This window comes from Lampetra planeri, chromosome 69 (genome assembly GCF_965212315.1).
Source record: "Lampetra planeri chromosome 69, kcLamPlan1.2.h2, whole genome shotgun sequence".
Classification (NCBI taxonomy): Eukaryota; Metazoa; Chordata; class Hyperoartia; order Petromyzontiformes; family Petromyzontidae; genus Lampetra; species Lampetra planeri.
Window position 1 is genome coordinate 3,889,938 of NC_136174.1, and position 71,831 is coordinate 3,961,768.

General features: G+C 49.7%; 1 protein-coding gene, 2 long non-coding RNA genes and 2 other non-coding genes across 6 annotated transcripts; 1 reads left to right on the forward strand and 4 right to left on the reverse strand.

Moving 5' to 3' along the window:
* Positions 1 to 22,084: 22,084 nt before the first annotated feature.
* On the reverse strand, positions 22,085 to 27,548 carry LOC144737368 (uncharacterized). The gene is made up of 3 exons (XR_013588963.1): positions 27,441 to 27,548; positions 24,389 to 24,445; positions 22,085 to 22,317 (listed from the first exon to the last, which is right to left on the reverse strand). It is a non-coding gene; the product is annotated as an uncharacterized LOC144737368 (long non-coding RNA).
* A 2,934-nt stretch (positions 27,549 to 30,482) lies between these two features.
* Positions 30,483 to 35,720, reverse strand: LOC144737390 (uncharacterized). The gene is made up of 3 exons (XR_013588967.1): positions 34,685 to 35,720; positions 32,992 to 33,264; positions 30,483 to 32,484 (listed from the first exon to the last, which is right to left on the reverse strand). It is a non-coding gene; the product is annotated as an uncharacterized LOC144737390 (long non-coding RNA).
* A 2,385-nt stretch (positions 35,721 to 38,105) lies between these two features.
* LOC144737395 (dual specificity tyrosine-phosphorylation-regulated kinase 4-like) lies at positions 38,106 to 58,940 on the forward strand. 2 transcript variants are annotated; one of them, XM_078620075.1, is made up of 11 exons: positions 38,106 to 38,198; positions 45,753 to 45,801; positions 48,082 to 48,230; positions 48,441 to 48,574; positions 48,824 to 48,970; positions 49,475 to 49,613; positions 50,510 to 50,591; positions 51,354 to 51,526; positions 52,525 to 52,585; positions 53,567 to 53,684; positions 57,490 to 58,940. In XM_078620075.1, the coding sequence occupies exons 2-11, from the start codon at positions 45,753 to 45,755 to the stop codon at positions 57,674 to 57,676; spliced, it is 1,239 nt and encodes a 412-aa protein (XP_078476201.1). In that variant the 5' UTR covers positions 38,106 to 38,198; the 3' UTR covers positions 57,677 to 58,940. The 2 variants fall into 2 exon arrangements, with proteins under 2 accessions (XP_078476201.1, XP_078476200.1); XM_078620074.1 differs by having other exon boundaries at positions 38,108 to 38,198; positions 45,753 to 45,855; positions 57,490 to 58,916.
* TRNAR-CCU (transfer RNA arginine (anticodon CCU)) lies at positions 43,040 to 43,114 on the reverse strand. Its single transcript has one exon. It is a non-coding gene; the product is annotated as a tRNA-Arg (tRNA).
* TRNAR-CCU (transfer RNA arginine (anticodon CCU)) lies at positions 43,571 to 43,643 on the reverse strand. Its single transcript has one exon. It is a non-coding gene; the product is annotated as a tRNA-Arg (tRNA).
* Positions 58,941 to 71,831: the final 12,891 nt, after the last annotated feature.

Consider the following 71,831-nt stretch of genomic DNA (forward strand, 5'->3'; position numbering starts at 1 on the left):
TCATCCGATGCGAATTTAATCGAATAGGGGCAGCATCGCCCGTCTCAATGTGATGGTAAAGCAACGAAGTGCGGCCCAAATCCAAATCATCGGAGCTGAACACATCGGAATATGTCAACAACAATTTACGCAGCGCACCACGTTGCTCCATGGACAGGGAAGAATTTTCGTCACATAAATGAGCAACCCAACGATCATCCGAACTCCTTGGCTCGGAAACCCCAGCAACAACTCCCCGGCTATGTGGACAATCATGGGTCGCAAACGCCGTAGTGGCATGTGCCACAACCGTACCGGCCGGGACACGGACGTTTTCTCCCCCCGCATTAAGCACCTGTAAAAACGGTAATTGATCCGGCCGTTGATGGTCTGTGCCCCCACTAACGCCAACCCGGTTGTTATCGCGGCGGACGGTGACAACAAGACCCCTACTGCTCCTAGCCGATCAGGCAGGGGCTTCCGATACCGCAAGGGTATAAGCATCTGTGTACCAGGTGGGATGTCCACAGATGCGACGGACAGCGCCTGCACTTGTACGGCCGAAGCAGGTCGCCCCCAGGGCGACGGCAGAAACGAGATTTGACGGCCCCCCGGCAGTTCAATACAATTCTCACTGATTTTGATCAAAATGGGCATCTTAGCCAAAAAATCGGTGCCTAACAAACAAGGAACCGCCAAAGATCTCGATATCAACACAACACCCGAGGCAGACACATCCCCAATAGATATCTTAGCATCCACCTGACCCACGATACCCATGCTACCCCCGTTCGCAGCGACGCACGACCCATAAACCGGACGCACAGCCCCCGGCGGGATGCCCAACAGATGAAAAATGACATCCGAAATAATAGTCGCAGACGCGCCGGAGTCGACCAAAATGCGTACGTCCACCCCTTGTATAGACCCCGGTACAGTGGACGAGCCCGTAGCGGCCGCGACTACTCTCCGTGCCAACTTGCGCCATTGCGTGACCGAGCGACAAGGCCCCGTCGAAGGGCATGCTTTAACCACAACGTTAGGATGGCGCAACGACGGTGATGGGTGAGGTGTAAAGCCTTGCCGAGTGTCTGGTGCGTGCCGACATGCCTGTTTCGGAGGATCTTTAGCCGACTTGACCGGTGCCGAGGCCTCCTGCTGCGGCGGAGCCGGGAAGCGGGCCCAGCAGTCTCTGGCGTAGTGGCCCCTACGCCCGCAGCGGAAACATTCGGCCTCGTTGCGCCGAAGCGCAGGCCTCGCCTCCTGACGGCCCCGTTCTGGTAGCGCCGCGCGCGGTCTCGGCCCGCCGCGTCCCGTCCATGGAGCGGAGGCGGCCGTCAGTTGTTGAGGGCCCCGGTCATCCGGAACATAGACAGCCTGCGCAGGGTTCCACCCCAGCGCATCCCCTTCTTTGACGGGCCCCCCCGTCCACGCCGTCACTTGTTTCCAGCGACGGAGGTTGAATTGCGCATCGAGACACTTAGCAGCCGTCCGGGAAGTTAGCTTCTCATGCCCACACACAGGCATGGGGATCCCTAGATCCCGAGACAGCTCCAACATTTTCCCTAATATGAGAGGCTCGAGCAGGTCCTGTGGCGTCTCAGGATAAGCTGCCATGGCCAGCTCCAGCACCGCACCCCTGAACGCCACGGGCGACTCCTCTGGTGCTCGTTGTCGTTGAGCGAATCGCCGATGCGCATCATCTGGTGGCTCATAAGCATCGGCCATTTCTTGAAAAACACCACATAAAGTTGCCTTCTTATCGGTCGTTATGGAACGGAAGAATCGGACAGATTCGTCGTCCAGGAGAGTCGGCAACACCTCCAAAGCCTCCGCATCGGTCCATCTTGCTGTGCGTACCGCCGCCAAGAAGCGGCAGGCGAACGCGCTCCAGTCCCCACCGACGGAAAATTCTTTAACCGTTGTAAGGTGGCGACTCCGACTCCTCTTCCCGCCGTCTTCCAATGGTGGTGGTTGTGATGGCAAATTCAAAATGGCGTCGGCCCGCGGCGTGGCCAAGATGGCGGTTTGGCGCCACGGAGCGCGCAAAATGGCGGCCTCTTGCCGCGTGGGCAATGGCGGCGGCAGGACAGGCAACGTGGCGGCCCGCGGAGCACCACTTGCATCATCCATCGTCCCTGGCGCGACGAGATGGCATAGATGCGCCAGGACGTCCTTAAGTGCCTCCAGTTGTACCGCCATCGCTTGCCATCGTTGATCCGCGTCTGATGATGTCGACGGACCCGCCACCGCGCCAACATCCTCCACTCCCGTTCCCGTGGTCGCCTCAGCCGGGCTCTCCTCCACCACCCCAACAGGATCCGTGGTTGGAGGGAGTTCGTCGTCGTCGGACGAAGAAGCCGATGCAGGCGCCGGATTAACTTTCTTCCTCACTTGTTTCGACATGCCGTTGCACTTCCGACACCAGTGTAATAAACGACTGGACCACGATGTCTGGCTCAGTGTCCTTTATTCGGTTCGTGCTGTACACCCACACGGCTGTCTTTACTCTGTAGCTTCTCCACGGTGCTGACTCCAATGTCGGCCCGATCCACAACAGCAGCTCCGCTGCTGTTTCTCTCACACAGCCCCCCTTGGCTGTACTCGCTGCAACTCCTCTCCCTCCGCAGCTCTGACAGCCTCTTGCTGTCTCTCTCTCTCTCCGCAGCTCCTCCTGGCAGCCACACCGCTGCCTCTAACACGCAGCCCTTCTGGCTGTCTCCTCTGCAGCTGCACACCACTCCGCAGCTTCCTCTTATCTTCGGGGTTGGCTCCCGATGGCCGTCGGCGCCCCCCCCTCTCCACACTCGCCCGCGTGGCCTCACTCTTTTCCGCTCACACCCCGACTGCCTTCCCCTTCCGGTTTACCCGCTTAAGGACCCGAACCTTCCCCCCACGTCACATGACTCCACCCCCCGTGATGTCACATCCGGAAGGTCGCTTACGCCCGCATTACATGTATATAACGTGGGGGGGGGCATGTTTAGACGCGGCCCAGTGACCTCGTGGTCATAGCACTAAACTGGCACCACGGAGTACCTGGGTTTGAATCCAGGCAGCCGCCTGTGATCAAAGCGGATTCTCAAGTCTAGCGAGTTAATGGTCTCAGCCTGGTCGTCATGGACTGCACAAAATAAACCATCACCTGGCTGTAATGTGGTTCTCCATGTAATTGATCAATTCCAGCTGTAAGACGTAACAACATTATTACAGATCATTGTCTCTGACATAGACTCATCCCAGAAGCATGTTTGTACACGTACAAAAAAAAACGTATATAGCCCTCACGAGACTTTTAGGGAAGTGTTGTTAGCAAGCACGCTACGAAGCGGGTGGCCAGCACAACGTTCGACCACCTTTCAATCCCTAGTGGCAATGTTTACACAGCACGCCATGTACTCCTTTAAAGTTGAGTCGACCTAGGGGAGGCCCAAGACCAAATCAAATAATCGTCACTGCGATTAGCCATAGGTGGGATCCAAAATCGGGTCAACGGGTTCGTAGCCCAGAGCAGTAACCGCTATGCCACCACTCCCCACATACAGACACCTACAAAAACAAAGATCCCCTTTATAGCTTTAACAAACTGTTGAGGCAAGTGCCTTTAGTGAGCAACACCTATGAAGGCTGAGACGGCACACGAAGGGGTGGGTGGACAGCACCACGCCCCAACGCCGTTGTCACCGGAGTGCTGATTGTGACACACCACACTGAGGAGAGGCCTAAGCCCAGTTCATATCAATCACCACCGAAATTAAACGTTAGCCGTGGACAGCAATCAAACTTGGGCTCCCAGGTTTGTAGCTCAGCGCCCTAACCACTGCACTACCGCTCTTCACGCAGACAACCGGGTTGGTGGGTCCAACCTGACTTGGAGTAAAACAAGTACCTGATGCGGTGCGTAAACACACGCACCTTAAAGACATAGAAAATCTGGCGTGGTGCTGGCCACAGCCCTGATGCACCGTGCCGGCCTTCATGGTGCTCGCTAACAGCACTTGCCAACACAGGACTGCTGCTTGCATGCTCACCATGCCTGGGTTAAGGGGGTGACATGCTTCCTCACGCGGCTCCTCCGCCCGGCCCAGCCAGCGCCCTGTGGGGCCGAGACTCGCAGCGTCGGCGTCACGCGATGCTCCGCCACCACCACCACCACCAGCTGTGCCAATGTGCGATTTGCGATGGAGTGGCAGAGGACCTAGGGCTTTGTTACAAACACACGGGTTAATGTTCAGTAGCTGGTGAAATAAGTCAACTTTGCAATCATCATCTTCATCAACCATCATCTGCTGAATAAAGGCCTCCGACTCATCACCATCTCTCATTGGTCTTGTGATGCAACACAAGACCATTGAGCTCCTGTACAGCGGTTAGCACGCCACCTTGTGAACCCAGCAAATCGACGTTGGATTCTTGGCCAAGGTCAACATCAGAGATGAGCGATGTCTAAACTGGTCACGAGGCAGCAGCTTCCCTCCCCATCCCACACGGAGTGACATGGCAACATTCAGTCAACTAACCTCCTCGACCTGCACGGCGTGGGGAGGTCCACGTCAAACCATGGATTTACTTGGTCTGCAATGTGTACGCGAGCATTGGGGGGGCCCTGCGCTTCAATGTCATGGAGGAGTCAGATGTAATACTTCCGGTTGAGTTTGAAGGCGTCGGGGGGGCCCACACTGTGATTTGCTCCAGGCCTAACACCCTGTATGGACGGCCTTGTTTTATTTTTCAGTCTGCCACATGCCTTTGCCACACATAATATGGATAATAAAAATAAGACGCATCACAGGACTGTGTAGGGCCTGGGGTTTGAGCCCATGTAGCTCTCTGAAGTGCTTTCGGGTTGAACCGCGTGTTGTACGGAAATACTTCAGTGTTGATGACGGGATGATGAGCAGCAACTGTGAGACAGACCTGGATGAGTGTGGGTAGAGAGGTGAGTGTGACAGTAAGACAGACCAAGGTGAGCATGGGAAGAGGTGAGTGTGACAGTGAGACAGATCCAGATGAGTGTGGGTAGAGACAGGAGTGTAAGTAGAGGTGAGTGTGACAAGGAGACAGACCCAGGTGAGTGAGTGTGGGTAGAGAGGTGAGTGTGACAGTGAGACAGAGCCAGGTCAGTGAGCGTGGTAGAGAGGTGAGTGTGACAGAGACAGATCCAGATGAGTATGGGTAGAGACACGAGTGTAATTGTAATGTGAGGATATATCCGGGTTGCTGATGGATCACACCTCGTTACGATGATTGGCTCTACTGGTCCTGGCCTATAGCCAATGGGGGGAAGTCTGGGGGCGTGGCCCTGACGTAATGGGAAGGTGACATATGTAAGTAGGGGATTGGATCTGCTGGCTTTAGCCACAGCCAATGGGGGGACGAGTCAGGGGCGCGGTCCTGGGAACATACGATGGAGTCTAGAAGATTCCATAGAGGTTAACCAGGATTGGGGGAAAGGTACCACGTGACCGGGGTATTAAAAGGGGTGGAGACGGACAACACGTGGTCAGATCTGGAACGGAGGGTGAGGCCACGCTGGAGCGGGGTCCAGGCTGCCACGTGGCCGCGCGCGTCTCTCTCTCTCCCTCTCACGCTGTCTGTCAGCAGCGTGAAGGAGTAAGATAGGAGTGTTGTGAACGAAAGACAAATAAAGGCCGGATTCCAGAAGTCGCTTCCACGACCTTTATTACATAAGGTGAGTGTGATAAGGAGACAGACCCAGGTGAGTAAGTTTGAGTAGAGAGGTGAGTGTGACAAGGAGACAGGCCCATCACAACAGCAACATTCATCAGTCACCTCCAACCACCACCATTGCGTCATCATCTCAATCACTATGTTACAGTCATCACCATCATCACACTGGAGCACTATTAGACATCACCACCATCATGCTCATCATCATATTAAAAAAAGATCCCCCGTATATACTTAACTAACAGACTGTTGAGGCAAGTGCTGTTAGTGATCACCTATTAATGCCGGCACAGTACACGACGTTGGTTGGCCAGCAACACGCCTGGCCGCATTTTTCTCCCCAGTGGAAATGTTTACACACCACACCACGTACTCATTGGAGGCTGAGTCGACGTCGGGGAGGCCCAGGAACAGTTCAGATAATCGTCACTGTCGTTGGCCATGAGCAGAAATCGAATTCGGATCGATACATATGTTGCACAGCGAGTTAACCTCTACACTACCGCTAGCACAACCATCAGCCACCACCATCAATAGTAACCATCAGTCACCACGAAGTCACTATCACCACCAGTCATCTTCACTACCAATCACCCCCACCAGTCACCAACAATAAGAGTAACCAGCACCACCAGTCATCACCATCACCTGGGACCCCTGGGAGAGACTCAAGCTTGGGACCAGGATGAGGAGCTGGGAGAGACAAAGCGAGGGAGCCAGGCTGCCCAATGTGGGGGGTGTTCAACATGGGGCTCACGGCCCGGCTGCTCGTGTCACTGCTGCTCAACAATGGCTTCAGCGTGGAGGCGCTGTTGGGCCGCACGTGCAGTGAGGCCGAGCAGCTGGCGGCCAAGATGCGCATCCAGTTATCCAGCAGCAGCTGTGTAATGGGTTCCGGAGACAGTAGAGGTAACTTCTTTATTGTAATACAACACTCCAACAGTCCTGATACTCTGTTACAGCCTAGGTAGACAGCCTAGGTAGACAGCCTTGGTACACAGCCTAGGTAGACAGGCTAGGTAGACAGCCTATGTAGACAGCCTAGGTAGACAGCCTAGGTAGACAGCCTAGCGACATAACCTAGCGACACAGCCTAGCGACACAGCCTAGCGACACAGCCTAGCGACACAGCCTAGCGACACAGCCTAGCGACACAGCCTAGCGACACAGCCTACTCTTAGCGTACCTGACTATAGCTACGCTCTGGGGTCCTCCGGCTACAATTACCCTAGGGGAGGCTACCTGACCCGACCCAGCCAAGGTGCGGGTCTAGACTCTGGCTTCCTCGGAACTCGCCCTTACAAGGACGTAGAGCTGGGAGTCCCAGAGTCCCACCACTGGCCCGCACAGCGTCCCGGCCCTTACAAGGACATGCGGGACGAGGGGGTCCAGGGTCCTAAGCTGGCTGGTCTTGGGTCTTGAGCTGCGACTGGCCCCGATCGGCCAGAGAGCGGCCCTTTTATGCCTCTTGCCCATCGAGGGGTGGGGTTGTGCGTGCCCCCAGATACCCCACAGAGCACACACAGCCCCCCCATTGGTGGCGCCAAGGGGCTTAGCTGTCTAGGATCCGAAAGCCCCCAGCAAGCCCCGCCCCTCTTGGGCTGGTACAGTGGCCCCTCCCCTGAGGGTTTGAGCTACCTGCAGATGGGCTCTGTCCACCACTGCTGGTAAGTGTGGCCCATCTATGGCACTACAGCTGCATGGGCGGCGTGCCGCTCCACCAGCTTGGGGACCTCATGCGCATCTTCAACCCACCCGAGCTCAGCTGTCAGATCGCGGTCAAGACCCTGGGATGAGCTCCCACTCGAAAGAGGTCCTCCCCTGGCTGCTGTATGTGCTGCTACTGGGCTGTTTAGGACCGGTAGAGCAGACTGCTGCTGGTCTCCCACCCAGTAAATCAGCTGTCTTTTTACCCCATTGTCAGCCAACCCATCAAATTCTCTGACAATGTGACCTCATTCATCAGACACAACAAACCCACATACTTTCTCAAACAATGCATCTCCTATATTATGTTAATTTTGTTCTTGCAATCTTCAATATTCTACAATTCATCTTTGTTTCATACGTAACCTCCTGTTATATGAAGCTTAAATATGAATCACAAACATACCTCTCTATATGCCAGAAAACGCCATTTAGGATGGCACTCTAGTAGAACATACATTCTAAAACAATCAATGTTTATATTGTTGATTGTTGGGTGTTCAAACCAATCCTGGTTGCATTAGTGCCACACCTTCCCCATCACTCACCATGTAACTCAATAGATTTAAAATACCGACAGGGTGTTTGGCATTGCCCACATCAATATTAGAGGCCAGAAAGCAACATTTGAGCAATTCAAGATTTAATTCAATCATCTTTATCCAGACATCTTCTGTCTGTCTGAAACATGGCTTACCTCACGTATAATTCCCTAGCCTAATATAAATTTAAGGATGGAATATATGTTGATGAGACGGGCAAACAAGAGGAGGAGGTGGTGGCAGTATATTTGAAAAGTACAAGTAAATTGTCCCTGTGCGAGTCTATGGGTCTCTGTGTGTGTCTATGTGTCTCTGTGTGATTCTATGGGACAATGTGCAAGTAAATTGTCCTTGTGTGAGTCTATGTGTCTGTGTGAGGCTATGGGTTTCTGTGTGAGTCAATGGGTTTTTTGTGAAAGTATATTTTTTCTGTGTGAGTCTATGGGTCTTTGTGTGAGTCAATGGGTGTCTGTGTGAGGCTGTGTGTCTGTGTGAGATTTTATGGGTCTATTTGCAAGTATATTGTCCCAGTGAGTGAGTATTTGGGTTTCTGTGTGAGTCAATGGGTGTCTGTGTGAGGCTGTGTGTCTGTGTGTGAGTCTGTGTCTTAGTGCAAGTATATTGTCTTTGTGTGAGTTTATGTGTCTCTGTGTGAGTCTATGGGTCTCTATGTGATTATATGGGTCTTTGTGCAAGTATATTGTCCCTGTGTGAATCTATGAGTCGATGTATGTCTGTGTCTCTGTGTGATTCAATGGGTCTTTGTGAAAGTATATTGTTTCTGTGTGAGTCTATGGGTCTCTGTGTGAGTCAATGGGTGTCTGTGTGAGGCTGTGTGTCTGTGTATGATTCTATGGGTCTTTGTGCAAGTATATTGTCCCTTTGTGAGTCTATTGTCTCCGTGTGAGTTAATGTCCCTGTGCGATTCTATGGGTCTTTTTGTAAGTATATTGTCCCTGTGTGTCCATGGGTCTGTGTGTGTATTTGTGTCTCTGTGTTATTCAATGAGTTTTTGTGAAAGTATATTGTTTCTGTGTGAGTCTATGGGTCTTTGTGTGAGTCAATGGGTGTCTGTGTGAGGCTGTGTGTCTGTGAGAGATTCTATGGGTCTATTTGCAAGTATATTGTCCCTGTGCGAGTCTTTGGGTTTCTGTGTGAGTCAATGGGTGTCTGTGTGAGGCTGTGTCTGTGTGTGATTCTATGGGTCTTAGTGCAAGTATATAGTCTGTGTTTCGATGGGTATTTGTGTGAGTCAATGGGTGTCTGTGTCTCTGTGCGAGTCTGTGTCTCTGTGTTTGCCAATGTGTCTTCCTGTGATTCTATGGGTCTTTGGGCAAGTATAGTCTTTGTGTGAGCTATGGGTCTCTGTGTGAGTCTATGGGTCTCTGTGTGTGTCTATGGGTATATGTTTGAGTCTATGGGTCTCTGTGTGGGTGTATGGGTCTATGTGTGGGTGTATGGGTCTATGTGTGAGGTTATGGGTCTCTGTGTGAGTCTATGGGTATCTGTGTGAGTCTATGGGTGTCTGTGTGAGGCTGTGTGTCTGTGTGTGAGTCTATGGGTCTTAGTGCAAGTATATTGTCTTTGTGTGAGTTTATGGGTCTCTGTGAGTCTATGGGTCTCTATGTGATTATATGGGTCTTTGTGCAAGTATATTGTTTCTGTGTGAGTCTATGGGTCTCTGTGTGAGTCAATGGGTGTCTGTGTGAGGCTGTGTGTCTGTGTATGATTCTATGGGTCTTTGTGCAAGTATATTGTCCCTGTGTGAATCTATGAGTCGATGTATGTCTGTGTCTCTGTGTGATTCAATGGGTCTTTGTGAAAGTATATTGTTTCTGTGTGAGTCTATGGGTCTCTGTGTGAGTCAATGGGTGTCTGTGTGAGGCTGTGTGTCTGTGTATGATTCTATGGGTCTTTGTGCAAGTATATTGTCCCTGTGTGAATCTATGAGTCGATGTATGTCTGTGTCTCTGTGTGATTCAATGGGTCTTTGTGAAAGTATATTGTTTCTGTGTGAGTCTATGGGTCTCTGTGTGAGTCAATGGGTGTCTGTGTGAGGCTGTGTGTCTGTGTATGATTCTATGGGTCTTTGTGCAAGTATATTGTTTCTGTGTGAGTCTATGGGTCTCTGTGTGAGTCAATGGGTTTTTTGTGAAATAAATTGTCCCTGTGAGAGTCTATGGGTATGTGTGTGTCTATGTGTCTGTGTGATTCAATGGGTTTTTTCTGAAAGTATATTGTTTCTGTGTGAGGCTATGGGTTTCTGTGTGAGTCAATGGGTTTTTTGTGAAAGTATATTTTTTCTGTGTGAGTCTATGGGTCTTTGTGTGAGTCAATGGGTGTCTGTGTGAGGCTGTGTGTCTGTGTGAGATTTTATGGGTCTATTTGCAAGTATATTGTCCCAGTGAGTGAGTATTTGGGTTTCTGTGTGAGTCAATGGGTGTCTGTGTGAGGCTGTGTGTCTGTGTGTGAGTCTGTGTCTTAGTGCAAGTATATTGTCTTTGTGTGAGTTTATGGGTCTCTGTGTGAGTCTATGGGTCTCTATGTGATTATATGGGTCTTTGTGCAAGTATATTGTCCCTGTGTGAATCTATGAGTCGATGTATGTCTGTGTCTCTGTGTGATTCAATGGGTCTTTGTGAAAGTATATTGTTTCTGTGTGAGTCTATGGGTCTCTGTGTGAGTCAATGGGTGTCTGTGTGAGGCTGTGTGTCTGTGTATGATTCTATGGGTCTTTGTGCAAGTATATTGTCCCTGTGTGAATCTATGAGTCGATGTATGTCTGTGTCTCTGTGTGATTCAATGGGTCTTTGTGAAAGTATATTGTTTCTGTGTGAGTCTATGGGTCTCTGTGTGAGTCAATGGGTGTCTGTGTGAGGCTGTGTGTCCGTGTTTGATTCTATGGGTCTTTGTGCAAGTATATTGTCCCTTTGTGAGTCTATTGTCTGTGTGAGTTAATGTCCCTGTGCGATTCTATGGGTCTTTTTGTAAGTATATTGTCCCTGTGTGTGTCCATGGGTCTGTGTGTGTATTTGTGTCTGTGTTATTCAATGGGTTTTTGTGAAAGTATATTGTTTCTGTGTGAGTCTATGGGTTTCTGTGTGAGTCAATGGGTTTTTTGTGAAATAAATTGTCCCTGTGAGAGTCTATGGGTCTGTGTGTATGTCTATGTGTCTGTGTGATTCAATGGGTTTTTTCTGAAAGTATATTGTTTCTGTGTGAGGCTATGGGTTTCTGTGTGAGTCAATGGGTTTTTTGTGAAAGTATATTTTTTCTGTGTGAGTCTATGGGTCTTTGTGTGAGTCAATGGGTGTCTGTGTGAGGCTGTGTGTCTGTGTGAGATTCATATGGGTCTTTGTGCAAGTGAAGTACCGGTAATTACGCTGGACACCCAGGTTGAGGCACACGTATCTTTATTACAAGTTGTCGGTACAGGACAGCACTAGAGGGGGTAGCGGCCCCCTCACCCGGATAACTGGGGATACACTCTAGCTAATCCTGACCTACCCCCAAGTCCTCCACTAACGGGCTAGGGGAGGCTAACTGGCCCGACACTGGTGAGTCGGGCTACGGTCTCCGGAGTCCCAGGGTACTGACCCTGGTTCACGGAACCACGCCTCTGGCTCGATCCTCCGCAGCCCTTACAAGGGCGGCGTCGAGGGGAGTCCAGGGCTTCTAACTAGAGGATCTTCCTTCTTCCTCCTTCGTTCCCAGACTGAGCCACGAGCTCTCTCTGTCCTCCCCCTTTATACCCCCACATCAGGATCACAACCCCCCAGGCTGCCTGATGCGGACGTCGCTGCGGGCACCCCCCCCGTGTACTCCCGGAACTCCGCCCACTGTGTTTGTTCCCCGTTGGATCCTATGCACCTACAACCCTCCCGTAACAGCCCTACATCACCCCCCCCCCATTACAGCTCGCACCCGTCCCGGCTGCAACAATTCCAATAAAGGAACATTTACCCCTCGACCCCGTGTGTGCCTCATTTTTTTTTCAACAAAATGCAAATTGAACAACAACAACAAGAACAACAACCACACCCCCGAAGGGAATGTCCGACGCACCCCCCCTCCCCGCATAAATACGAAATCCGTAAAAGCACGTATATACAACTAGCCAGGAACTCCCCCAGCACACACAGCACACCCACGACACACAACGCACCCACAACACACACACCGCGCCCACACAACACAACACACACAGTGTGCCAGGAGCACACCACCGACGCAGCATACAGTAACCATGACACGTGAAGGAAAATAAGTATTTTTTTTTTTTCTTCCTTTTGTATATCATAAGAGTCTGCGCATTTTAGCGCGCGTCCTTGCCGCAGGCCCGTCACACGGGGCAACCCCGGACGGCGGACCATCCGGTGGCGACTGTCCCTTCCGAGATGAGGTCGCGATTGAAGTCGCGCGACCGTCGGCATCACCCGTGTGGGTTGTAGGGCGTGAGCCCGTCATTCCCGGTGCACCTGTGGGTGGGACAGCCGGCAACACATCAGGCGAGAGCAGCGACGGACCCTCCGAGTCGGTCGACCCCCCACATGCTTGGCCCTGCGTGTGTGGAGTGGGCCCTCGCACCGCAACAAACGGTTTTAGCCTAGAGGGGTGTACAAACTACCGGCGCCTCCCCCATTGGATTCGAACGCACTGAGGCCTCAAAACCTCGACAACCTGGATAGGGCCCCGCCACGGGCGCACGAGTTTAGAGGAGGTCGCGAGTGGTACCTGGGGACAGTGCAGCCATGCCCTGTCCCCCGGCTTCCACTGCAGCACGTGCGCGCGAGCCAGTCTGAGGCGCTCGTTCGCCTTTTGACGCCTGTCAGAATTTAGCCTCGCAGCATCCCGCGCCTCAGTCAGTTTGTCAAGGTTAAATTTAACGTGTTCGTCCAATTTAGTTTTACCCAGCGGCGCGGGGATCTGCAGCTGTGCCCGAACAGGTGGGTCGGGTTCGCGGCCATACATAAGAAAGAAGGGTGAAAATCCCGTCGCAGCATGGGGAGCCAATCTGTATGCCGCTAGAACCCCTTGAATTTGTAAGTCCCAATCAGTCTGTGAGTCCGAAACTTGCTGCGACAACATAGACGTGATGGTGCGATGCAGATGCTCGACCATCCCGTCCGTTTGCGGGTGATAGGGAGAGGTTCGAATTTTTTTCGTTCCTAGGAGATCACAGACTTGTTTTAGGAGTTTCCCGGAAAAATTTCTACCCTGGTCGGTCAGCAACCGCTCCGGAGCACCTTTGTCCATGACATAACCTTGGACAAAGGCGTCGACGATGGCTGCTGCCGACTGATTTGCCAGGGGCCAGGCCATAGGCCAGCGCGTAAAATATTCCACCCCAGTAAGCAAATATCTATTTCCCCTGGGGGTGGCGGGGAATGGCCCCAGAATGTCCAGTGCGACCAGTTCATTTACTCTGGAAACCTGGATGGACTGCAAGGGCGGGTTGGACTCCCGTGCCGGTGGTTTGCGCTGCCCACACTGAGGGCATGCTGCCAACAGATCAGCGACATCCCTTGTCATGCCCGGCCAAAAAAAATTCAGCTGGAGCAAGGCGAGGGTTTTCTGGGTACCCAGGTAGAGGAGGCGCTCATGAGCAGCCCACACCACCTTACCCCGTAATCCCGAAGGGACCACCAGCCGGTGACGGTGGGATTTGCTGTCCCAATGCATGAGCAACCCCGCGTGCATCCCCCAAGCGTCGGCCTCACCCGTCCCGCGCCCCCTCTCCCCGGCGCGACGACGCAACGCGAGGAGGGAGGTATCCTCCATTTGGAGGCGCCCCCATTCATTAACGGGCAACCCAAGCAGGGAATCTTTCCCCTGTTCCGCGATATCATTGGTGACCAATGTTTCGTCATTGGCGGCGGCCGCCAGGACCGGAACCATCATGTCCCCTGCTGGCTTGCAACGCCCCGACCCCAGGAGGCATGCGCATTCGGAGGCGGTTGGCATCCGTGACAGAGCGTCAGCGTTGGTGTGGCGAACGCCCTAACGGTAGGTGGTTTCGAAATCGAAATCCTGGAGGACCTCCAACCATCGGGACAATTGTCCCGATGGCTGTTGAACCTTCAGGGCGTACTGCAGTGCCGCATGATCTGTGCGGACGGTGAAATGCCGACCGTACAGATATGGGCGATACTGTTGGATGAAATAGACAATTGCCAACAGTTCCCTACGGGTGACACAATATCTTTGCTCCGCTGGAGACAACACCCGACTGCCGTACGCAACCACCCGTTCCACGCCGTCAACCACCTGGGAAAGCACGCCTCCAATACCCGTGTTGCTCGCGTCGGTGTCGAGCAAAAACGGCCTCGAAAAATCTGGGTAAATCAAGGGAGGAGCCTTTACCAGGGCGTCCCGAAGGGAGCAGAAAGCAGCTTCCTCATCCTGACCCCAGTGGAACCGGACCCCTTTCGATGTTAACGCGTGTAGGGGTTTGGCAATCGTTGCAAAATTAGCGACGAAGCGTCGGTAATATGATGCGAAGCCAATAAAACTCCTGACCTCTCCCACCGAGGTGGGAGTCGGCCAGGAGCTGACACACTGCGTTTTGGCGGGATCGGTAGCAATACCCGAGCGCCCTACGATGTGCCCCAAATAACGCACCGACTCGCGTAACAAATGGCATTTCTGGGGCTTAAATTTCAAATTAGCAGCCCGCATCTTTAGGAAAACCGCCCGCAACCTCTGGAGATGTTCGTCAAAAGTTTAACCAAAGACAATAACGTCATCCAAATAAATCAGGCACGACTCCCATTGCAATCCAGCCAAAACCAATTCCATCAATCGCTGGAAAGTTGCCGGCGCTGAGTGTAAGCCCATCGGCAACCGGTTGAATTGGAACAGGCCGTGCGGTGTACGGAAAGCAGTTTTAGGCTTAGAATCATCGTCCAGAGGAAGCTGCCAGAATCCCGAAAGTAAATCTAGTGTGGAGAAGAATCGCGCTCCCGCCAAGGCGTCCAGCGATTCGTCCATCCGTGGGAGCGGGTATGCGTCGGCAACCGAAATTTTATTAAGGCGCCGAAAATCCACGCAAAACCGCAACGAGCCGTCCTGCTTTTTAACCAGGACGATCGGTGCTCCCCAAGGGCTGGTGGAGGGAGAAATGATGTCGGCGGCTAACATGTCATCAACGGCCGATTTGACATGGTCCTTTTCGGCGGGACTTAACCGAAACGGATTTTGGCGAATTGGCGCGCTGTCACCCGTGTCAATATGGTGACGCAGCAGGTGAGTGCAACCCAAATCATATTTATTCCGACTGAAAACGTCGGAAAATTCCCTCAGTAGCGTTCTAAGCTGTTGGCGCTCTGAATTCGTCAGGTCCGTCGATCCCGCACAAAGCGCGTCGAGCCACCCTTCATCGCTGTCCGAATGTGGGAGCATCCGGGAAGCAGTGCCAACGTGGTTCGCGACAGGTTCCTCGCAGGGCACCGGCGTCGCGTGAGCGAGCACCGTCCCTTGAGGAACCACCACTGTCTGCGACCCTACATTGAGGACCGCGATGAAAGGGTCCCCGTCCCCTCTTACGACGGTCTGGGCCGGAATCAAATGAGGTCCATTAACCCCGGCCCTAGACGGTCCCAGCAAAACACCCTGATCCCCTACGCCCTTAGCGAAGGGCTTACGAAGTTTCAGAGGCACTAGCATTTGAGCTCCCGGCGGCACACGAACCGTTCTAACGACGAACGCCGGTACCGTCGCGAACGCCGTCCGAGCCGCCGCAGGGGAAGGCAGGAACGCCATGCGTCGCCCCGACGGAAGCTCAATGCATCATTGGTCGATCAAAATACGAATGGGCATTTTGCCTAAGAAATCCGTCCCCAGCAGGCACGGAACCGCCAGCGAGGAGGAAACGAAAATCGGCCCCGACAATTTGATGTCCCCAATACAAATTTGCGCTCGAATCTGTCCCATGATGCCGAGAGAGCCCCCGTTAGCGGCATAGAATGGGACGTTAACCGGCAGTAAAGGCCGGCTTTGTACAGGCAGAATATTGTAAATTAACTCCGAAATGATTGTCGCCGATGCCCCCGTATCGACCAGGATGCGTATCTCTACCCCGTCAATGTGTCCGACCACGGCCGACGACCCTGACGACGCGGCTACCACGCGATGGGCTAACACGGACCACTGCTTGGGCTCGATTCGAGTCCCTGCAGTGATCCGTGCTGGCCCGTCGCAACGCAACATCGGCCCCCCGTTCGTTGTGGTGCGAGAGTGTGCAACGGGTGGGTGCTTTGGCCAAACATGTGTGGTGCCGCGACTCGCCGGATCATGTTGCTGGAGCTTGGGAGGAGGAGGGCCAGCGTCCCGTCGCAGCGTCGTCCCGCGCTGTCGAGGAGAGCGGCACCCCGAGGCGACGTGGCCCCGGACGCCGCAGTTGAAACACCGCGGGAGCCCCGGTGGAGACGATGGACGGTCGAAACGGCTTGACCCGTCCCGGCCCGACCGTGCTCCTTGCGCCTGTTGCCGTCGATGGTCGACGGCGTAGAGCTCCTCCGTCGGAAGGGTGGCTGCAGCTACCGCACGCCCGGCCGATGCCCTGCTAGCTTTCCGCCGCAGGGACAGAAGGTTGGCGTGAAGGAGGCGCGCCGCCTGAGGAGAGGTCATCTCGGCGTCCTCCTGTGCGACGACAGCGATGTCCAGGTCGTCTGCCAGGAGGAGGATTTTCTCCGTGACCATCGCGTCCACGCCGTCGTCGTCCATACGGGGAAAAGCCGTCTTAGCCAGCGCCAGGAGGCTCGTCCTGTATGCCAGGGGCGACTCCTTTTCACCCCGCTTGCGGTCGTAGAACTGCTGTCTGCATTCTGCTGATGGTCCATAGACCCCGGCCAGCAGTTGTAGCGCCCTCGGCAGAGTAGAACGCTTCTCTCTTGGCGCCGATGTGAGGGCGGCGAGCGCGTCGGCGTCGAGGAGCGCCGGCAGCGCGCAGAGGGCTTCATCGTCCGACCACCTTGCCATTTCTTGGTGGGCGATGAAGCGTCGCTGGAAGCCGCCCCAGTCGCCCTCCGCGCCAACAAATTCTTTCAGCGGAGGCAGCCGTTGTTGCAGCGCAGCGTTCGCCTTGGAAGTCTGCAGGCTGCTATCCCCAGGACTCGGCTGTGCGTCGGCGCGAATGGCAGATGGAATCGCCTGTCGCAGCCGTGATGACGCTCCCGCCGCTGGCGATGATGCGGCTGTCCCAGCGAGAGCGGTGTCGGACCCAAGGTTGAGCCCGGCCACGCCCTCTGCAGCTGCCGTGGCGATGGCGGGAAATTCAAAATTGGAGTCTTCCGAAATGGCGGGAAGGCGCTCCGGTCGTCGACTCCCCTCGCCCCGTGGTGGACCGCCAGCCCCCAGCCGCGTGATGTTTTCCAGCGTGGCGGCAGCGGCATACAGCAGCTCCGCCAGCCTTTCGTGGGCCAGCCGTAGCGCGTCTGGCTGCGGCCCCTCTTCATGCCGATGCCCCGGTAGGAACGCGTCAGGCCCCGGCTGCACCATGTCATGGTGAGCCGTCTCGGGCTCAACGATTTCAGCAGTGTCCTCCTCCGGTACTCTGGCTCGAGCTGTCTGGCGTGTTTCCATGTCCGTAGTTCTTCTGACACCACATGAAGTACCGGTAATTACGCTGGACACCCAGGTTGAGGCACACGTATCTTTATTACAAGTTGTCGGTACAGGACAGCACTAGAGGGGGTAGCGGCCCCCTCACCCGGATAACTGGGGATACACTCTAGCTAATCCTGACCTACCCCCAAGTCCTCCACTAACGGGCTAGGGGAGGCTAACTGGCCCGACACTGGTGAGTCGGGCTACGGTCTCCGGAGTCCCAGGGTACTGACCCTGGTTCACGGAACCACGCCTCTGGCTCGATCCTCCGCAGCCCTGACAAGGGCGGCGTTCGAGGGGAGTCCAGGGCTTCTAACTAGGAGATCTTCCTTCTTCCTCCTTCGTTCCCAGACTGAGCCACGAGCTCTCTCTGTCCTCCCCCTTTATACCCCCACATCAGGATCACAACCCCCCAGGCTGCCTGATGCGGACGTCGCTGCGGGCACCCCCCCCGTGTACTCCCGGAGCTCTGCCCACTGTGTTTGTTCCCCGTTGGATCCTATGCACCTACAACCCTCCCGTAACAGCCCTACACAAGTATATTGTCCCTGTGTGAGTCTTTGGGTATTTGTGTGAGTCAATGGGTGTCTGTGTCTCTGTGCGAGTATGTGTCTCTGTGTTTGCCAATGTGTCTTCCTGTGATTCTATGGGTCTTTGGGCAAGTATAGTCTTTGTGTGAGTTTATGGGTCTCTGTGTGAGTCTATGGGTCTCTGTGTGTGTCTATGGGTATATGTTTGAGTCTATAGGTCTCTGTGTGGGTGTATGGGTCTATGTGTGGGTGTATGGGTCTATGTGTGAGGTTATGGGTCTCTGTGTGAGTCTATGGGTATCTGTGTGAGTCTATGGGTCTCTGTGGGATTTTTTTCTCTGTGTGTGTCATTGGGTCTCGGTGTCTATGGGTCTGTGTGCAAGTATATTCTCCCTATGTGGGTGTATGGGTCTCTGTGTGAGTCTATGGGTCTCTGTGTGAGTCTATGGGTCGCTGTGTTAGTCTATGGGTCTTTGTGCAAGTATATTGTTTCTGTGCGAGTCTATGGGTATCTGTGTGAGTCAATGGGTGTCTGTATGAGGCTGTGTGTCTGTGTGAGATTCTATGGGTCATTGTGCAAGTATATTGTTCCTGCGTGAGTCTTTGGGTTTCTGTGTGAGTCAATGGGTGTCTGTGTGAGGCTGTGTGTCTGTGTATGATTCTATGGGTCTTAGTGCAGCCGTCCTCCCCTAATTAGCGCGAATAATCGAGAGTCTACTGTACTTGGCTCCCATTGCCACTGCTTTGTAGCACTGAGTAATGAGCGAAAGCCCACGAGCACAAGGGGACAACATTCACAGGGCCGCACAGACAAGTCACGTGCCCCAACTTTCTATACTGCCACCTTTCAGCCCCATGAGTTTACAGGCACGTGCCACCACCTCGGTCAGATCAGTAAATGCAATCACGTAAAATTGTCCATTGCAATGATTGATGTTGATTGACGTGGCTCTGCTGCTGTCCCCTTTTTGGGCCGAGTCGTCTGCGTGGGAGCAGGAAATTGTTATCATTGAGCACGCGCATCGATCTATCGTGAGTTCTACAATTTTAGTTGAATTCATTAACCAACTCAATTTTCTTAACTTAAACATAACTTATACCACTATACTTTAGTGGTTTTTGGCATAGAGATCCACGGAAGATGAATATTTGGGATTATCCACGATTTTGAATTATCCGTGGCCATCCTCCCGGTCATTAGTGTGGAAAATGGAGAGTCTACTGTAATCAACAATCCTTTTTTGGCCCAATATTGAATAATCCTTTGATAAACACATGCTTGGTTTTGTTTTTCCAAGGTAAGTCCAAAATAGCAATAGGATTCATACCAACCCCTCTTGTACATTTGATCACCTTTTCAAGTTGCTGCGATCCCCAGTCGGTCGCACAGAGGTGATGCGTAAAGTAAAGGCCGACCGAAATTCGGTTTCGGTGCCGAAAGTTGGCAAATGGCCACTTTCGACATACGTTCGGTTTCGGCCGAAAGTACATTTTTTACTTTCGGTTTACTTTCGGTTTCGGCCGAAACTGATATTGACTTTCGGTCAACCGAAGATCTTTTTTTAGAATATAACGCTAGTGCTACTTTTATCTCTCTGCCTATCGGCCGGTCAGTCGGCGCTAGGCAATCCTGCGATAGGCTGCAAAAACACATCAGCAGCAGCTTGGGAGCGAGGTTACAGCCGCAACGATGGTCTGTTAATGTCAACAGACGGCAGCCTGCTTTTGCATCCGTGGGTGGAGTCTCTTTGGCGGGACGACAACAAAGTGCCATTGTTGTCTGTTCCCAGCCGCCTGCCCGCCTTGGCTTATGTGTTGCGTTCTCTTCAGTCTACACGCGTGTTGATACCGAGATTCAAAGTCTGACAATATTCTTCTTGGTTCTTTCGGTAAAGTCACTTAGAAGGGAAGTAATAAAATAATAAAAATAAAACATAATAAAAAAATGAAGAATTCTTCACCTGAGGATAGCTGCTTGCGTTGTGGCCGAAACGTCGTAAGAATTATTTTATTATGTTTTATTTTTATTATTTTATTATTTCCCTTCTATGTGACTTTACCGAAAGAACCAAGAAGATGAATCCCTGCAGTCACGAAAGCTTTAAATCGAAATCTGACAATATTGTTACTCAGTTAGTTAATAGTTACGTAGCAAATTAGTGATAACAAAATTACGAATCTGAGTGAAGTAGAAAATTAAACTTAATAAACGTAGCAGTTAATCACTAAAGTCGATTCTGATGCAAGAAACAGCAACCTGCTGGGCGAGAATGCGGAAAAACTGGCATTTCTTAACTACAACATTCGTTTGTTTAGATATAATTACTAAGTAACACCTAAAGATTTGATATTTAACGACTCTTACTGCAGGCTCTGAATGATAAGTACTAGATAATTTTTTTTATTAAAGTAGCATTGCATCATGACCTATATATAAAAAATGAAAATTTGTGAATGTGTCTGTTCAAAATGTTTAGCGTACTTCCCGACATGCAACAAACTTTAAATTTGCCATGTGGGTACTTTCCATACTGTACACCATGCATACACTTTGGTATTATTTTTTTTTGGGGGGGGGTGCAATAATGCATATATTTTGCACGGCAAGCGAGCTGTGACCTCACATCTGTCATGTCACCCGCGCATGTGTAGCGCTTAGCGCTACGAACATTGCGTGGTGCTGGCCACCCACCCGCTCGTGTGCCATGCCGCCTTCATAGGTACTCGCTAACAGCACTTGCCCCCTACAGTCTCACAGGCTACATGGTGGATTTTTGTCCTTATCCTGTGTGTATGTAGGGGGGGGCAGCGACTGCGTAGCGATTCGCGCGCTGCGCTACGAACCCCACGACCCAAGTTCAATTCCCACTCATGGCCACCGCCAGTGACGATTATTTGAACTGGTCCTGGGCCTCCCCTAGGTCGACTCAGCCTCAAACGAGTAAGTGGTGTGTCAACATCGCCACTGGGGAGACAAAGGCAGCCGGCCGTGGTGAATCCAAGTCCCGGGCGAAGCCGGGTAGTAAAGCTAGTATTTCATAAATCTTGTGTTCGGTAACTTCGGATATAAACCTTTCTGTTTTGGTCTCGGTCGAAAGTGTAGTTAAACTTTCGGTTTTGGCCGAAAGTGAAGTTCAACTTTCGGTTTCGGCTTCGGTTTCGGCCAAAAGCCAATATTTAACTTTCGGTCTGGTTTCGGTTTCGGCCGAAACCAGAAATTCAGTTTCGGTCATCCTCTAGCGTCAATGCTTCAGCCTACAACACGCCATGGCAACGTAACTGGTACTGGGCAACTATCTGAACGCTGGAATACAAAAAACCCGTCTTTCTTGCAACCAAAAACGGCAGGATGGATATGCATGGTGTGCATGCATAATGTGAATGTATGTCTGTTGATTATCCTATGAATAACCCAACCGATATTGGATATCCATTGTAATTTATATGCATTTATAACCTCCCCCCCCCCCCCGGCCTTCGGCCTAATTGCCCCACAAGTGAGACATCACATTTATCTCTTGAGAAATCCTCCTGCTTCGCTCTTAACAACCCTGGCTATCGCCTGTTGATGTGAGTTGGAATTACTGACAAAACGTCGTACTCGAATTGTAAATTTTATTTTATACCTACGTGACTTTACCAAAAGAACCAAGGAGTATTGAATTGTAAATGTTGGGGGTTTACTCTCGAACACACCAGTGTGCTGAACTAGTAACGAATTAGCACGTTTTGATTACGTGACAAACCTTACTACAGTAATTGGCTGTGTTGCGCGGTGGCGGGTTTAACGACACATTTATATTCACGTCGTCCAACCCAAAAACCTAGATTATGGATAATGGTCGTGAAAGCTTGAGGTCTTCTTGGGGTAAACAAACTTATGAATATTTATGTTGAACTTCTTTCGCACCGTGCATAGCCAACTGTGCTAATCGGAGGTGTGGAAATAGAAAAAGCCTTGGTTGGAACGCAGATAAAAGGCCTGGTGACAGAAGTGACCTGTCTGCTATTTTACATCTATAGGTTTCAATCAACTCATTGCCCAGCATAAATTTAAACGTGAACTCGACTACGGGAACAGACCTGAATCTGACCGTCAGAACGGAGGCTTTGGATTCGGGCCGTGGCCCAGGTGCAGTGGTGCCAGACACTAGCGCCGCGGCCGCCCTGCGCGAGCGGCCGCTCAGGGTAGAGCGGCCGAGGCTTCCCACCAAATCGCTCCTCCAGCATTTCCTTCAGCCTGCACGCCCCGCACACACAGGCTGCAACGCGATGTCCACACACAATAAAAAAAATGCCACACTCCAAGTGCTATGAGGCTCCATCCACCCGGTGGCGCTGCTACACAAAGCAATGAAGCACGGCTGTTACGAAGACTTACGGAGTTTAGTCATTTGTGGAATTGTTTTTTTAACTTGTCATGGGACCTTGTTGTCAGCATCGAAGTATAAAGAATAACAATAAGTTTTACCCTTTCTGGCATTAAAACATGTCTTAAGATGTTCAAACACCAAATAGATCACGTTACATTTTTCATGAATGGAAAACTTGTTTCTCGAGTCCATACCACGAGCCACTGGTCCAACATTCCTCGTAACATTCAGCAATTCCCTTTCGGCCACGCAACATGCTGCAGGTCAACGTTTTGGAGGGCGTTGGCTCTGCATAGGCTATTGAGGCCCAGAGTCCTGGGCTGGGCAACAGTCGAGACCGCCGCGGGTCATTGACACGGAGCGGCCCCAACGAGTCACAACGCCACTAGAGTGAAAGCTCGCGATCGAGAGTCGCCGCGCCATCTGAACGAGCCACGTTCCACATGGTCAGGGCTGTCAACGTTCTTGCCCAACTCACGGCGGCTCGCTTTGACGCTGCTGAGCACGCTTCCACGCATGCTCGGAATGGAGGCGGGCCGTTAACGCTCCGTGTAGAGCAAACTCTAGCGCTTCCATGTAACTCGGCTGTCTGCGCCGCGATCTACAATGTTAGCTGGAGTGCAGACTTACTGAGGATCTGATAAAGCAATCTTGAGCAATGCCACTATGTATTGGGCCTGCCTGCATTGCACCTGTGCACGTTGCGTCCACGCGAGTGGTGCCTGTATGCTTGTGGGTAGGGGATGGGTGAGGTTTGTGGGTAGGGAGTAGGGAAGGGTGAGGATTGTGATAAGGGAGTGGTGAGGGACGAGGCTTGTGGGTAGGGAAGGGTGAGGCTTGTGGGTAGGGGGTGGACACTGGGAACTGTGGGTACTCTGTGCCCGCCCTATATAACTTTATCTGCAGCGTGTTCCGCAGGCCGCGAAGGGAATTTCTGAACCTTGTGAATGTTGGATGGTGGCTGGCAGTATAGTGTCATGGTGGCGTGGTATACAGGAGGGCGTGGGTTCCATCCCGACCCTGACGCCTGCTGTAAATTTGGAGTTTGCATGTTCCCTCCGCAGTCGCGTGGATTTTTCTCTGGGTCCTCTGGTTTTCCCCTCTACATTTAGATTCAAGATGCCTTAATAGTATTTGGCTAATTAAAATTTGCACATAAGCCCCTTCGTTGAACTATTATTTGTAGTGAAATGAGAGCGTAAATGGGGTTTGCTGCTGGGCTCTGGCCCAATCACACGGCCCGGGTTATTGGGGGGCGGAGCCCGGTATGGGGGGCGTGTGGGAGGGGCCGCCGTTCACCTCGGCTCCAATTGGAAGCGAGGTGAATGGGGGTGGAGCCAGCAGGGCAGTATGGGAAGGCCGTATCTGACGATCCGGAAGGGGAGGAGTCAGGGTCACGTGGGGGAGAGGATATAAGTGGGAGCTCGGAAGAAATCGAGGTCAGTTGCGGGAGTAAAGAGGCTGAGCCACGTTGGGTGGTGAGAGGAGATCCGCGCCATCGGCCACGTGGCCGAAGGACCTTCAGCACGCCGTCGGCCAGCGGAGTGCGGGAGTGGAGGAGCTAACGGAGGAGCGTGCGTGGGCGCGCGCGAGGAGACGCTGGTCCCCTGTCAGGACTAGCGGGGTGTGAGGAAGAGTGGAGGAGCCGATGAGGTCGCGCGTGCGGGGCGCGCGCTAGACGACGCTGGTCCGCGGACAGGACCAGCGGGGTGCGGAGAAAGAAACTAAATAAAAGGCCAAAGGAGACCAACAGTGACCAACGGAGTCTTTTATTACAGTAGCCAGGTCACTTCTGAAAAATAGCTATATAGTTCAGTAGGCACTTAAAATAAAAAAGTTTAGTTTATAGCAGTTAGTATAAAAAAAAGAGAAATGCAATAAACATGTCACTACGCATTATCGCGCACACGGAGATGAGCCGAGCAGCCGCAGAGGCGAGGGGCAGAGCGGTGATGCTCACGTGGGTAGGAAATTTCCAAGCGCTTCGTCGGGCTGCAGGTAGAAGGAGGCCGGGGACCTGACGAAGGAGACGAAGGTGTGAGTAGGCGTCATCGCAAAACACCAATATCCCCCCTAGCCACGGGGCTAGACACAACACAGATACCCCCCCTAGCCACGGGGCTGGACACAACACAGATACCCCCCCCTTGCCATGTGGCTGGACACAACACAGATCCCCCCTTGCCACAGGGCTGGACACAACACAGATACCCCCCCCTTGCCATGTGGCTGGACACAACACAGATACCCCCTTGCCACGGGGCTGGACACAACACAGATACCCCCCCTTTCCATGCAGCTGGACACAACACAGATACCCCCTTTGCCACGGGGCTGGACACAACACAGATACCCCCTTGCCACAGGGCTGAACACAACACAGATACCCCCCCTTGCCATGGGGCTGGACACAACACAGATAACCCTCCCTGCCACGGGGCTGGGCACAACACAGATATCCTCCTTGATACTGGGCTGAGTGCATAAGCAACTGAGGTAGAATTGTGTTAAATAAAGTACATACAGTAAAAAACTCATGATATAAACTTAAATGAAGAAAACTAGCAATAGAAACATGGGGAAAAACAAGCTCTCAGCATATAAAACATGCAATGACATAATGCTACGAAATGAAAGAATTACATAACACGACAATAAATTCCTTAACCCTCGTGGAGCTCAAGCGAGGCGTAAGGTTGCCCCCCGCCTTACGTCTCGCTCCACGGTATTCATCCGCAAACCTCACTGTGCTGCAATATTTTCGCTTACGTAATTAACGCAAGAATGTCTGCATATCGATGTTTTATTGTTACGTGATTTATGGAAGCATTCCCATTAGGTTAGATTTCCTCAAGTCAGATCTTTCGCAACCTGGGGACTGTTTGTACATGAAGGAAGATTCGCATTGCCGTTTACGACAGATGCTGGTTAGTGAAGAGCATTCGAGATTGTAGAATGCCGGATAACAATATATTTTCCTGTATTTTAATACATCTTTACTTTCCAACGATGTGCTGTACTAGTCATGAATTGGCATGTTTTGGTTACGTGACAAACCTTACTAATTGACCGTATTGGGTGGTGCCGGGATTAACAACATTTATTATATTTCCGCAATCTAACCCAAAAACCTCGATTATGGACATTGGTCGCGAAAGCCTGCTACATATTCAACTGACAGCTTGGTAGTGTACCATTAAAATGTCAAGCAGCAACATTTTCAAAAAGAGAAAGCGTACAAAAAAGATGGCATCACCGTTTGTCCCTCTCCGATTGCTTGCCAAATACAAGGAAACTATTGCAAACGTGGCAGAGTGAGGAAAACTCGTAACGGCAAATCACAGACAGAAGCAAGCAACATCTTGTGTCGTTGACTCGGATTCATCCATTCTGGTCCCTTGCAAAATGTTTTTGACAATGCCTGAAAAACTTCGCTTTCACTGTTAACAAATAAATCTTTGGCTCATATTTTCAGGTTGTTTTATCCACTGCAGAAGCACCAGTTACACCACTGGGGGCTTCACACGAAACCAGCCGAGAGGCGTTTTGATAACACGTTCACATACAAAAGACAAAGATCCCCCGTGTAGCCTTAACAGACTGTTGGGGCAAGTGCCGATAGTGAGTAGCATCCATGAAGGCCGGCACGGCACGAGAGGGTGTTTGGCCAACATCAAGCCCGGCCGCCTTTGTCTCCCCAGTGGCGTTGTTTACACACTGTACCAGGTACTCATTTGACGCCGAGTCAACTTTAGGGGAGGTCCAGGACCGGTTCATATAATCGTCACCAGTGTTGGCGGCCATGAGCGGGAATCGAACTCGTGTCGCCGGGTTCGTAGCGCAGTGTAGCGCTAACCGCTGCACTATTGTGCACATTCATTTAGGATTTTCTTTGGACGTCAGCTAATAAAGTACAGTAGATTATTGATTATTCGTGCTGACAGGGAGGACAGCCGTAGATAATTCAAAATCGCGGACATTAGATTACTTTTTTTTAAACTATGAACTTCATACATTAACAGTACATCTAGCAACTAATTTACCTGGTGGTATTGAAACAATTCTTACATGCGTGTGTTGAACCAATGCCGCTTGAAATGATACAACAGCAGGCGTTGACGATGAAAAGCGTAAAAAACTATTCTGAGTTTATTGTCCGCTTATTTTATGGCCTGCTCAGATCTTCTTTCGGGGACTCAATTCGCTACTTTTAGCTCTAAACATCAAGGGCAGCGAGTGAGCCTCTATGAAGGCCAACAGCGTGCTGTTAGTGGTCGTGTAAGCAGCATCACAGCCGTCTTTGTCTCCCGAATCTACACTCGCAATGAACCGAGTACTCATTTAAGGCCGAACTGACCTAAGGGAGGCTCCCAAGAATGGTTTATATTTCGAGTTGCCGCTGTTTCTCCCCGTCAGAAATTAAATTACAGTACCTTCACGCATCTGCATGTGGCGTCTCCATGAGACGACTAACTGCACGAGCTAAAGGCGTGTCTCTCTGTAAGCGCCACTCTGCCTTACGCGAGACTTAGGTTTTATATTTTCCATCATCTACTCCTTTAACGGATGTAGAAATTTAAACTAACTTCTTTCGCACCATACGTAGCCAATGGTGCTAATCTGATGTGCGGAGCAAGAACAAACACTAAAACACAAAACGCACGCGCATGTAGGCCGTGCTATAAACAATGACCTTTGATTTGCTGTGCGGGCAAGGACGATACAGTCCACTAAAACTACGAGCACGCGGCACACCACCAGTGGCCGCGTCTCCTGCCGCGTGTGCAGGCGGTGCAACTGCACGGGCCCACACGGGCGGGGAGTTTCTGCAGTACCATGCCACGTGGAGCAGAGGGGGACATTGGCAGGCTTCATTCTTGTGTTTCTTGCACCAGAACCAGACTCACACAGAGACCCAGATACTCTCACACAGAGACTCTTACATAGAGACCCAGAGACTCTCAACAGAGACCCTCACACAGAGACCCAGAGAATCTCACACAGAGACTCACGCGGCAGCGACTCCGTGAGCAGTGATGGCGGCGCGAGACCGCGCGCGCTGGGTGACACCACGTGGTGCTGACACCACGTGCCGAGTGCGCGCGCCGAGTCACGTGGGGGCAGGCGGCCATCTTACCTGGGGACAGTGCTGCACTGTAACAGCGGGGAGCGGCGGTGCAGCGGTTAGCGCGGTGCTTTGTGTAAACATCGTCACTAGGGAGACAAAGGCGGCCGGGCGTGGTCCTGGCTACCCACCCCCTCGTGTGCCGTGCATAGGTGCTCGCTAACAGCACTTGCCCCAATAGTCTGTTCAGGATATACGGGGGATCTTTGTGTGAGTATGTGTGAATGTGTGAGTCTGTGAGTGAGTCTGTGTGAGTGTGTGAGTCTGTGTGAGTGAGTGAGTCTGTGTGAGTATGTGTGTATGTGAGTGTGTGTGAGTGTGTGAGTCTGTGTGAGTGAGTGAGTCTGTGTGAGTGAGTGAGTCTGTGTGAGTGAGTGAGTCTGTGTGAGTGAGTGAGTCTGTGTGAGTGAGTGAGTCTGTGTGAGTATATGAGTCTGTGTGTATGTGCACGTGTGGATCACCACACAAATGTTGTGAAACTCTTTCCCCGTGGTCGCTGAGGTCGCCATCTCCTGGCCTATCCAGGGTCTGGAAGCGCAGCAAGCGGAGACATTTCCATCTCGAGGGGATTGAATGTTTCCCCCTCGCACGCGTTGGTTCTCTCCCCTCACATGCATACTCGCTCTTGAATGGAACTGGGCAAACATATGCCATGCAATGGGGCCCATTGCCTCAAACATCGCCCATGATATATTTTCCTCTTAAGGCAGCCGTGGTATTAACGAATGTGTTCAGTGACTTTTGTTATTTGTGCACCACTGCCAACGCGGTATCGGCAAATTATCCCAATGTAGGACCACAGAGCTTGGGGATATTGTTGGTCGCACCGTACGTAGCCAACCGCGATAATCGGAGCTGCTGGCTGCTGGTGAAGGACAACAAACTAAGCACAAAAAGCAGTTCTAAAGAAATGGGTTGTCAAAGACATTTAAAAGTGCAGAGCTCCAATGGCTTCCAAATATCGGAAGGAAGAGCGATGGCCGCAGAAGCGCATCTGAAAGCGGCACGCGATGAGGTGACCGCACCCCTCCTGAATCCCCCCGGGATGCACCCCAGAGCCCCCCTCTAACCCCCCTCGGACCCCCTCGGCGAAGACAGCGCAGATTGCCGCAGCTGCCTCGCCCGCACTGTGGCACTGCAGTTGTACCACGTGGCCACACGGCGGCGGTGGAGATTACTGATCGGGCGTCCGTGTTGGTTAGGTCATTTAGAGGACATTCATGTTGGTTAGGTCATTTAGACGAGCAGGGGTCCCAAACCCCCGGGCCGCTGACCAGTACCGGTCCGTGGCCTGTTAGGAACCGAGCCGCACAGCAGGAGGTGAGCGCCTCTTTCCCGCACTGCGCACTTGTCTCAGTCAGCTTCTTTGAAAAGGGGGAAAGACCCAATCATGAACCCCCCCCCCCGTCCGTGAAAAAAGTGTCTTCCATGAAACCGGTTCCTGGTGCCAAAAAGGTTGGGGAGCACTGATTTAGAGGACGTCCATGTTGGTTAGGTTATTTAGAGGACGTCCATGTTGGTTAGGTTATTGAGAGGACGTCCATGAATGACGTCACGCACCTAGGGGGGGGGGGGTCAGACATTTGTGACGATGTGTGACGAAGGGGGGGGTTTGAGAAATGTAAGGTCACATCAAAATGCGTAACTTTAAATAAATATAGACAACGCGTTATACTTAATTAAATATACTTTTAATAAATGTTTTATCCTACAACATCATAGTGCAGCGGCACATTAAAAACGCACTACAATGACAATACTTTAAAGCGATTTGAAGCGTGTTTTATTTTTTGTGGGGGGATGGGGGGCAGAGCTTTGTGACGTCATATTTGAGGGGGGGGGGGGTCTGACTTTTCGTGACGCCGTGTGACTAGGGAGGGTGGGGTCAAAAATCGTCCAAAATCGCGTGACGTCATTTATGGATAGCCCCTTAGGTCATTTAGCTCATGAGGTTTTGGTCTCATTGCCACCTCCACCATGAGCAGAGGTCGCGGGTAGAGGCCACGCACCGACACTCGGGGCAGTCGTCCCCACTGTTGAAGTGGCGAGCTGCCGGTTTGGACAGGAAGGCCATTGTCCGAAGCGTCGCCTGTATGTGTTCTTCTTTTAAGGCCGCCGGGTTATTAACGAATGTGTTGATTTTGTTTAATTCGGGATTGTGTTCGTGCGCCGCTGCCATCGCAGCCAGAGATTTACCCAGGAGAGGGTGCCGTGTATCCGTGCACTCCAGTGACATCCGCAGGGCCAGGCTCGAGCCAGTGCGTGACAGAGTTATTTGCTGAACTGGATCCATGTCTATCAGAGTGGGTCCCTGCCAAGAGGACCTGGCAATTCATCAGCGTTGGTTCAAGCAAGCCTGACTGCTGATTAGTCACCAAGTGTCCAATCCTCACCAGGATGCTGCTTGTGTTGAATCAATGATGCTGCTGAGATCTACTCTCAAAAGGCTGACGGGATGAGTAGAACCACTCGCATTGTTTATGTGGAGATACGGCTATGAGGCAGTTATTGAGAGATGTAAACTACTTCGCCTGGTATACAGGGAGACGTGGGTTCGATCCCGACCCCGACACCTGTATATTTGGAGTTTGCGTGTTTTTTCCGTGGTCGCGTAGATTCTTCTATGGCTCCTCTGGTTTTCCCCTCCACATTGAGAAACATACGTTTCTAGTATTTGACTGATATATTTTCAGATGATGAGCCACTTCATTGAGATATTATTTGTGACCAGGTAGCTTCTGAAAAAGAGCTATTGGACCAGTGGGCCTTACCTAGTAAATAAAAAGTTTAGTTCGGGCCACCTCCCGCACCACGCTTGTGAGCACAGGGACACCGCGTGCTCACCTCCAGATCGCATCACCAGCTTATATCTCGAGCTCACACCTTGCGCTCACGCCTTGAGCTCGAACTTTCAGTTCACACCTTCGGCTCATCACCTTCTGCTGAGCTCCACCAAGCACGCTCGGCTCAGGTTCTTTAATCACGAATACAGCAGCCGCGTTGTACAGACTCCACCAATATTCAGGGACATCCCCACCGCCACTCAGGGACATCAACACTACTCAAGGACATCTCCACCACTCACAGCAGGGGCAACGGACACCACCGTTGACATTTCACAGACGTGATTGAGATGCTCAGCAGTGATTTCAGGTGCATTTTGATGACTCCATGAGAACCGTTCTTGATCTGCTGAAGTAGCAGCGATAATCCTCGTGCCACTTTTTTATTTCGTCCCAGAGCACCCTGCACCGACCGGGTCGTGACAGTGACAGCAGCAGTAGCGACATCGTGGCGCGTCACTGACACGGCTAAACACACATGAGCGGAGATGTAGTGGCGGCTGCAGGCAAAGGGCATCCCTCACATGAACAATAAATCAAGCTACACTCTAGCCCACAGATATGTCAAAGACAAAGATCCCCCGTAAAGATTTAAGACTGTTTTCACAAGTGCGTTTAGCGAGCGCCTTATGAAGGCTGACATGGCATGCGAGGTAGCCTCAGCTAAATGAGTACCAGGCACTAATTTGAGACTGAGTCGATCACTGGTGTTGGCCATGAGTGGAAATTTAACTCCGGTCGCCGGCTTCGTAGCGCAGCAGGCTAACATGGAAAGGGTGCAGCGATGTTGGAATGTTATTTATTTTGTATTATTTCTTATTTGGGGTGGTGGTGTTGGTAGGGGTCAAGGTGTTTATAGAGTTGGCGTTTGTAGGATAGGTAACGTTGATAGGACTGTTGGGAAGAGTGATGGTGTCGGTTGGGGTGGTCGTATTGGTAGGAGTCATTGTGTTGGTAGGATTGGTGCTGGTAGGGTTGGTGTTGGTAGGGGTAGTGGTGTTGGTAGGGGTAGTGGTGTTGGTAGGAATAATGGTGTTGGTAGGGTTGGTGTTGATAGGGTTGGCGTTGGTAGGGTTGGTTTTGGTAGGAGTGGTGGTGTTCGTCGCAGTAGTTGCGTTTGGTCAGGGTAGCGGTGTTGGGAGGGGTGGTAGTGTTGGTAGGTGTGCGGATTCTAAAGGTGGTGGAGTTGGTAGGAGTGGTGGAGCAGGCATTGATCCGGGCCATGAAGAGTGGTCTCTTTGCCCTCATGATCACGAGGCGGGACTCACGCTCAGCTGGGGTGATGATGTGGGAAGGAGTGGTGGTGAGGGTAGAGGAAGTGATGTTGGTCAGGGTTGGGTTAGTAGAGGAGGTAGTGTTAGTAGGTGTGTGGTTGGTAGAGGTGGTGGAGTTGGTAGGAGTGGTGGAGCAGGCATTGATCCGGGCCATGAAGAGTGATATCTTTTCCCTCATGATCATGAGGCTGGACACATGCTCAGCTGGGGTGATGTGGCTGGGAGTGGTAGTGAGGGTAGAGGAGGTAATGTTGGTAGGCGTGGGATTGGTCGAGGTGGTGGAGTTGGTAGGAGCGGGGGAGTTGGTGGTTGAGCTGGTAGGGATAATTGAGCTTATTGTAGTGCAGCGGGCATTGGTGCGGGCCATGATCATGAGGTGACACCACTCACGCTCAACTGGGGTAATGGTGTCGGTCCTGGTGGTGGTGAAGGTGGAGAAGATGTTGTTGGTAGGGTTTGTAGGGGTGGAAGGGGTGGTGGTGTTAGTCAGGATAGTATTGGTAGAGGTGGTGGTATTTGAAAGTGTGATGGTGTTAGTCGAGATAGCAGTGTTGGTCGGGGTGGGGTTTGTCATGGTGGTGTTGGTAGGAATAGTGCTGTTGGTAGGAGTGCTGGTGTTGGTAGGAGTGGTGCTGTTGGTGGGTGCGCTGTTAAGTGTTGGTGAGCTATTCATCATGGAGCAGCCATCCAGCTGAGTCTTGAGGGATCTGTGGGTCCTCTTGATTTTCATGGGGTGGCGCTTGCCCCGAGCCAATTTCCACATGGATCCTCTCATGTGGCGGCTTCGGTAAACTCGTCCACGTTGCGATGACTTCTGTTTAAAACCGGAAACAAAATCAGTATGAGAGGCAAGAGATTGCAGTCTCCTTCTTCCCCTGTTGGTCACATCCACTCAAATATTTTTTTTCACTTGCCATCTACCACACCACCACCATTGATTGAACACGAGTGTTGTACTTGCCTTTCAGTCGCAAATATCGGACAACTATTTGTAATCCACAGCATGAACAATGTGTGTGCTTGTAATAAATGTGTGCGACTTTGTCGAGGGTGTGAGTGTGATTTTTTTTTGTTGTTGTAACGTTCTAACCTGCCTCTCCTGGACATCTGTGAAAAATAGCGTAATAGCTCATCGGATTCCTCCAGTATAAATATTATGATTCTGATTTGTGTCATCTATGCATGTGAGATTATGACATTTGCCTGAGTGATCTATATCCATGATGCCTCTCTGGGTGTGGTGTCTCTGTGTGTGTCTGTTGTGGTGTCCTGCTGATTCTCTATGTGACAGTGAAGCCAGCACACTCTCTCTCTCTCTTACCAGTTGATTCTTCCGCCAGACTCTTAGGCTGGTAATGGTGATCCCCGCGCTCTCCACGTCGTAAGTGATGGCCACCGGCCCACTGTGCAGCATCTTCAAGGTCGTCCACCTTGAGGGAGACGGGTATTCTCCATCTTGCGGAACCGTCATCGAACAGCCTAAAGAGGAAGCTGCTTTAGGTACCATTTCGGCCAAGTTCGACCGAGCCTTTTGTTTCGGGAGGTTGGTGGTGTGGACGGCCATCGCTGGCATGGCAGGAGGTCGCGGACGCCACTGTTGAAAACATTGCACAAGTATTTGTAATGTACAGCACGACAACAAGTATCTTTCCCTCTCTTTAGTTCAGCCTTGACTAACAGCTGGATTCTCGGCAATAAACAAAAGTCATTGGTCACGTGCCATGGCCCTGCGTAGTTTGATCCTCTGGTTTTTCCCTCCACATTTAGAAACATTTATTTCGATAATTTAGATTATTTTGCTGCTATGAATGTCCAAATGATGTCACTTTGTTGATCTATCATTTGTGACCAGGTTCCGTCTGAAAAATAAGTTAGTACCTCAGTGGGCTTTGTATGATGGGGGTGGTTTAGTTTTATTTGTTTGTGTTTGGGTGATTTGTTAACCTTTCATGTACTTTGCACTATTATCATGTTTTTGTAGTATTTGTTGTTGTAATGTTCTTACCAGCCCCTACTGGACATCTGTGAAAAAGAGCTTCATAGCTCATAGGATTCCTCAACCATAAATAAATAGTATTATTCTGACTCTACTGGCTGGGGAAATAGTTGTTCGCACCAGGGCAACTCACCAACGCCGCACAAGGTCAGCTGAGTCCAGCACATGTCCCAAATGCCACGCTGCCAGTAACAAAAAACACCCTTAAAGTTGCAGTGGATAATATTTAAGCATAATTGAGCAAGGTGTTTGCGACTTTGTCTAGGATGTGTGTGTGGATGTCATATATACTTGTGTGTGTGGTGTATGTGTAGGGGTGTTACGGGAGGGTGAACAAACACACGAGGGGTGGTTATGCCCGCACGCGGAAGGATGCTTACATTCACGTGCGCAACGGTTAGCCCTGGGGGGCTGTAACGGCGCTGTGATCTCCCACGGCCCCACCCCTCGTGGGGGAGTTGCTATATAAGGCGGGGAGCCGGTGGGCACGGGGTTCAGTATTCAGCTTAACTAGTGAAGAGTGAAGACCGGCTAGATAGGCCCTGGGACTCCCCTGGATCGCTGTCCTTCTAAGGACCGACCAGGGCAAGCCAGTGGCGTGGCCCCGAGAGCCCAGAGCCGATGCTCTTGTAAGAGCCGGTCTGGTGGCTAAGGGTGCCGTGATCCTAGCTTGGCCAGAGCTGGATCAGCTAGCCTCCCCTAGCTCTCGAGTGGAGGACCTGGGAGTAGGCTAGCCGGGCTAGAGTTAATGGGGTCTCCCTGTTAGACGGGTGAAGGGGCCGTTACCCCTTCGAGTGTTGTATACATTGGCCTGTGCCGAGTGAAACGTTATAATACGTAAGTGTGCCTCCGACTACGTCGTCTACGTCTCATTGAACCTACTACATATGCGAGTGAGATTCTTATATCTACGCGAGTGATCTGTACGCGTGATACGTCTCTGCGTGTGGTGGCTCTGCGTGTGGTGTCTGTTGCGGTGCCACACTATGGTCTGTGTAATCGTGAAACTGGCACTCACCACTGCATTCTTCAGCCACACTCCGAGGCTGAGGAGGGCGATCCCCGCACTCGCCACCTCGTAGGCGATGGCCACCGGCCCGCTGTGCAGCATCTCCATGAAGGTCTTCCACCCTAAGGGAGCTGGGTCGTCATCTTCTCCTCCTCCTCCTTGGGGAACCTCCACGCCATGGCTGGGAGAGGAAGCAACTCGAGGCTCGCTCTTGGCTTCGTGATCTGCGAGCCGGTCGCTGATGTGGACAGCCACGGTCGCTTTGGTGAGAGGTAGAGGCTGCCCGGCCTGTGGCGGTTGGACCTCCCAGGCCCCCCCCAGGTGAACAAGCCAGTTCGGGGAGAAATTCTTCTCCTCCGTGGGCCCAGACGTGAGGAACGCGTAGCTCGTCACGAGCAGTACCACGAGGGTGCGTGAGGTACTGCGCAGCCCATGAGCCTCCATGGTGACTGCTCCAGGAGAGAATCCAGGAGGCTTCGTGCAGAGAGGCGCTCCTCAGCACGCAGCTCGCAGCGTGGCTCCAGAGGCACACTGGGCAGAAGCGGATATGACGTCAAGGCCCGAGGACGGATGTGTGTTGTGTCTCATCTGTGTGTCTGCATGTCTCTGTGTGTGTGTGTGTGTGCGGTACCGGTCCAGCTCCCGACAAAGGAGTGGCAGCCTCTCCTCTGCAGTGAGCGTTCGAACATTCCACGTGGCCATCCGTAGTGGCTTTTCATTGTTTCTGGAGGAGCCCCGAGGGTGAAGATTTAATCTCCTGGCTCCGCCAATTGGGGTTTGGCCAGGAGATGTCATAGACGCCTTTCCCCCCGGGGCCTCCGGCACAAGCTTATTAGTTACATATTTATGTTAAATTCGTAGTTTCGTGGTAATAAATTGAAGGTGGAGGGTGTACCAGCCCCTCGCACCCGTCCAGAGCCCCCGTTTAGCCACTGTGGTGGTCACAGACGCCATGAGGGTAGAGGCCAATGGGCATTGGCCCTCCCCCCACAGCACTGTCCACGACAGTGTTGCCCATCCGGCACCGCGAGGAGGTAGGGGGTTGTTTTGCCGGACAGTGATGAGGCAGTAGTGGAGAGAGTGGAGAGTTTCCCACACCTGGGCAATGTGCTTATGACCGGCTCCAGTTTAACAGCAGAGGTCTCACTCCGAATCAGTCGAGCGGCAATATCTTTTCATCGGTTGCGTAACACTGTGTGGAAAATGCCTGGTCTGTCGCTCTGCACGAAGCTTCAGGTCTTCTCGGCCACAGTCATTCCCTCCCTTCTCTACACTTGCGAGACGTGGACCCCCCTAATGGATCATCTTCGCCAGTTGGAAACATTTAGGCTGGCCTGCCTACGATCCATCCTGGGTTTAACCAGGCTGGATTGTGTGAAGAGCTCACAAATCCTTGAAAGATCTGGGCAAAGTCCCATCAGTGAGCTCCTCCGGCAGGCAAGGCTGCGTTGGCTGGGTCATGTAGCCCGCATGCCCAGCCACCGCATGCCTAAACAGCTTTTATTCGGCCAGATCGAGGGGGCTAAACGGGCGCGGCACAGGCTAGAGAAGAGATGGAGTGATGTGGTACAGGAGGACATGGAGCTGAGTGGACTTACCGATGACTGATACCAGCAGTGTCAAGATCGGCCTCTGTGGAGGAGGCTCGTGAAGGACGCTACTGGGCAGTTGGAGACAGTTGCCCTCCAACACCAACGGAGGACGGAGCAGCGACGCTCACAACAACAAGCGGAGCGCCGTGTGGCTAAAGCACAGCAAGTTGGTACAATAGGGGGCACAGGTGGTGCATTAGCCAGTCATCTCGGTCATCTCACTCAGTCAACCCGTGGCACCTGGGTCTGCCCCGTGACCTCCTGCCAGCGGGCGTTCGACACTTCACGTGGCCTCAAGATGCACATGGCCTGGCACAAGCGTCGTGGTGACGTCACCGCCACTTAGTGGCGAATGGCGGTTGTTGTATGTCTGTGTGTGTGTCTGTGTGTATCTGTGTGTGTGCGGTAGTGTAGTGATTAGCGCGCTTCCCTACGAACCTAGCAACCCAGGGTTCGATTCCCGCTCACGGCCACCAACACTGTTGTCGCGTGCCGTGCCGGCATTCGTCGGTGCTGCTCGCTACGGCTACACGGGGAGGCCCAGGAGCGGCTGAGGTAATCGTCAGCAGTGTTGGTGGCCGTGAGCGGGAGTCGAACTTGGAGGGCAGCGTGGTGTTCACCGCAACAATACCGCCCGCTCCCCGACTGGTACACGGTACGTACAGTGCAGGGTGCACAGAACTCACGACGGCTCTCGCACGGTCCGGGTCTCTGCGTGGAGAGCGGGAGACGAAGGCGAGGGTCACACAGGGTAGAGGGTGCGCTTCGGCACTGCTTCCCACGTCTCAACACGAATCACGTCACATCACAGACTCATCCTCACCGTGAACCAACATCATCAACACAAACCCACATCATTAACACGGACCCACATCATTAACAAGAAACTCACATCATCAACACGAGCTTACATCATAACCACTCACCCACAACACTGCACATCTGTGAGAAAAAGCTGTATAGCTCATCAGACTCCTCCAGTATAAATATTCTGATTCTGACATGAACTCACATTGTCACCACTCACAACACACCACCACTATCAGTAACACCACCATTCCTCCTGCCAGTACACTACACAGACACACACACGTCCTCACCACTCACATCACCATTCACCCACAGCTCCTCACCTCCTCCAGAGTCGCTGCTTGTTCTCTCCGCGCCTCTCTATCGCCACCTGTGACAAAAAAAAATCGCCAGAAGTGGGGGCGGGGCCCGGTGACCACGCCCTCCGTGACGCAACAGCCCGTAAGCCCCTCCCCCCCAGTACCTTCCCCACCCCGACGCCCCCCTCCCCCCACTAACACCACCAAAGACAAAGCTCCCCCGTAATAGCCTTAACAGACCACGACTAACACAACCACTAACAACAATCCCACCATTAACCACCACCACTAACAACGCCACCACCACTAATAACGCCACCACCAATAACAACTCCACCACTAACACCCCCACCACCACTAACACCACCACCACTAATACCACCACCACCACTAACACCACCACCACCACTAACACCACCACCACCACTAACACCACCACCACTAACACCCCCACCACCACTAACACCACTACCACACCACCACTAATACACAGCTCGGATCCACTCCTCTCGGCTGATCTCCACACGCGATGCTGCTTCTGCTGTTCTCTCCGCGCCTTTCGACCGCCGCCTTTCGTCCAAACTTCCAGAGGCAATTGGGGGGCGGGGCCAGGGGACCACGCGCTTCGTGACGTCACCGCCTATCAACTCCTCCCCCCCCATTCCTCCTCCCCCCCCATACCCCCCCCATACCCCCTCCCCCTCCCATACCCCCCCCCATACCCCCTCCCCCGCTGCTACTTCCGCTTCCGCCGGGGCGAGTGGCGCCAACTTCTGAAACGGTTCGCTGTCTGGGCCTCCTCGAGGTCGACTCAGCCTGAAGGTGAGAACCTCGCAGGGCGTGGACACGTCAGCAGTGGCGGGGGAGAGACAAAGGCGGCCCACAGCCGTGGGCTTCTACACAGCTGCTGGGCTCATGGCATCGGTTCAAGCAGAGCCCGGCTCTGCTGCTGCTGCTGAGGCACTGAAGGTGGAAACCGGCCCAGAGTGGCGCTCGAGTTGAGCCGTTGATGCTGATGAGAGGCTGATGGGATGAGTCAAAGAGACTTTGTTTTATCTTTGCAAGGAAGGTTTTATCTTCATGGTTTTTTCGGTAAAGTCACGTAGAAGGGAAGTAATAAAATAATACAAATAAAACATAATAAAATAATTCTCACGACGTTTCGGCCACAACGCAAGCATCCGTCCTCAGGTGAAAACCAAGTCAGACGCTGTCGCCCCGACAGACCTGGTTTTCACCTGAGGACGGCTGCTTGCGTTGTGGCCGAAACGTCGTGAGAATTATTTTATTATGTTTTATTTTTATTATTTTATTACTTCCCTTCTACGTGACTTTACCGAAAGAACCAAGAAGATGAATCCCTGCAGTCACGAAAGCTTTAAATAAAAATGTAAGGAAGGGTTTATTGTGAAGGAGGCGAATCGCCTGCTGGCGGAGGAGGCCTCCCCTAGACGCCGCTAATTAGGGTATTTGGTCTACTCTTCCACGCTGATCTACACGTGTTAGAGCAAGGTGGGCGTACCCACACTTTACCCCCACGTTGCGGGTGGTTAGCTCGCTGTATTTGCACTCCAGAGGTGTAGGTTCGATTCCATCGCCCGCACATCCACCCACTCGCTTGCCCATTCACCAACTCACCCACTAACCCATCTATTCACCCACCCACAGGGACACGTGGAGACACATGAACACACGGGGACATAGAGCCTTGATACAGTGGTTGTGTAGGTGGTGTTTGAGTATCAACATCAAGGTGGTTGTTGTGGTTATGTTGCTTGTTATGGTTGTGGTGGTTGAGGTGGTTTTGGTTGTGGTGGCTGCGGTTATAGTTGTGGTTGTATCGGTGGTTGTAGTGGAGGTTTTAGTTGTGGTGTAGGTGGTTATGTTGGTTGTTATTGTGCTTTTGGTTGTGATTATAATTGCGGTTGTGGGGGTTATATTTTTTGTTGCTATAGTTGTGTACGTGGAGGTTGCGGTGGTTATGTTATGGTTGTTGTGGTTATAGTTGAGGTTGTGATGGTTGTAGTTATAGCTGTGGTGGTTATGTTCTTGTTGTTATACTTGGGTTTGTGGTTATATTTGTGATTGTGGTCAAAGTTGTGATGGTTATGTTATGTTTTTGGGGTTATAGTTGTGGTGAAGATGGTTATGTTGGCTTTCATGGTTGTTGTATATGTAGAGTAGCGGTTCGCATGCCACGCCACGGACCCGAGGAAGTTTGATTCCCGCTCACGGCCAACACCAGTGACGATCATCTGAACCAGTCCAGAGCTTACCCTAGCCAACTGTGCTAACCGGAGATGTGGTTATAGTTGTGGTTATATTATGGTTGTGGTTATAGTTGCTGTCCATAGTTTTAGTGCTCAGAGTTGTGGTTGTAAATATGGTTATAATTGTGGTTATAGTTGTGGGTGTGGTTATAATTGTAGTTGTTGGTTTTGGTTACAGTTGTGGTTATAGTTGTGGTTATGGTTGTGGTTTTATTTGTGGTTATGGTTGTGGCTGTGGTTACATTTGTGATTGAATTTGTGGTTATAGTTGTGGTTGTTGGTTGTGGTGGTGATGCTGGTGCAGGTGGTGGGTTGGAGGCCACGTTCTGTGTCCCCTGCCCATGTGGTTCCAACAGCGATGGCTCCAGCCGGCACTGTCGCCCCTGTGCTATGTGGGTCACACGAACTTGTCTCCCAGCATGCCTTGAAGTCATCATTATAGGAGCCCTCGCCTCCTCCACGCACTCCTCCTATCTCTCACCTCCACGCACTCTCCTCCTCCACAGACTCCTCCTGCCTCTCACCTCCTCCCCGTGTCTCCCCCTCTCTCTCTCTCTCTCCCTGTGTCTCCCTCCTCTCTCTCCCTGTGTCTCCCTCCCCTCTCTCCCCGTGTCTCCCTCCCCTCTCTCCCCGTGTCTCACCCACTCAGCCACCCACTCAGCCATTCAATCACTCAGCCAACTGACTCAATCAGCCACTCACTCAACCACTCAGTCACTCAGCCACTGACTCATTTAGCCGCTCACTCAACCTCTCACTCACTCAACCACTCACTCACGCAGCCACTCATCCACTAACTCAGCTATTCACTCACTCAGCCACTTACTCAGCCAGTCACTCACTCAGCCACCCACTCAGCCACTCACTCAACCACTCACTCAGCTGCTTAGTCACTCTGCTACCCACTCACTCAACCACTCACTCATTCAACTACTCACTAACTCAGCCACTCACTCCCTCAACCACTGACTCAATCACTCACTCAGCCACACTCTCATTCAATCACTCACCTAGCCACCTGCTTATTTGTTTATTTTACCAGGTAATGCCCATAAGATATATATCTATTTTTCAGACGTGACCTGGCCACATATTATTGCCAAATTAAGTGGCTTTTTACGTGTAAATTTATATCAGCAACTATAAATGTGGAGGGACAAATAGAAGAGCCAGACATAAATTCACACGACAAAGGGGAGAGTGAGAGAAACATGTAAACTCCAAATATACAACAGGCATCAGGGTCGGGATTGCTGTATATATTGTCTTGAAAAATAATAAAAATCAAATGAAAAATGTAAAAGGTGTCATTTTACAAAATTAGGTAATTATGTCAATGTATGCAATGATGCTAATTAGGTGCGGCTTTGTTGTCTAGGGGTATTACTAATCGTGATAATTGTCAGTGATGTGTAGGGTCTGGGTTCATATTTGTCGTGTCACTGGGGTCTAAAATAGGCTGGTAGGGTGGGGTTATAATGGCCAGGTAGGGTGGGGTAAAATGGCCTTGTCAGGAGTCCACCTCCTCCACCACCAGTTCCACCTCAACCTCCTCCACCTCCCACCTCCTCCTCGCAGGAACCCACCCACTCATCCAACCATTCAATCACCCATCCACCTACCCACTCATTCATTCACCCATCCACCCACCAAGTAACTCTACCACCCAACCACCAACTCACTCTAGCACCCACCAAATCACTCTCCCACCAATGACCCATTCGCCTACCCACTCATTCAGGACGTCATGGGACAGACCTAACAGGTGCCATGGGGGTTGACTGCTGTGCCACGCTACGTGCAGGAGGAGGAGCTCATCACTTCAATGTGACATACAGTGACCTCACCACTTGAATGTGACATGCAGTGATCTCATCACTTGAATGCGACATGCAGTGAACTCACCACTTGAATGCGACATGCAGTGATCTCATCACTTTTTTCACTAAAACACTCACTAACTCTCACACTCAATCACTCTCTCATGCACTCACTTTCACTCATTCTCACTCTCTCCTCACTCTTTCACTAGAATACTCACTCTCACTCAATGTCACTCTTTCACTAAAACACTCACTAACTCTTACACTCACTCTCACTCATACTCACTCTCCCATTTACTCTGACGCTTACTCAAATTCACGAACTTTTTCACTCAAGTCTCACCAGTCACACCACAAATTGTTGGGGGGTCACGTGGCCACTCGTTGAGCGGGAGGGGTCTGAGGGTCTGACGCAACAGAGATAGGGGCGTGGCCATAGCCGTGGAGGTGTGACGTCACTGCACGCATGTAGTGAGAAGGTGCAGAGGAGGTAACTGCAGTAGCAGCACAAAGAGCCGAGCTCTTGTTGCGATTATTTACGGGGATTGGAAAAGAGCAGGAGGCACGGTGAGACTCCATATCACACTCACCCTCTCACTAACTCACTCACACACTCTTAAAGGCACTCTCACATTCACTGTCTCTTTCACTCGCACTCACTCTTTCACTAAAACACTCACCAACTCTCACACTCAATCACTCTCACTCATACTCACTCTCACTCATACTCACTCTCATACTGACTCTGACACTGACATTCACAAACTTTTTTGCTCAAGTCTGACACGCACAGCACGAACCGTTGAGCGGTCACGTGGTCACTCGTTGAGTGGGAGGAGTTTGAGTGTCTGACGTAACAGAGATAAGGGCGTGGCCATAGCCGTGGAGGTGAGTGACGTCACTGCACGCGTGTAGTGAGACGTGCAGAGGAGAAATTGGCAGCAGTAGCAGCAAAAAATTAACCCGTAAAAACAAAGTTTTTCACTATAAATCCTTTATATGCGTGGCATCGGTTTTATTTTATTATTCATTTCTATTTTTCTTGAGTAAGAATTTCATTTTTATTACATTGGTATTTTAAATGAAATATAAGGAAAGTCGTATATAAGGATTATAAGGTTTTCAGTTTTTGTATGAATGTTTATATTGTACATTTTTGTTGATTTCTTGAATAATTTCTGTGTTTAGGAAAAATATATGATTGTGTTAGTGAAATATTTTTTTTCCTAAAAAGTGTAAAATTTTGGAAACAAAATTTCACAAAAATAAATTGTCACGCACAACGAGTCTGTGCAAAATGTCAGCTCGATTGGATCACGGGAAGTGGGTTAAAAAACGACCGAAAGATTTGCACGGTCGTAAGCGCGCAAGCAAGCAAGTGAACTTAATATAAAGGATTTAAAAATGGATACGTATTTCCCCCTTTCGTCCCCTCTGCTTTATCAATGTTGATTCCTGTCACCAAAGTACACTGATTTCACACTCTCTTCGATCGGCACAGTACCACCTTCGCTTATCATCGTCAGATTCATAAACTTGACGTCTACAAAATGAACAACTTTTTCTCAGCTACCCCAGGTGGGACTCGAACCCACAATCCCTGGCTTAGGAGGCCCCAGTGCCTTATCCATTAGGCCACTGGGGCTACATGTAGCATGATGAAAACCTGGCTTATATACAGACTTCTTAAATAAACTCGCAATAATAATAGAAATGGATATGTATTTTCCCCTTTTATTCTCTGCTTTATCAATGTTGATAATTGTCACCAAAGTACACTGTTTAAAACTCTTGATTTGAAGCTTTCGTGACTTCAGGAATCCATACTCTTTGGTTCTTTTGGTAAATTCACGTAGGTATAAAATAAAAGAAATCACGACGTTTCGGGCTCAACACAAGCGTCTATCATCAACACAAGCATCCATCATCATCATCTAATGATGGACACTATACCGACGTAACTTTACCGAAAGAACCAAAGAGTATAATTGAACACTGTTTTAAAACTCTCTTCTATAGGCACAGCGCCATTTTGGCTTTTCATTATCAGATTCGTTAACTTGACATTTTGATTTTACAAAATGAACAGCTTTTTCTCAGCAACCCCAGGTGGGACTCGAACCCACAATCCCTGGCTTAGGAGGCCAGTGCCTTATCCATTAGGCCACTGGGGCTACATGTAGCATGATGAAAAGCTGGCTTATGTACAGACTTCTTAAATAAACTCACAATAAAAAAATATGTTTTTCCCCTTTCGTCCCCTCTGTTTTATTCATGTTGATAAGTGTTTTTTTCCTAAAAAGTGGAAAATTTTGGAAAAAAAATTTCACGAAAATAAATTGTCACGCACAACGAGTCTGTGCAAAATGTCAGCTCGATTCGATCACGGTAAGTGGGTTAAAAAACGACCGAAAGATTTGCACGGTCGTAAGCGCGCAAGCAAGCAAGCGAACTTAATATAAAGGATTTAAAAAGAGCCGAGCTCTTGTAATAATAGGTTTTTACCCTTTCAACTGGTACAAAAATTGACACCTTTATACAAGTCATCATGTTTGCAATAACCACAACACAAGCAGTCAAAATGCAAGCAAAAAGAAACAACTCTGATGATAATGATATGCACTGTCCTTGAAGTTGATTGGTCCACACCCGAGACAGTTGAAAGGGTAAAAACCTATTACTATATTTTGCCACTGGTAAAGATGTCTCATAGTGTAAATGCTTACCCCGAGCTCTCAATACTCTGATAGTGCACTGTCTTTGAGTTGTACGCCTTTTGGCGTCATCTGGTCCAACACCAATGGAGACTAGGCTCTAAGAAAAGCTGTCTCGGGTGTGGACCAATCAACTTCAAGGACAGTGCATATCATTATCATCAGAGTTGTTTCTTTTTGTTTGCATTTTGACTGCTTGTGTTGTGGTTATTGCAAACATGATGCCTTGTATAAAGGTGTCAGTTTTTGTACCATTTGAAAGGGTAAAAACCTATTACTATATTTTGCCACTGGTAAAGGAGGTCTCATTCTTTACGGGGAGTGGAGACGAGGAGGAGGGAGCACAGTGAGACTCACGCTCACTCACTCCCACACTGTCAGACTCGCTGTTTCACTCTCAAACTCTGTCTCACCCTCACTGTAATCACTCTCACATACTCTCTCATTCACTCACTCATTCTCTGTCACATGCACTCTCTCACTCTCCCACTCACTCTCACACTAACTCACTATCACACTCACTCTCTTACACTCCCGCTCAATAACTCACGAGTATTTACTCTCACGCTCACATTCACTATCTTACTCATACTCATTGTCTCACTCGCTCACTCACATGCACTCTCACACACACTCTTACTCTCCCGATCAATAACTCTTACATGCATTCACATTCACACTCACTAACTCACACTCACTCTCTCACTCACTTTATCATGCTCCCACTCACTCTCATTAACTCCCCCACTCACTCATTCTCACATTCTTTCATGCTCACTCTCTCACTCACTCTGTCTCACTCGCACTTACTTACCATCACACTTACTGTAACTCTCTCATTCACGTTCACACACATTCACTCTAACACTAACTCTCTCACTCTCCCATGCACTCTTACAACATCAATCTCACACTAACTTTCACACTCATTCTCACTTTCACACTCCCTCACACACTGAATCTCACACTCACTAACTCTCAAATTCACTCACATTTACTCTCAATCACTCATGCTCACTCACTAACTCTGACACTCATCTTCACACTATCTCACTCTCAAACTCATGCACTCTCACACTCACTCTCACTATCTCACTAACTCTAAAACTCATGCAGTCTTACACTCACTCTAATACTTACAAACTCTCACGCTCACTCACTCTCTCATAATCACTTTATACTTCCATGCAATCAGTCACACAGGGTTGGCATCGTACCCACAACTTCCTGCATCCAGGCGAGGGAGATAACATTTTAGTCTACAATATTGGAGGACTAGTCAACTGGTAGACTAACAGTCCACTGGTAGACTAATAGTCCACTGGTAGACTAACAGTCCACTGGTAGACTAACAGTCCACTGGTAGACTAATGCACAGGGACAAATGCCACTGGGAGTTCCCAATGGCTGGACCACGTAGCAACTTCGCCCCATATAGCCAAAGCCTGGTCTTCCTCACTATGGAACCCAGGGCCCTCAGCGATGTTGGCTCATTGCTCACTTGCTGCACTTTCCCCAAAAGATTGCTGAAGGTTATACCGGGTGACCTGCATCTTTGTCTGTGTGTAGATGGCCAAGGCTGAAGAGAAGGTGGGCTCCAGGAGCAGCATGCAATGGAGTGCGCTGCCCACATCGGACAGCATTGCCATCGCCAGTAGTAAAACCCCACGAGGTGATAGATATGATCAGAGAAGTCATGGTGGGGGACGTCATGGTGGTCACAGTTGAAAACAATAACAAGCATGTGAATGGCTATGGAATAAAAATGTCGCGAGGCAGGGTGGCACAGCAGGAACACTCCTCGTGCATTTCTCTTTGGAGTCGGGATGATTTCCCCCTGCTCTGCATGGGATTCCTCCGGGTTTGCCATTTTCCTCCCACAGCTAAAGAAAATTATTCAAACATCCCAATGCAAAAAAAAAATTAGTGTTAGTGATTATATGCAGTCCAGGGACTCGGTGGAGCTTTCTTTGGTAAACAAGCATCGTATATTTTATTATCATTTCAGCAGGAAGGGCCCAATAAGTGGCTAGGCTATGTTTCTTGGGTGTCCTACGATCGTATGGATGTTAAACAAGTCTTCATGACAAAAGCGCGGTTTCATACAGTGAGGGAAAAAAAGTATTTGATCCCCTGCTGATTATGTACGTTTGCCCACTGACAAAGAAATGATCAGTCTATAATTTTAATGGTAGGTTTATTTGAACAGTGAAAGACAGAATAACAACAACAAAATCCAGAAAAACGCATGTCAAAAATGTTACAAATTGATTTGCATTTTAATGAGGGAAATCATTATTTGACCCTCTCTCGATAAGAACGATTTCTGGCTCCCAGGTGTCTTTTATACAGGTAACGAGCTGAGATTAGGAGCACACTCTTAAAGGGAGTGCTCATAATCTCTCAGCTTGTTACCTGTATAAAAGACACCTGTTCACAGAAGCAATCAATCAATCAGATTCCAAACTCTCCACCATGGCCAAGACCAAAGAGCTCTCCAAGGATGTCAGGGACAAGATTGTAGACCTACACAAGGCTGGAATGGGCTACAAGACCATCGCCAAGCAGCTTGGTGAGAAGGTGACAACAGTTGGTGCGATTATTCGCAAATGGAAGAAACACAAAAGAACTGTCAATCTCCCTCGGCCTGGGGCTCCATGCAAGATCTCACCTCGTGGAGTTGCAATGATCATGAGAACGGTGAGGAATCAGCCCAGAACTACACGGGAGGATCTTGTCAATGATCTCAAGGCAGCTGGGACCATAGTCACCAAGAAAACAGTTGGTAACACTACGCAGTGAAGGACTGAAATCCTGCAGCGCTCGCAAGGTCCCCCTGCTCAAGAAAGCACATATACATGCCCGTCTGAAGTTTGCCAATGAACATCTGAATGATTCAGAGGACAACTGGGTGAAAGTGTTGTGGTCAGATGAGACCAAAATGGAGCTCTTAGGCATCAACTCAACTCGCCGTGTTTGGAGGAGGAATGCTGCCTATGACCCCAAGAACATCTCCACCGTCAAATATGGAGGTGGAAACATTATGCTTTGGGGGTGTTTTTCTGCTAAGGTGACAGGACAACTTCACCGCATCAAAGGGATGATGGACGGGGCCATGTACCGTCAAATCTTGGGTGAGAACCTCCTTCCCTCAGCCAGGGAATTGAAAATAGGTCGTGGATGGGTATTCCAGCATGACAATGACCCAAAACACGGCCAAGGCAACAAAGGAGTGGCTCAAGAAGAAGCACATTAAGATCCTGGAGTGGCCTAGCCAGTCTCCAGACCTTAATCCCATAGAAAATTTGTGGAGGGAGCTGAAGGTTCGAGTTGCCAAACGTAAGCCTCGAAACCTTAATGACTTGGAGAAGATCTGCAAAGAGGAGTGGGACAAAATCCCTCCTGAGATGTGTGCAAACCTGGTGGCCAACTACAAGAAACGTCTGACCTCTGTGATTGCCAACAAGGGGTTTGCCACCAAGTACTAAGTCATGTTTTGCAGAGGGGTCATATACTTATTTCCCTCATTAAAATGCAAATCAATTTATAACATTTTTGACATGCGTTTTTCTGGATTTTGTTGTTGTTATTCTGTCTTTCACTGTTCAAATAAACCTACCATTAAAATTATAGACTGATCATTTCTTTGTCAGTGGGCAAACGTACATAATCAGCAGGGGATCAAATACTTTTTTTCCCTCACTGTAGGTGGTGATACCAAATTCGTTATCAGTCTGTTCTTCACATGTTACAGGAATACGGAACTGGTTAAAAATGCAATGAAAAAAAAACACGACCCCATTGCTTAGTGAACAAATTAAAGAAACGAAAATGTTTTATTTGACAAAGCAATATTATAATAGGACAATATTAATCATCATTGTTCTTATGTTTGCAGAAATCTTGAAGCTCTTTGGGGATTTCCTGACCCCCACCGAGAGAAGCGAGGTCCTCAACGTGAATAACGTCTGGTATTTCGGAGGCCATAACAAAGGCTTTGGCACTCAAAACCATGGCTACGATGATGTCTACAACCATTATGTCTCGGTACGACTCTCCTCAGGTCACGTAACACGTGGAGAACACACAAAGTCTGCACACTGACAAACACCATAATAATCTGCAGAACAGGCGGACAACATACCCTACACATTCACACTAACTCTTACACATGCCACACATATATTGCATCCATACTCAGTGACTGAATGAGCAGTGATTGGATCAGTATACTTAGTTGATGTGATTGCACCGCAGGTCGAGCATGAGCATCTCCATTTCCGATATGAGGTGCTGAAAAAGGTGGTCGGACCTTACAGCCAGATCTTCAAATGCCGTGACCACAAGACCAACACCCGAGTGGCTGTGAAGATGTGGAGACAGTCATTCAGGTAAGACTTCACAATGGCTTGCATGGAGAAGGCAGGACAGTAAATCAATTCCATATTTACGTGGGTAGTGTTATGGTGCTCATATGTGTGGGTTTTCTCTGGATTTATGTTTAACTTCTTTCGCGCCGTACGTAGCCCACTGTTAATCGCAGATGCGGTGAAGGACAACTGTCTTTGAGAGCGAGCGACAAACTGTTACAAGGGTCAATTATTGTAATTAATATGAAGCTGTGGATTTCTGCTGTTTAGTGCCGAGGAAGACCACAGCCAGTGGATGGAGTACCACATCTTGCTCCAACTTCAGGGCTGGGCCAATGATGATGTCAACGTTGTCAGAATCCTCGACTTTTTCACCTTCAGGGGTCACAACTGCCTCGTCATGCAGCTCATACCGAAGTACGTACCCTGCTGTCTGAGCAGAGACATGTAAAGCTGGCTGCTCCACTCCATTTTCTTCTCCAGCCTTGCTAATTTTTCGATAGCCACACCGACAACCGTCAGTGTGACGGCAGTGGTAACACTCATGCATCATTCCAAGAGCTTGGGTTTGATTACTGACTCGGATAAGTGTCTGTGTGGAGTTTGTTCTCCACTTGTTCTGCATGGAATTTATCCCCATTCTCCGCATTCCTCCAATAGCGAAACACTCGCACATAATTTAATTGGCATCGGCCAAATTTGCCAGTGCTGAGAAAATACCTTAAAAATAACTCAGTTGGGATTACACATAGGAACAATGTCACCCCGACAGGAGAAACTTGGCAGGACCCTCAGGAAAAAAGTGTTTACATTTAGTGAGGCTTCCATGGATAAACGAGTATAATAATTGTTGATAATTTTTATTGCTTACTCAGCCCTTTAAAGGATGGCACTGACTTTGTGTTGTTGTCTCCTTAACAGAAGACGTCTGTTAAGTGCCATTGATTGCACTGCACCCCAGCACATTGAGATGACAATGGTGAAACTCTTCACCAAGTCCATCCTCAAATTCCTCATTCATCTCCATGCAAAGGGAATCGTGCATGGGGATATCCAGCCGGTGAGTGGACACCAGGTTCCGCACAACTGCAGCATTAATTTGAGTTCCCGTTCGGGGCTCGTCTTCGTAGAACCTATACCCATTGATCAAAGCGTTAATGCATCTGCTCTGTCCAACTGTCAGTAGCTGCGGGTCATGATAACTGTCGTACAGAGGGTTATATATGGGTGAAACTTGAGTTTAAAGTTTTGTTGCTATTAGGGACTCGCACTAGAGAAAAGCAGACATGTCGAAACAAAGCATTGCCCAAATCATGGAGACACAAACCAGTGCAAGTAAAAGGACGCTTTGAAATTAAGCAACTGTGCTTTAACCTGACAGCTGCCCACCTGTTTCCATGCTGCTCATGCGCATGAGAATGCGTTACCAACTTCATGCATGTGCATGCTTCTGCCTAACTAACACTCACAGCTACAAGCTCCGTTCGGCCCTCTTGTAACAATCGTCATACAGGTATGATAAGAGCGCCCTCCTTTACGCCGGGCACCCCAGAGTGCTCTATATGAGATTAGAGATTGGAATAATCTCATCTAAATACATTTGAAAGGGCACCCCAGTGGCATCCGTCAGAAAACATTCTCTTGAGTTGCGATGAATAACCTTGGCAAAAGCGTGTCATCTCAGATTCCCCTTTTAATATTTATTGTGGTATTTTGCTACATGACCAATCTGCTGCAGGCTGAATAGTTGTGCATGCCTGTAATCCAGCACTGTAGAGCCGCAGGTTGGTGGATCACACCAATGGTGTGAAACATCATCTGTGGCCCCTCCTCGTGCCTCGGAGTGGTTCTCTCTCTTCCAGATAGAGTGAATACTGCATGGCATTGGCGTATTACAAGTTGACATTATTTATCATGACCTCTGAATGTGAATATCTTCTGCTGCCTATCGTCTAGAGGAACATGTCGATTAAAGAGCCTGGGGCAGGGACCATCCGGATGATGAGTTTTGAAAACAGCTTTTTGGTGGGACGCCAACGTGAGTCGTGAGTGTGTGGCTGAGTATGAGAATGTGTGTGTATGCAGTTCAAGGAGCGGTAGTGTAGTGGTTAGCACACTGCATTACGAAACTGGTGACCCAGGTGAGAGTGGCGATTTTCTGAACTGGTTGTGAGCCTCCCCTAGGTAGACTCAGTCTCAAATGAGTACCTGGTGTGGTGTGTAAACAATGCCACTCAGGAGACAAAGGCATGGTGCAGGCCACCCACCCCCCTCAAGTGTCGTTTTGGACTTCATAGGTGGTCACTAATTGCACCTGCCCCAACAATGTCTAAGGCTACACGGGGGAACTTTTCTTTGTTTATGCAGTGAGGAACCGTAGTGTTGGGGTTAGTCGACAGCACTACAATCCTGGTGACTGTAGTCAAATTTGCGTTCATGAATATCTGAACCAGTCCTGGGCCTCCCCTAGGTCGACTCAGCCATAAATGAGTACCATGTGCGGTGTCTAGGCACCACCAGTTTAGAAGACAAAGGTGGCTGGGCGTGGTGCTGGCCACCCATCTTCGTGTGTGTTGTTCAGGCCTTCATTAGGTGCTCGCTAAAAGCAAATGCCAGATAAATTTGTTAAAGGCTATATGGGGACGTTTTGTGTGTGTGCACACGTGTTTGCGTCTCTTCACCTGTGTGTGCATGTGTCTAGACCTATGGGTGAGTACATGTGTTTGTATACATGTTTTTTCGTGCCTGTGTGTTGCTGTTAAAGGCTATATTGGTTATGTTTGTATTTTGTAATTCACAGGTTCACAGATTTTTGGTTCCCCCGCGTACCTTGCCCCAGAGGCATACCTGGGCCACATGTCATCTTTCCCGGTTGACATGTGGGGGCTGGGGTGTACAGTGGCCGAGTTGGCTACCGGGCGCATCCTCTTTCCCGCCATCAACAAACACGACCAGCTCCCGTGTTATATGGAGGTATTGCCCACACAGCAGTAACACTGACAATTCCGTTATTGAGTGATCAATTTCATGACCAATTTGCTCTTGAAATCGCGCAACTCAGTCATTGCTTCTAACCATGTTTTTCACTTCTCATCGAGTATTTCCGCATCAAGGGTATTAAAATAATATTCAGAATTGGTATGACCAATTGAACATGCGACAGGAAATACTTCCTTACAATTCCCTGAGCAGACCACTTGAGTCGTCTCTTCTGTGAGAAAGAGGCGTACGACTGCTCGCGACTGGTTGCATGGTTGTCCACACACAAGCTACTGAGTTGCATACAACCGCATGACAGAACCAATTACTCAGGCATAGACCTGTCAATGTAACTGTGAGCGGAACGCATAGATTTTTAGAGCTGGTGTTATGACTCGTGATAGATTATTGCATGAGGCCACGGATTGGCCAAATGTAACCCTACACCACCTGCAAATAATTTGAATTGTCAGATGAACGAGCATTTATCGCGCCAATTATTGTTGTTTCATCTCAACTGCTTGTAATGAAGAAAATTCTCACAACCATATAAGCAATTTCAAATGACGCCACGGGACCCATTACCTCCGCTGTGAATGAGGCAGATGGTGCATAGTATTTTGTGGTTTAATACCGCAGTAAAGACCAGGGCAGTCACTGGGATTGATCCGTGAACTTCTGCAACGTGCGGCGTTCGCGGTTTTGCTGGGCCATGCCAATAACACTGCCCCGTGCCTGCATGCGAGAACCATCGGGAGCGGTAGCCGAGTGGTTAGCACCCTGACCGTGTGGTGTTGAATGTTGGACCAGTCCTTGGCCTCTCAAATATCGACTCAGCATTAAATCAATACCTGGAGTGATTTGTAAAATAGTTGCTGTGGTGTGGCCTTGGGTGCTGTGCCATCATCAGTAGGTGCTCACAAACAGAACTTTCCACACAAGTGTGTCAATACTGTATGGGTGATCATTGTCTCTGTGTGAATTGTGTGTAGATCCTCGGGATGCCTCCTCAGAATTTGATTGATGACGCGCCTGAGAGAAACAAGTACTTTGGTGAGTGAAGGGGCGTGCGGGGGAATCGCGTTAAGTTTGAGGGGGAGCTGGGTCCGTTAAGAGTTTAGTGGGGCATTACTTTGTATATTCAACTATTTCCACATGTGTTTTGGCAGTCAATATGATTCGTAATGCATTTTTGGGGAAGGGTTAGGCCTCATGGTGATCTGCCCAAATTTGTGTCATTAAGGTTCTCCAACCACCCGACAAAGGCAAGCAAATTAAAGTACCATGAGTGCAAGCGATTAAAGAGACGCCAATCATAATTATTTTTGTTGAATCACCTGTAATGTGAAGGGTAATGTTCAAAACCACGTTTAACAATGAGATCAGACGTTTTTGGGATGCTGCAGAGGCGAGGAAACGTTACCTCCCTCACCTGCAATGCAGAAGATCGTAGCGTGGATCCCCACCCTGGTTGCTGTACATTGCGGGAACTTATCTTCTCCCTTTTGCCTGGTCGCCTCTTAAAAAGAGGCAATAGTTCAGTGGGCTTTACCTGGTAAAAAACAATGTTTTGCTTGAAAGAGGTTAAATCAAAGTTAAAAGAGCTTTTCTTTTTTACCTCTAGGATCTATCATAGTTAATACTTATTGAATGCACTTGGTATTTGCACTATCATTCTTAGAACGCAAAGCTATCACAAAGGATGGTGCCTGCTGTGTTTCACAGACACCGTCTGCAGTCATTTTTCAGTAGCGGGCGTAACACCAGCATGATAATCTTATGACTTCACAAGGTCTGTAACGTTCCACTTTAAACCAAACAGCGCAAAGCATCGTATGGTTATTACTGAAGTAATTACTGAAGTAATAACCATGGCGGCTTGCAGAATTTGAACCATGAACTTCTGCAACAAGCGGTCAAAGTACTCCCACTGGTCTATGTCATAGCACTATAAGATTGTGTTTCTGCGCTGTGGGTGTACAAGGGTGCTGTGGTTTGTAATGATGTTTTACCTGGTCTGCATCATCCCTGCAGATGGTTCGGGGATGCCTTTGATGTCCGGACAAAGCAGGGTCCCAGGCAGTCACTCCCTCTACCTGGCACTCGGGAGCCAGGACTCGGAGTTCCACGACTTCATTAGCCGCTGCCTGGAGTAAGAACCCCCCCCCCCCACAGAGTGGTTTTTCCCAGTCAGTCACCTGGTAAAAAGAAAAGAGTTTAATAGTTTAGCATCACTGGCGAATACTCCTCTTTGATCACTAGCTCCACTCTCTATTCTGATTATTCTTTATCTTCCAAGCCATATATCCCATTAGACAACCTTGTCCATAGACTTGCATGTAAAACATGCACTTGCATAGAGACCCACAGACTCACATACACTTACATGGTTCATACACGTGTAGCGACTCAGTCGGAGACAGGGTTCTTAAGGGACCTTCCTTATTCCACACGTCAGGAAACCACATGTGCCCCGCGTGTCTACGCGCTAGTCACACATCCATGTCCTTGACGGCACTACCTAGCTGGAGCAGTCTGCAGGCTGTCTAGCTAGCGGCGTCAAAGGTGGTCGGAGACTGCGGCGACGAAGGTGACGAATGGCGACAGAGCGTGGGGATCCACTTCCAGCAACAGCCCCGAGCTCCCGTCCCGGGCCCCCTTTTATTCCCCTGGCGTGGCCTCGCCCCGCCTCGCTACGCCCTCTTTCTCGAACCTACTAGTGGGTTCTCAGGCTTCCAGATCGATTTCTTCCTGGGCTTCTTTTTAGATCTCCCGCTGCTGACGTGTGCACTGCCCCCTGCTGCCAGTACCGCTTTCTTGTCAGCAGCCCGCGTTATTACACTACACATGTATAGAGAGACCCATAGACTCTCATACACTCACATGGTCCATACCAATACCGCCATTTGCCCCTAAGTGATGGTGATGTGACCATGGCGCTTGTGCCAGGCTAGGTACACTTTGAGACGTGGAGTGCCGAAGGCTCGCTGACTGTAGGTCATGGGACATACCCAGCGGGTGCCATGGTTTGGCTGATTGAAATGACTGACACATGCACCACTGTACCTCCTACTGTGCCAACTTATTGAATTTTAGCCGCCTGGCGCTCCACTAAGTGTTGTGAGCATCACTCCTCTGCCCTCCGAGGGCGGCTGTCTCCACCTGCCCAGTAGCGTCCTTCATGAGCCTCCTCCAGAGGCCGATCTTGACACTGCAGGTAGCAGTCTTCGGCAAGTCAACTCAGCTCCACATCCTCCCGTACCGCATCAGTCCATCTCTTCTCCAGCCCGTGTCGTGCCAATTTATCCCCCTCGATGCAACCAAACAGAAGCTGCTTGGGTATGCGGTGGCTGGGCATGCGGGCTACATGACCCAGCCAATGCAGCCTTACCTGTCGGAGGAGCTCACTGATGGGAATGTGTCCAAATCTTTCAAGAATTTGTGAGCTCCTCACACAATCCAGCCTGGATAAACCTAGGATGGATCGAAGGAAGGCCAGCCTAAACGTTTATAACAGGCACAGATATTCCTTTAGAGGGGTCCACGTTTCACAAGCATAGAGAAGAGAGGGCATGACTGTGCCCGAGAAGATCTGAAGCTTCGTGTGGAGCGACAAACCAGATAGCTTCCACACAGCATTGCTCAGCCGATAAAAAAACGACGCCCAACTGCTGATTCAGTAAGACCTCTGCTGTCGAACCGGAGCTGGTCATAAGCACACTGGCCAGGTATGGGAAACTCTCCACTCTCTCCACAACTGCTCCATGACCAACGGGACGCTGAGGGGGTGGAGTGTTTGATGGTACAAAATACCCATGCAGGTGCTTAGTGTTGGTGGGGCTGATGGTGAGGCCCCACCTCTGAGTGGCAATCTCCAGGTTCAGCAGTCGTGCTTCCAACTCCTCCTGTGAGTGAGCAGCAATCACCAGATCAGCATACATTACATGGTTGACCAATAGCGAGCCATTACTCGACCCCACCCAGTCTCCCATTATCTCTGTGTAGTGGTGGTATTGACGTGCGCCGACTGTGACAGTGATGGATCACGGGGCGGCGCGGGGTGCGGGGTTGGGCACGCGTTGTGGGCGTGGTGTGGACGCGCGCGCCGGGAGTGACAGATGACGGGGCGGCGCGGCGTGAGTGGTGAGGCACGATGAGATGTGGGAAAAGAGGATCGTAGCCAGCGCCCGGCGATTGGTCGAATAAGTGGGTGCTCGCAGCGACGTCCGCAGGTGGGGTATAAAGGGGGACGCGCGAGAGCACTCGGGGAGAGTTACCCAGTTGAAGACCCGAAGACGGAGCTGAAGACTTAGTCGCTAAGTGGATGTTAGTCATCCGAGTAGCTCAGTGGCGTTAGTCGCCGAGTAGCTAAGTGGATGTTAGTCATCCGAGTAGCTCAGTGGCGTTAGTCGCCGAGTAGCTAAGTGGATGTTGGTCATCCGAGTAGCTCAGTGGGCGTTAGTCGCCAAGTAGCTAAGTGGGTGGTTGTCACCCGAGTACTAAGTGGATGTTGGTCATCCGAGTAGCCCAGTGGCGTTAGTCGCCGAGTAGCTAATCGGATGTTGGTCATCCGAGTAGCTCAGTGGGCGTTAGTCGCCAAGTAGCTAAGTGGGTGTTTGTCACCCGAGTACTAAGTGGATGTTGGTCATCCGAGTAGCTCAGTGGGCGTTAGTCGCCAAGTAGCTAAGTGGGTGTTTGTCACCCGAGATACAAAGTAGGTGTTAGTCACCTGTAACCAAGTTTGATAAAATAAAGAGTGTGTTACCCGTGAAGTCGTCTCCCGCCGAGTTACTACATTACATCTGTACCAGATGGAAATTTCTCTGGTACAGCCATCAAAGGCTCTACAAACTACATGGACGAAAAGATGTTAAATAATGTGGGATGCAGAGGACATCCCTTTCGCGCACCCCAAGGTAAACAGGGAATGGCTCTGACTTCTGGCCACGTAGCTTTACCTGAGGTTGGCCACCATCATGAAGGCCCTTAATGTCCACACACTTACATAGAGACCCACAAACTTGCATACACTTACATCAGCCATACATTTACAAATAGACCAATAGACTCACGTGTACTGACATGGTCCTTACACATATAAAGACCCAGACTCATACACTCATATGGTCTCTACACTTATAGAGACCCATAGACTCACATACCCTTACAGAAAAGCCCTTAAAAGGAACATATATCGATATATGTATATCATCTATGTGGAGGGGGCTCGTGAAGGATGCCACTGGGCAACGCCAGGCTACTGGGCAGTTGGAAGCATTGGCCCTCCAATAACAATTGAGGGTGGTGGAGCGATGTTCACAATGAGTGGAGCACCAGGGGGACAAATACATCAAGGTGGCACAGTGGGGAGAACAGAAGGTTCATCTGACAGTCATCACCAATAGTGGAGGATTTCTGCTTCTCTTTTTTTTTTTTATATAGTCAGGTCCTGCAATTTTTTAAAATCAGGGCTCTATGACACAATCAGCCACTATTGAGTCATGACATAGCCAACATCGTGGTGTATTCGATTATTGCAACTCACTAGTCTACGGGACGTCTGGAAAAAGCATTAGGAAGCTGCAGCATGTACAACTTTTTTTGCAAGATTCAACCATGTCCGTCCAGTGTTCACGGAGCTGCATTAGATTACATTTGCTGAACGAATACATTTTAAGGTCGCACTCATTACACACAAAGTGCTTACCACAAATGAGTCACAATATCACTGGGAAATTAACTTTTAACTCTAGATTGAAAATTACATCTTTTTATAACTCAGTATTGAATGTAGTTTGTTGTCCTTCACCCGCACCTGCAATTGGCTATGTACGGTGCGAAAGAAGTTTAACATACACACTTAAGTTAATGGATACAGTGAGAGAAATAAATGCACATAAATCCTTACATCATTATCACCCTTACCACGTGTGCCACATATTTCTGTGTCTCAACAGATGGGATCCAGCTCTGCGGATGACACCAGCAGAGGCACTGGCGCACAGCTGGCTGAGGGATGAGGAAATGCCGAGGGATGAGGAAATGCCGAGGGATGAGGAAGTTGCCGAGTCCGTGTGTGCCTCTTGTGGACACATCAATCCACTCAGAGGCATCCGCCAAGGAGGAGACGAGACAGTGGGGTGAGCCCCTGCAGAAAGAGAAGAAGCAGTCACATCTGGATCGTGCGTACAGGGCCGTATGCTCATTCTTCCGTGGCTTTAAGAAATGCACCGCATGCGACCGTAATGCTCATCCTGGGCGTGTACACATTCCACACACCGTATACACACACGCTCGTCTAAACGAATACATGAGCAACTTCCGGTGCTAGCGTCAATATCAGATCCCATCTACTGAGTTTTTTAACCCCACATAAATACAATAAAACCGCTCTTACCGACGGTAATTGGTTCCATGAATACGGTCATTAAGTAATTTGGTAATAAAGCAAGTACAGTCGACCCTTACACATCGCGGGGATTAGGGGTGCAGGCCCCCCGCGATCTGGAAAACCCGCATAAAATGTTTGGTCCCCTTGGCGAGCGAAGCGAGCACCTCCAGTTACTAAACTTTTTAAGTTATCTCTACATGTTCAGCCTTTGCGTGTCGTCTGATGGTATTAAAATATACAATAGATTAATGTTATACAGTACTGTACATATATTTTATGCATTTATGAGTTACTAAACTTTTTGTGTTGTCTGCTGAGCTTCGCATGTCATCTGTGGCTTTCGCAAAACTCCCAAAAACTCCCCAAAAATTCCCATTTAATTTCTTATGCCGACCCCGCGATATATTGAAACCGCGATGGGGAATGCCGTGATGCAGAAGGATTGACTAATTTAGTCATTAAGCAAGCATAGGAAAGACATGTTAAAGGCTTAATTTGTTTCCATAGCATCAAAAGTTACACCTTTTTCACCCAAAAAACATACTTTATAATATTCTCAGGTTTTTTCGGTAAAGTCACGTAGGTAAAAACATTAAAATTAATGAAAGTAAAATAAAACAAAACAAAATAAAATTCACGACGTTTCGGAGGCAACACAAGTCTCCGTCATCAGGTGGGACCGTCACAGCCGAATTAGCTGCATCAAGTGAAGCAATGATTCAAGATGTAATCCCTTATAAGCAAGTTGAAGGGAGGTGGAGAGGGGGGGGGGAGAGCTTATCAGGCTGTGGTAGCCAATGAATGGAAACGTATCGGGAGGGAGGAGGAGCGGTGATCAAAGACTGCACGCAGTGCTCAACACAATGAATGGAGACGTGTCGGGACGGAGGGCGAGCGGCGATCAAAGACTGCACGCAGTGCTCAACACAATGAATGGAGACGCGCCGGGACGGAGGGCGAGCGGTGATCAAAGACATCACGTAGTGCTCAACACAATGAATGGAAACGTGGCGAGCGGTGATCAAAGAACAATGAAGAGATTACTGTTAAACACTGTGGATGTTAACACTCGGTGAAGTAAATTAAAATAGTGCCTGTCAGATAAGATGGTCCAAAAAGTGTAATTAAGTCTTTTTTGCGTGGTTAATAACATCTTTCCAGTGATTACTGAGTTTGTACCCATCATCACGGTTGAAATTATGTCTGTGTTTGTATATTTGTATGGCTTCGTGTACAAACCTTTGATGGTAGCCCGGAGGTTTGCAGAGAACCTTGGTCTCGGAAAAGACAATTTCATGAGAGCCCGCCGAGTTGTAGCAATGATCGGCAACGGCCGAAGAATCAGTTCTGCCGTGTTTCAGATCTGACTTGTGCTCGCGGACACGATCAGCAACATGACGTTTTGTTTCTCCAATGTAGCAATCACCACAAATGCAACTCAATTTGTAGACTCCAGGATACTGTAAGTCAGGAACGACATCCTTCACAGATGGAATCAGATCACGGATTTTATGCACTGTACTGAATCGGACTTGGATCTTATGTTTGTTTAGAATTTTGGAGATCTTTTTGGTCACGCCTGCTATGTATGGTAACGTGATAAACATAAGATCCAAGTCCGATTCAGTACAGTGCATAAAATCCGTGATCTGATTCCATCTGTGAAGGATGTCGTTCCTGACTTACAGTATCCTGGAGTCTACAAATTGAGTTGCATTTGTGGTGATTGCTACATTGGAGAAACAAAACGTCATGTTGCTGATCGTGTCCGCGAGCACAAGTCAGATCTGAAACACGGCAGAACTGATTCTTCGGCCGTTGCCGATCATTGCTACAACTCGGCGGGCTCTCATGAAATTGTCTTTTCCGAGACCAAGGTTCTCTGCAAACCTCCGGGCTACCATCAAAGGTTTGTACACGAAGCCATACAAATATACAAACACAGACATAATTTCAACCGTGATTATGGGTACAAACTCAGTAATCACTGGAAAGATGTTATTAACCACGCAAAAAAGACTTAATTACACTTTTTGGACCATCTTATCTGACAGGCACTATTTTAATTTACTTCACCGAGTGTTAACATCCACAGTGTTTAACAGTAATCTCTTCATTGTTCTTTGATCACCGCTCGCCACGTTTCCATTCATTGTGTTGAGCACTACGTGATGTCTTTGATCACCGCTCGCCCTCCGTCCCGGCGCGTCTCCATTCATTGTGTTGAGCACTGCGTGCAGTCTTTGATCGCCGCTCGCCCTCCGTCCCGACACGTCTCCATTCATTGTGTTGAGCACTGCGTGCAGTCTTTGATCACCGCTCCTCCTCCCTCCCGATACGTTTCCATTCATTGGCTACCACAACCTGATAAGCTCTCCCCCCCCCCCCTCTCCACCTCCCTTCAACTTGCTTATAAGGGATTACATCTTGAATCATTGCTTCACTTGATGCAGCTAATTCGGCTGTGACGGTCCCACCTGATGACGGAGACTTGTGTTGCCTCCGAAACGTCGTGAATTTTATTTTGTTTTGTTTTATTTTACTTTCATTAATTTTAATGTTTTTACCTACGTGACTTTACCGAAAAAACCTGAGAATATGAATCATTGCAGTCACGAAAGCTTCAAATCTAGAATTAATGCCCTCTACGGGGAGGAATTCCACCTATCTGTTAGAGTTTTTAACAGACAACGAGACAAGAAGTCACAGCTTCTCGAGACGCTGGCCTTCCTCAAGAGATGCCGCGATAACAAGGTAATACCCATCGCTTTCACACTCACATCCGCTGCTGTGTCCTCACCGAACTCCAAACAGATCTTATTTAAAGCTAGCCTATCACTAATCTCGGAGAGAATAAGGTTACTCCGATCTGAACTCGATAATTTAGACAAGACTCTCTTACAAACACATCTAATGTTAACACAAAAAATGTCACCTTCTGATTGGAACCACGTTGATAACATGACTTCTGCTTCTGCTGACTCAATGTCAGCCAAATGCAAAGCTAACCTGATTTCTAAATTCAACCTCCTATCTAAAAAGAAACCAGAGCCACACATCGCAAAGCTGGATGTTAACAAGACCGTGATTAATCAGAGTAACATTCCAATTTCTGACAATCTAAAAACGGTACTGGCCAAAGGACTAAATTTCGCCGTCACCCCTAAATATATACCAGTAGAGGATATGATTTCTCAGATTGATGTAGCCCTCAGAGGCATAGGACACATCCATGCGGATGTAGCAAGAGCTGAAATAGCTACTATTCTTAAGAATGCTAAGAAACCTACTAGTAACATCAGCAAAAACGAACGCTCTGAACTCGCGAATTTAAAAAAGAGAGATGATATAGTCATCCTCTCGGCAGACAAGGGCAATGCCACGGTCATCATGGATAAAGATTCATACAACAACAAAATCCTGGACCTGCTTAATGATGGGAGTTACTCCAAAATTAAAAACGATCCCACTAAAAGCCTAACGACAAAAACCAACAGTATCATCACGAGTTCGACTTCCCTAATCGAACCAAGCAAACGTCCCTCTCTAAAACCATCGGCGGCAAGACCTCCCAGACTCTATGGTCTTCCCAAAATCCATAAAGAAGGCACCCCGCTACGACCCATCGTGTCGACGATAAACTCTCCGACGTACAAACTAGCCCGTTTTCTATCAGATACTCTGCTCCCCTTCACAGGCAAGACCTCTTCGGCAGTACTCAACTCAACCCAATTAGTCTCTATGGTTAAGGACATGGTACTATCTCCTGATGACATCCTCGTCAGCTTTGATGTAGTATCTTTGTTTACCAAAGTCCCAGTACCGGACACCCTAACAATAATTGAGGACTTAGTCCAACATGGATTGAATTCTGATGTACCTGCGCTGGTTAGGCATTGCCTCACCAACACCTATTTTACCTGGAATGGCACCTTCTACAAACAGAATGAGGGTACCCCTATGGGCTCCCCCTTGTCACCAGTTATAGCCAACATGTTCATGGAAAAGTTTGAATCAGACGCCATCCAGACATCCACCCTGCGTCCTTCCCTGTGGAAGAGATATGTGGATGACACTTTCGTCATCTGGCCACATGGCCTCCCAGCATTGAACCACTTCTTGGACCACATCAATTCTAGACACCCATCTATCAGATTCACCATGGAAGTGGAGAAAGACGGTAAACTACCATTCTTGGATATTCTGTTTAAGAGGAGGCTTGACGGATCCTTGGGACATTCTGTCTACAGGAAAGCCACCCACACAAATTCCTACTTGAAACCGGATTCCCACCACCACCCATCTCAAAAGAATTCTCTCATCAAAACGCTATACCACAGAGCCCATGGCATTTCTGACCAACACCACCTGACTGATGAATTAAGACATGTACATCGGGCCCTCAGGATGAACGGATACTCTGACCGCACTATCCGCCAAGCTGTCTCTCCCACCACACAGAAACAACCACATGAAACTCTGACCAAAACTATCACGTTACCATACATAGCAGGCGTGACCAAAAAGATCTCCAAAATTCTAAACAAACATAAGATCCAAGTCCGATTCAGTACAGTGCATAAAATCCGTGATCTGATTCCATCTGTGAAGGATGTCGTTCCTGACTTACAGTATCCTGGAGTCTACAAATTGAGTTGCATTTGTGGTGATTGCTACATTGGAGAAACAAAACGTCATGTTGCTGATCGTGTCCGCGAGCACAAGTCAGATCTGAAACACGGCAGAACTGATTCTTCGGCCGTTGCCGATCATTGCTACAACTCGGCGGGCTCTCATGAAATTGTCTTTTCCGAGACCAAGGTTCTCTGCAAACCTCCGGGCTACCATCAAAGGTTTGTACACGAAGCCATACAAATATACAAACACAGACATAATTTCAACCGTGATGATGGGTACAAACTCAGTAATCACTGGAAAGATGTTATTAACCACGCAAAAAAGACTTAATTACACTTTTTGGACCATCTTATCTGACAGGCACTATTTTAATTTACTTCACCGAGTGTTAACATCCACAGTGTTTAACAGTAATCTCTTCATTGTTCTTTGATCACCGCTCGCCACGTTTCCATTCATTGTGTTGAGCACTACGTGATGTCTTTGATCACCGCTCGCCCTCCGTCCCGGCGCGTCTCCATTCATTGTGTTGAGCACTGCGTGCAGTCTTTGATCGCCGCTCGCCCTCCGTCCCGACACGTCTCCATTCATTGTGTTGAGCACTGCGTGCAGTCTTTGATCACCGCTCCTCCTCCCTCCCGATACGTTTCCATTCATTGGCTACCACAGCCTGATAAGCTCTCCCCCCCCCCTCTCCACCTCCCTTCAACTTGCTTATAAGGGATTACATCTTGAATCATTGCTTCACTTGATGCAGCTAATTCGGCTGTGACGGTCCCACCTGATGACGGAGACTTGTGTTGCCTCCGAAACGTCGTGAATTTTATTTTGTTTTGTTTTATTTTACTTTCATTAATTTTAATGTTTTTACCTACGTGACTTTACCGAAAAAACCTGAGAATATGAATCATTGCAGTCACGAAAGCTTCAAATCTATACTTTATAATGTTTAAAATTTTTATATTTGCAAATAAAGTTACTAACAACATGATAAACACAGAATATTTGAAAGAAACTTGGTTAATTAATTCATTAATATTGCATTGTAATAAAAAATCAACAAAGTTGCATGATAAAGCGAGACAAATACAGCAATACTGTATAGAGTAAAACACAGTCTGCGATGACACGCGAGATGCGTATGTAGGCTGAACAAAGACTGAGGTGCATGGGTAGCATCTAGAAGGGCCTTGCATCGTGATGTTATGCCGAGGCAGCCATACAACCGCTTATTTCTACTCGCACGGCGCAGTTCTGTTCACTCAATCGCGTTATAAAAAGAATGTGTTCCTTAATACATTATTAGCGTGATCAAAACACACGTTATAGCAGAACTGACTGTACACACTATACACTACACACGCCATACACATGGGACTAGCTCATTAGTGTAGTTAGCCCTACGCTGGGCCCTGCCATCCTGGTTTTCATCCGGGCAGTCCTCAGAGGATGACCTCGCCACGGTTTCCAGGACATGGAAGGGCATAGCTGAACCAGCATTTGAGAGCTGAGGTGGCCTGGTGATATAACAGATGAAGCCAAAAAGGGCAAGTACCAAGGCCACCTGTTAACAGTTAAGATTAATCTTATTCATAGTTGTATAATTATCATTGTTGGTTTAAAAGACGTAATAAAAAATCTAATATTGGTAACGTCGACTCAAACTCGTCTGTATGTCATGCAACTCGGAGTTCACATGAGCGGGGGGAGGGGGGTTTGGGTCTGGGCTTCACCGACTCCCCGTTGAGACCCACGGTGGGACTTGTGACTCCTCGTCATGCATAGAACAGTTCCACTCGATGTGGACGCTGATGCGCAGTGGCCCCGATGAGTCACTATCGGCATGGTCTGATTAAGGGCCCTTGCAATTAATCAACTCAGCCTCCCAACTTGACTACCACTATGACGTGTTTACACACACCACGTGGTGCAGTTTTTCCTCTGGTCCAACAGTGTCCGTTCCCTCTACCGCACCTTTAGGCCCCAGGTCCCTCTCAAGAACCTCTATCAGCTACACAATGCAATCATGAAGCCTAGAAGCCTCACGCAACGCCATGAACGTGTGGTTAAGATGGTGATGGCTTTTATGTCCACACGTGGACCTCCAATTAGTACGGTTGGCTACGTATGCTTCAAAAGAAGTTCAACATACATACGTGGGCAGAATCAAACAGCCCTTTATGTTCATGCAGGGCGATGGATACTCACTTTAGTTTGGTAAACTTAGCATTCCACCCACTCCGATAAGGCAAATACGCACACTCCCACCTCCTCTGATACTCTAACACTCAGCTTGCTATCAAGGCCGATGAAGACAGCATCAGAGGGCCTCTGGCTCACTTTAACCATTTGTTCTTACAAGTGTTGTGTGGTTAATCTTGACACCCAGAGAATCTTGTAGAACCACACAGAGACAGAGCTTCTGGTAAGGGCTTGCGCCAGTTGTTTTATTAAGGACTTTTCTTCACACACGACTCCGTGTACTGCACGCTCTCTGCCTACAGTCCACACCCCAGGGGAAGGGTACAGGGGCTAGCACTCACACAGGCTACCCTAGCCTGGTGCTAATTTCCCCATACCCTCGGTCCCAACTTCAACTTCCCACGTTCCTGGCTCCCCGTAACACGTCACGGGTCCGACCCTAAATATCCCCGGGGGACATGACGTCACCGTCCCACCCGCCGTGCATGACGTCACTCTCTGAGGTCACTGCACCGGAGGGTGAGCGTGACGTAACGTCATTATTTACTACTCTACACAAGTAAAACTCTGGACCGGTTTTAACATTCAGTGTCTCACCAAGAGTCAGGCTTGCTTGAACCATTTTTTTTCAGTTCCAGCAATACTCGGGACTGGTTTTGACTTTCATTGTCTCATCAGCAGCAGATTCACCTTCATCAGGCTAAATCGAGCCGGACTGCCGCTGATGAGAACCTGAACGTTCAAACTCGTGTGAAATTGATTCTCATCGGGCCCCAGGCCCATGGTGTAAACCAATGCAGCCTCCAGCTCTCAGCATCCAATCTGCCTCTCTCCTGGCTTCTCTGTGCATGTGCTATGAAAAGAAGGGAAGTCCATTTCCAAAAACGTCGCCTATTGTGCCTATTGTATATTTTAATCCAGTCTAAGCCTCACATGCTACGCTATTATTTATGACATGCTGAGTTAATTGGATGATGACGTTTTCAGATGGAGAGGGGGTAGCTTCCCTCACGTGAAAAGATTGCAGAACACTCAGTGCAAGAGAGACACAGACACAGAAACACGAAGACACAAACAATAACACGGTGACACAGAGACAAAGACAGAAACAAAGGTACAGAAACATACAGTCAAAGAAACACCGCAAAAAATACGAAGAAACATATACAAACGCTTAAACAGAGACACAAAAACAGACAGACAGAATCACAAAGACAGAAATACAGACATGCACAGAGACACAGATACACAGATGTAGTGGAGGTGTATGTCTCCCCCTTTTATTCTACTAACATGGTCCATCCGGCACTCACCCTAGATGCAATAACCCCTTTTATTAACTCCAACACCACCACCACTCAGTCTGATAGTTGGGGCATCCCTAATCCTGAATGGCCAGGCGCATCGGAGTAACAAAGGGAGATAACACAACTAACGATTTACCACAACACGCCCGCACGGTTGTACGTACCTGCCATGCCAGTCCCACAGAGGTCCAGTCTGTGGTTTCTCGCTCTGAAGAACACGAGTAGCCAGGGCACAGCGTGAGCAGAACAGGCCCAGGGTGGAAAGTCATGGATGCGTGTGAGCAGGGGGTGTATGGAATCTGCCAAGGGGAGTCACGATGTCTCAACGCATACGACTGGAAGCACGCAGTGGCTACGAACGCCTGAAAACCTGATATATTCAGCCAAGTGTCTATCGTTATGCTGACAATGCAGCAACGTGATAAGCTGCTTTGTATCTATATTCCTGGGATTCCCCGCTCCATGTCCCACAGGATCATGGTTCCGAGGTTAACAGAGTTAGCCTAATAAACCTAATAAACATTGTACACAGTTACTACGGTTCGTTTTCACACTGGGACTCACTGTCACAAGTTCGAGTTCGATTTGATATCCTGGACCTTGCTGATCACTGTCCTCTGTTGCTCCTATATATCCTGTTACTGGGATCACTATCACTCTGTCTCTCCCCATATCCCTGTTTGTCTCTCTGTGTATCCTGGTGCCTGTGTCTGTTTCTCCATGTCTTCCTGTGCTCTGCGTATCTACCTGGGTCTCTCCATGTCTTCCTGCGTGGCTCTGTCTCTCTGTTTGCTGTCTCTCTGTCTTTGTGTATCTGTATCACAACGTTGATGTGCCTCTCCGTCTCGATGTCTCAGTGTCTCCCTGTATCACTTTTTCTGTGTGTCTGATGCTATCTCGGTGTTTGTCTAACTCTGTATCTGCGTCTTTGTCACTGTCTCTGGGAGGAAGACAGCAACCTTCAACTGGTCTTCCTGTTAAATGAAGTTTCTCAATGGGAAAGCTAATGCGAGGGAAGCTGATCATCACACATTTTTACAAGCCACCAAATGACCTCTGGCCCGATATGCAATGCAGCCTTCAGTGCACCCAACCGTCAACATTGACGACTTCAACAGCCAACACTACATGTGGGGGTATTCTAACAACAACACTGCACAAGAACAACTGTCAGATTGGTTCTCCATGCACGACCTAAACATGGTGTACAATGCAAAGCAGTCCGGCACATTCAGTTTCATCAGCTAGAAAGACTACTCGCCTCATCTTTCTTTCACGAACCACAATAGCAATGGCCGACTGCTGATGCGCTCCCGACAAGTGCTGCCCATCCTCTCCCAATCCAAATATTGCCCAAGTTGTCACCCAGTTCTACAGAAGGTGAGTGAGTGGAGTTTGTATGATCTCCCCCTGTTCTGCAGAGTGAGATTGAATGAGTAGAGTTTGTATCTTCTCTGTCTGTTATAAAGATTTAGAGTGGATATTGTATGATCTTCCCTAGTTCTACAGAGTGAGTGGAGTTTATTTTCTCTCCCCATTCTGCAGAATATGATTGAGTTAATGGAGTTTGTATGATTTCTCCCTGTTCTGTCGTAAGAGTGTGTGAGTTGAGTTTGTATATTCTACCCCTGTTCTACAGTGAGTGTAGTTTGTATGATCTCCCCTTGTTCTGCAGTGAGAGTAAGTTAGTGGAGTTTGTATGATGTCTCCCTGTTCTGTAGTGTGAGTGGAGTTTGCAAGTTCTACCCCTGTTCTGCACAATGTGAGTGAAATTTGCATGATCTCCCCCTGTTCTGTAGTGTTAGTGAGTGGAGTTTATATGTTTTCCCCCTGTTCTGCAAAGTGTGAGTGAGTGGATTTAGTACATTCCCCCCCATTCGAATTGGAGTTTGTATGATTTCCCCCTGTTCTGTAGTAAGAACTCGTCATTGTGCCCAGCCACGGGCCGGGGCACAACGCCAATATCCCTGCTTGCCACGGGGCTGGGCACAACACCAATATCCCCCCTTGCCACGGGGCTGGGCACAACACCAATATCCCCCCTTTCCACGGGGCTGGGCACAACACCAATATCCCCCCTTGCCATGGGGCTGGGCACAACACCAATATCCCCCCTTGCCATGGAGCTGGGCACAACACCAATATCCCCCCTTGCCACGGGGCTGGGCACAACACCAATATCCCCCCTTGCCATGGGGCTGGGCACAACACCAATATCCCCTCTTGCCATGGGGCTGGGCACAACACCAATATCCCCTCTTGCCATGGGGCTGGGCACAACGCCAATATCCCCTCTTGCTATGGGGCTGGGCACAACACCAATATCCCCCCTTGCCACGGGGCTGGGCACAACACCAATATCCCCTCTTGCCATGGGGCTGGGCACAACACCAATATCCCCCCTTGCCATGGGGCTGGGCACAACACCAATATCCCGCCTTGCCACGGGGCTGGGCACAACACCAATATCCCCCCTTGCCACGGGTCTGGGCACAACACCAATATCTCCTCTTGCCACGGGGCTGGGCACAACACCAATAAACCCCCCTTGCCACGGGGCTGGGCACAACATCGATATCCCCTCTTGCCATGGGGCTGGGCACAACACAAATATCCCCTCTTGCCATGGGGCTGGGCACAACACAAATATCCCCTCTTGCCATGGGGCTGGGCACAACACCAATATCCTCCTTTGCCACGGGGCTGGGCACAACACCAATATCCCCCCTTGCCACGGGGCTGGGCACAACATCAATATCCCCCCTTGCCATGGGGCTGGGCACCACCAATATCCCCTCTTGTCATGGGGCTGGGCACAACACCAATATCCCCTCTTGCCATGGGGCTGGGCACAACACAAATATCCCCTCTTGCCATGGGGCTGGGCACAACACCAATATCCTCCCTTGCCATGGGGCTGGGCACAACACCAATATCTCCTCTTGCCACGGGGCTGGGCACAACACCAATAAACCCCCCTTGCCACGGGGCTGGGCACAACATCGATATCCCCTCTTGCCATGGGGCTGGGCACAACACAAATATCCCCTCTTGCCATGGGGCTGGGCACAACACAAATATCCCCTCTTGCCATGGGGCTGGGCACAACACCAATATCCTCCTTTGCCACGGGGCTGGGCACAACACCAATATCCCCCCTTGCCACGGGGCTGGGCACAACATCAATATCCCCCCTTGCCATGGGGCTGGGCACCACCAATATCCCCTCTTGTCATGGGGCTGGGCACAACACCAATATCCCCTCTTGCCATGGGGCTGGGCACAACACAAATATCCCCTCTTGCCATGGGGCTGGGCACAACACCAATATCCTCCCTTGCCATGGGGCTGGGCACAACACCAATATCCCCCCTTGCCACGGGGCTGGGCACAACATCAATACCCCCCCTTGCCATGGGGCTGGGCACAACACCAATATCCCCTCTTGCCATGGGGCTGGGCACAACACCAATATCCCCCCTTGCCATGGGGCTGGGCACAACACCAATATCCCCCCCCCCCTTGCCACGGAGCTGGGAATAACGCCAATATCCTCCCTTGCCACAGGGTCTGGTTGTAGCTCACACGCCAGGGTGTAGTTTCGGAAGCAGGATCTACAGGAGCGCGAGTTCATCCCCGCGGCGCCTGTGTTCAGGGATGACGACGACATTCTTCTCACCACATGCTCGCCACGTGCTCTGCTCCAGGCGCGGGCCGGTTTAGACCAGCAGCGAGTGGTGACGCAACTATGGAATGTGGGGGGAAGGGCACGGTTAAGTTACGACAATAGTAATTACAATATTAATATTAATACTATAATAGCCCAGAAATGTGTGTAACGCGCGTGACATCACTCCACATGCCACACCTCCCCCCTTCATTAATAATAAAATAATCATGAGCGGGTGGAGTTTTACACTCAAGCGGAAGAAGGTCGAGTGGAAAGATATTTTTTTCGCAAAGTCGCTTCAAATATGACGTTTCTTTACAGAAAGTGACGGTCAAAAATAAATGTATGCAGCACCGTGCTACATCCGTACGTGACGTCACTTAAAAAAAGCCCCCCCCCCTTCATTAATAATCACGAGCGGGTGGATTGTAACACTCCCGCAGGTCGAGCAGAATTTTCTTTTTAATGAAATTTGCTTCAAATTTGACGTTTCCTTATTGAAAGTTAATCAAATAAATAATTATACGCATCAAAGTGTATTTGGTGTCAATCTTGATTTGAAGCTTTCGTGACTGCAGGGATCCATACTTTTTGGTTCTTTCGGTAAAGTCATGTAGGTATAAAATAAAATAAATCACGACGATTCGGGCGCAACACAAGCGTCCATCATCAGGTGGGAAAGCATGGCTATGTTAATGTGAGAGATTAGCATGATGTTAATGTGAGAAATTAGCTTGTAACTGTAAGATAGGATAGTGGCCTCCTCGACGAGGGCACGGAAGTGGCTATGTTAATGTGAGGGATTAGCATGATGTTAATGTGAGAAATTATCATGTAATTGGAGAAAAGAAGGAGAAGAGCGGCCTTCTCGACGAGGGAGTGCAACCCAACGGGTGCAATGCAAAGGGCCTGTGAGTACGAGAGTACAATACAAAGGACATGTGAGCATGAGTGCAATCCAAAGGCATGAGAGTGCAATGCATGAGAGATCTAAGAGAGGGGCATAGAGAGAGACACAGAAAGTTGGAAATAACAGTTGACATAGGCAGGTAGGATGGAAACATCACAGTCAGTTCAGACTTTACCTGGTTAATAACGTCCTTCCAATGATGCTCCGTTTGTACCCATCCTCTCGCTTGTGTCGGGTATGTAAAGCGCCGCTGGGTCAGATGCCATTGATTACCACACATTTTCAGAGGTTGCTGTTGATTTGATGGGGCCCTAAGCATTGTCTGGGAAGGGATACAGATATATCCTAACTGTGGTGGACTTTGCGACACGATATCCAGAGGCACATCCTCAAAGGTTTTGACACTGGAAGTGGCAGGAGCCCTGGTCGATATTTTTTCTCGGGTTGATGTAGCTGTAGTGAGTTCAAGGAGACGTAGAACGTAGTTGGAGGCACACTTATTTATTCAACCAAAGGTCAGAACACAATACTTGAAGGGGTAATGGCCCCTTCACCCGTCTAACAGGGAGACACCCGTAGTGCTAGCCTGAATAGTCTGCTTTCAGGTCCTCCACTAGAGAGCTAGGGGAGGCTAGCTGATCCAGCTCTGGCCAAGCTAGGATCTCGGCACCCTTAGCCAACCAGACCGGCTCTTACAAGAGCCATTGGCTCTGGGCTCTCAGGGCCGTGCCGCTGGCTTGCCCTGGTCGGTCCTTAGAAGGACAGCGAGCCAGGGGAGTCCCAGGGCCTATCCTGCTGGTCTTCACTCTTCGCTGGTTTAAGCTGTAATACTCGACCCCGAGCCCACCGGCTCCCCGCCTTATATAGCAACTCCCCCCCGAGGGGTGGGGCCGTGGGGGATCACAGCGCCGTCACAGGCCCCCAGGGCTAACCGTTGCGGACATGGATGTAGGCACCCTTATATGTGTGGGCGCAAACACCCCTTGTGTGTTTGTTTGCCCTCCCGTAACACCCCTACATCACCCCCCCCCCCCCCCATGTACAGCCCGCAGCCGTCCCGGCTGCAACAAAATTCAACAATAAAAGATGAAAACCCCCCAAAACCGTGTGTGCCTCGCATTAATAACAGCAACAACAACACCGAAAAAAAGACAACGTACCCCCAATAAATACCCCATCCC

Coding starts and splice junctions, on each gene's coding strand:
- LOC144737395 (XM_078620074.1), top strand. CDS start 45,753: ATGGCCAAGGCTGAAGAGAAGGTGGGCTCCAGGAGCAGCATGCAATGG. Junction 48,231..48,440: donor TCTACAACCATTATGTCTCG/GTACGACTCTCC, acceptor ATTGCACCGCAG/GTCGAGCATGAGCATCTCCA. Junction 52,586..53,566: donor TGAGAGAAACAAGTACTTTG/GTGAGTGAAGGG, acceptor TCATCCCTGCAG/ATGGTTCGGGGATGCCTTTG.